Genomic DNA, 71024 nt, shown 5'->3' with positions numbered 1-71024 from the left:
GGGAACCTGTGACAGTGTAATTCATCATCATGGTATCTTGGGAAGAAGCTTCCCCTCAGCCTTCGGTACGTGCTGCTCCTTGCTCTGTGGAGATCCCAAGGGCAGCTGCTGGCCTGCTCCGGTGAGAATCGGATTTCGTTCTTCAGTAGCTCTTTTAGGAAGAGCCAAATTCCACCTGCTTGTGCTTGCTGTGTCAACCGGCGAGATGCTCCAACACCGTCCAACTCAGAGTTTATTTTAGGTGTGACTCACATCAAGGACATGATGGCAAACCACCTGTGTAGGAGATTTGCTGAACCACGAACACTTTGGGCTGGGGAGGTAACTCAGGCGGCAGAGTGCTTGCCTAAGCAGGCATGAGTGAGGCCTGTGTTGGATCCCCAGCACCACAGAAACCAGGTGTGCTGGTACATGGCTAGTGCTTGGAAGATGGGATTTGGAAGATGATCAGGGTCATACTTGGTTATTTGGTGAGCACCAAGTCGTTCTGGGGTATATAAGAAAGACTCCCATTTCTGAGGCAGAGGAGCTGGGGTTCAATGGATAAGTGCTTGCCACACAGGCAGGAGAGCCAGAACCCAAGATCCCCAACCCCCAGCATCTATAGTATCACTTGTCAGAGAGGTAGAAACAGGAGAATCTCTTGGTCTTGCTAGCCAGCCAGCCTTACTGAATCCCAGAGTTCCAGGTTCAGTGAGAGACCTTGTCTCAAAAACTGGTATGAGAGCAACTGAAGGAGACATGCAAAGTCAAAGTCATCAACACATATACATGATGAGGGGTGGGGCTGGGCTCTGTCTGCATGGCACCTCCCAGGATGTTTCCCCTTTGACATAACAGTTCCTGTTGCTATTAAATTTATTGTTAGGTACATCACACTCATTGAGGGACACCCATGTACCGCCAGCCATCAGGATTAGCTCCTCAGACTCCCAGTTGCCTCCACACATCCCCTCTCCCACAAGGACCACTGAATAACTGATGAAATTATTTTCTTGCTCCTTCCCTTCTCCGTGTGTGCCACTGAATTGTGACCTGCTTGTTTTCTTTTCCACTTTTGGTTTATTCCTTTCTGTTTGTGTATTTTAAGATTTATTTATTTATTTATTTATTTTGGTTTTTCCAGACAGGGTTTCTTCTTGGCTGTCCTGGAACTCACTCTGTAGACCAGGCTGGCCTCGAACTCAGAAATCCGCCTGCCTTTGCCTCCCAAGTGCTGGGATTAAAGGCGTGTGCCACCACTGCCTGGCCCAAGATTGATCTATCTATCTATCTATCTATCTATCTATCTATCTATCTATCTATCTCTCATTTATTTTTATGTCTGCACCAAGTGTGTACCTGGTGCCCTTGGAGGCCCGAGGGAGGCATCGGATTCCCTTAGGATGGAGTTACAGACAATTGCAAGCTAAGATTCAAGCCTGGGTCCTCTGGAAGAGCAGCTGACAAGCCAGCCCCTCTAGCGTGCATTTTACACTTTGAGACAGCAGCACCTCAGCTGCTCCAGCTGGCTTTGATCCCATTCTCTAACCTATAGCTCTCCTGCCTCAGCCTCCCAAGTAGCTGCGACCGCAGGCCTGTGCCATTACACCCAGATTTCCCTGCGACTTGTTTCTTCTCCCAATAGTTCTTAGATAAAGGCACTGCAGACTTCCGCTTTGGTGCCAACTGTTGTACTCAGAGCCTGTAGGAGCAGAAAGTATGCCATCTTCTTTAAATGATGGGCAGAGTCACATTGACCACTGTGGTGGTTTGAATAGGTTTGGCCCCCGTAGACTCATGTGTTTGAATGCCTGGCCCACAGGGAATGGCACTATTAGGAGGTGTAGGCTTGTTGGAGGAAGTGTGTCACTGTGGGGGTGGGCTCTGAGGTATCCTCTGCCTAAGCTCCCCTCAATATGAAATTAGAGCCTCTTCCTGGCTGTCTGTGGAGGACTGTCCCCTTCTGCTGCCTGTAGATCAAGATGTAGAACTCTCAGCCCCTCAAGCACCATGTCTGCCTGCATGCTGGCATGTTTCCTGCCGTGGTGATAATAGACTGAACCTCTGAAACTGTAAGCCAGTCCCAAGAGTTGCCTTGGTCATGGTGTCTCCTTACAGCAATAAAACCCAAACTAAGGGAGCCAGCTTTGGGTCTCTTAGCTAAGGCACTTTCTGTATGGCCATTCTTCTCTTAGAGAATAAGAATAAATTGTACCATTGGATACATGTACCCCAAAGACAAGAAGTTGCCTCATTTGTCTTTCTGTTACCATCTCACAGAACATGAGTGTATACATACACATACACATACACACACACACACACACACACACACACACACACACACACACACACACACACAGCTGAAGCCCTGCAGGCTTTTCATTAACATTTTTGTCTATTCCAGGCTCTATTGTTTCCAAGGCTTCATTATTGTCTTTTGAGACAGTCTCCTGTAGCCTAGCCATGTAGCTGAGGCTAGCTTTGAACTCCTGATTCTCTTGCCTCCACACCCAGTTTAACACCAACCACCATTCTTTTAACCTGAGAAAAGGCAGTACCTTGGTTGTCTCCTGCTGTGGAACAATTTGCCCCAAAAGGTCCTGCTTTAAAGCAACAGAGCATTTGTTACCTAATGGTTTTTCTAGGTCAGGAGTCCTGGTGAGGCCTAGCAAGCTGCCTCTGGCTTTTCATGATGTCATGGTCAAGTATCAGCTGAGCCTTGAGTCTCACCTCAGTGAGAGGAGACTCTGCCTCCGGTGGCGGTGGCGGTAGCCGGTAGCCTCTGGCTGGCTCTGTATCCTCATCTCCTGGAAGTGCAACTCTCCACGAAGTTGGCTGGAGGAGACACAGATTCCTCCCTCCAGAGTAAGCAGTATAAAATATGGGCAAAGAAGGACATTGTCTCTTCCAGTCTTGAAAATGATGCTCTATGCTGTGTTCTGAACATCTGGACTAGATACATTTTTCTGTCACTGAGATCAAATACCTGACAAGAAGCAATGGAAAGGAAGGATTTATTTTGGCTCATGGTTTGAGGGTTCAGTCCATCTTGACAGGACAGGAGGGGCGGCTGCAGCTTCAGGCCCAGCTTATATCTCACTGATGAGGAATACAGAGATTCCAGCTTGGAGTGGAACTGGCCTGTAGCCTTTACCATAAGCCCACTCCTGTGGTCTCATTATCTGTCATCAAGACTACTTTTCCAAAAGGTACCATTACCGCCCAGAATCTGCTCAAACCCCATGTCTTACCCCCACTTCTCAGTTCTTTTCAGAATCAGGAGTTAGCTCCCTGGGCGTGAATGAACAGAGCCATTCCAGAACCCAGAGTAGAAGGAAGGACCAATAATTAAGAACTGAGAGGCCTTGGGGCATTGGTGGCTCATGCTTTTGCTCCCAGCACCTAGGAGGCAGAGGCAGGAGAAAAATTAAGTGAAGGGCCTTTAAGATGGCTCAGTGGGAAAAGCAATTGCCACATAAACCCAAGGATCTGAATTAGATCCTAGGAATCCACACGGTGAAAGGAGAGAACCAACTCTTGCAAGTTGTCCTCTGATCTACATGTGCAGGCTATGACACATGCACACACATGTATCACCCCTACACTAATGGTTAATTAAAGTTTTTTTTTTTTTTTAAATGAAAACCTGAGGTTTGGAGCCAAGTAGCCTTACACCCATGGCACACCTAGGACCCTGTGTCAAGGGCTGCCCTCAGCTCAGCTTCAAGCCTCCACTTTGCTTCCAAACAACTAGAGCTGTCTTCTTGAGATGGCCATCCCCCTGGAGCACGGGGGTGTGTGTGTGTGGGGGTCGGGTCTGTTTCCTAGAAAAAACGTACTCATCCATACCACAGCAATGGGAAACAAGGAAAATTGTGATGAGGTGTCCAAAGCAGATTTAGGCCAGGAAACAGCTGTTGCATGCCTGGGAGGATGCTGCATGCCAGGTAGGATGCTGCATGCCTGGGTCCCCAGAACTTGGGAGGCAGAAGCAAGAGAATCAGGAGTTCAAGGTCATTGCTGGCCTCGAGGTTGTAGACAGAATCTCTTATGCACTGTGTAGAAGCATTACCTATCAATAAGAAGCTGATGGCCTATTAGCTGAAGCAGACATCAGAGAGAGAGAGAGAGAGAGAGAGAGAGAGAGAGAGAGAGAGAGAGAGAGAGAGAGGTGGAGAGCTGGAGATTTCCTCCAGGACTCGGAGGAGACAGACACATGAAACTGAGGAGAGGGTAACTAGCCATGTGGCAGACATAGACTAGAATAAATGGGTTATATAAGCTACAGAGTTAGTCGGGGAATGAGCCAAAGCGTATGGTCTAGGCATTTATTCATAAGTAATTAAGTCTCATAGTTGTTATTCTGAGAACAAAGAGGCATGGTAGAAAAGCTGGTGACTAAATAAATAAATAAATAAAAGAAAAGCTGGTGACTAAACGCAATAGGTTCAAAGTCAGCCTGTGCTACATGTCTTCAAAAAAAAAAAAGGGGGGGGGGGGAGAAGAGGACTGGGGAGAAAGAAAAGAAAAAAGAAAAGAAAAAGAAAGTTCTTCAGGCAAATGCTTTAATCCTTCAATTCCAGCACTTGGAAGGTAGAGGCAGGAGGATCTTTGTGAGTTCAAGGTCAGCCTGGTCTACAGAATGAGTTCCAGGATAGCCAGAGCTACACAGAGAAACTCTGTCTCAAAAAACAAAACAAAACAAAACAAAATAAAACAAAACAAGAGAGAGAGAGAAGAAAAGAGAGAGGGGGGAGCTGGAGAGATGGTTCAGCAGTTAAGGTCACTGACTGATCTCCCAAAGGTCATGAGTTCAATTCCCAGCAACAACATGGTAGCTCACAACCATCTGTAATGGGATCTGATGCCCTCTTCTGCTGTGTTTGGCACCCTTTCTCTTGGTCTCTCCCAAGCCCCTGTGTGTTCATATATGTGTATGGGTGTACGTTATGTGTATGGGTGTACGTGTAGGTACGCATGTGGATGAAGCTAAGATGACATCAAGGAGGCTGGAGAGATGGCTCATCAGTTAAGAGTACTGACTTCTCTTCCAGAGGTCAGGAGTTCAAATCCCAGCAACCACATGGTGGCTCACAACCATCCATAATGAGATCTGATGCCTTCTTATGGGGTGTCGGAGGACAGCTACAGTGTACTTACATATAATAAATAGAAACCTTCAGGCCAGAGTGAGCAGGGCCAAAACGAGAGGGAGAAGGAAAGGAGGAAAAAAAGAAAGACGATGACATCAAATGTTATTCCTCAGGAGCATCTGTAACCTTGTTTGTTTTTTTTTTTTTCTTTTTTTTCTTTTTCTGGCTTTAGCTATTTATGTGGAATCTCTTTCTCCCTCCCTCCCTCCCTCGCTCTGTCCTTCTCTCCCTCCATGTATGTGTGTGCATGCGGGTACCTGTAGATGCCAGAAGAGGGCAGCAGATCCCCTTGAGCCTCGGGCACTTACAAGCCAGTGGAAATTGAACGAACTCTGGTCCCTGTGAAAGAATACGAAGTGCTCTTAACTCTGGAGCAATCGCTCTGTCCTAAACCTCGTTTTCTGATAGAGTTTCACATTGGTCCAGAGTGAACTAAGCTGGGTAGGCTGGCTGGCCAGCAAGTCCCAGGAAGCTGCCTACGGCTACCTCCCCAGCACTGAGATTATAACCTGAGCTGCCAGGTCTGGCCTTTTTTGGTTGTTTGTTCGTTTATGATTCTGGGGTTGAACTCGGGTCCTCATGCTTGAATGGCAAGCATTTTATTGACTAAGCTATCCCGACAGCTCCCTCTTAGCCTCGTCCCGCCCCCCATTTCAGTGGAAGGGAGTGGCTCACACCTGACTTTTGTTTCTTTGTTCTTTTCTCCCCTCCCCCTCCACACACACACACACACACACACACACACACACACACACACACCCCACCTCCTCTGGGAGCTATAGCCTGTTAGCAACCATCTTTCTTCATCCTGTACTTTCCTGGTTTTCCCCATGTAGTCTCAGTGTGGGTTTTTGGTTTGGGTTGGCTTGGGTTTTTTGGTTTTTCAAGACAAGGTTTCTCCATGTATTCCTGGCTGTCCTGAAGCTCACTCTGTAGACCAAGCCGACCTGAATATAACTCACAGAGATCCCCCTGCCTCTGCTTCCCAAGTGCTGGAATTAAAGGTCTGTGCTACCACTACCCCATCAGGGTGGGATTTTTAGTCCATGCATTCCCTCCACAGAAGCCTGGGTCTCTGGCTACAATACCCTTCCTCAGGACTGCTGTGGCCATGGGATTAGCACAGCCCAGTGCTGCTCAGGAGAAAACAGTGCTTCAGCTGCCTTTGTCTGTAATGGCCTTTCCCCCCATTTCCTTCTTTCCAGAGGTCACTAGTTTCAAAGGTCTCATCTCTTAGCTCTGTCCATCTGTGGGTTTCTCCCCTTCAGGAGCAAGGATTTGTCCCTGAAGGCTGCAGAAGGCAGCAGCACCAGGTCCGGGAGAGCAATTATCTTGAAGAGCCTTCACAGCAAACATTCCTTCTCTCCCAAGTTGGAAAATCCTCACCTTGTGCCAATTAGCCCAGAGGGCACTTGAGTCTTAGCCAGCTAAACTGCTCCAACCCTTAAAGGGAAAGCGAGCCAGGGGCTGCGGCAACAGGCTGGTGGCATATAAAGAAAGAACACAAGGTGACAAAGAACAGTTAACCTGGTAGAATAAAATGGGATGTCATGCTTTGTGGGCTGTTTAGAAAGAGCCATGACTGAAATGACATTCATTGACTTCTCTGTCCCCAAATAGTATGGGTGTCATCACCATATTAGAGACTACTGCTCTAGAAGGGAACTCTGTAACCTGAAAAGGAATTAGATCTTCAGACATTTCCTGAGCCTACACACAGGTGAACGTGGTGACCAGCCAAGGCTTTTTATTTACTACAAAAGCAGAATGGCTGGCATTCTGGGCATGCGTCCTCCCAGCCGGGCTGGCTCTGGGAAGAATTGAGCAATCTCCCCTCCCCCCATGGTTGTGTGCTTTTGTATGTGTGGGTGTGGGTGCTCCTGCACTTGTGTGCATGTGGAGACCACAGCTTAACATTGGGTGTCTTCCTTGATTGTGTCTCCTCTCATTTAAAATGTTTTTTTTTTTTTTTTTTTTCTAATTTACTTATTTGAGAGGGGTGTGTGTCAGCATACAGGTGAAGGGCAGCAGACAACTGACAGGAGTCAGTTCTCTGTTTCCAACATGCAGGCTCTGGGGCTCGAACTTGGGTCATCAGTCTCGGTGGTAGATGCCTTTGCCCACTGAGCCGAGTCACTGGCTCTTTACCTACCTCAGTTCTGTGAGCCGGTTCTCTCACTGTACGCAGAGCTCACAGATTCAGCTAGAGTGACTGTTGTATCAAGCCCTAGGGATCTTCCTGTCTCTACCACCCTAGTAATGGAATCACAGACACGTGTTGACCTGCTCGATTTCTGTCATCATCATCATTATCATCATCATTTTGTGTGTGTGGGGCACATGTACCGTAGCAGACATGTGGAGGTTATAGGACAATTCTTTGGTACCTTGTCCCTCACAGCTTGTCTTAGTCACTCTTAGTCATCATCACCTAGGATGATGAGGGAATGAGAAAGGACAGACACACAGGCATGTACAGAAAGGCTGGAATCAGGTGGGGCCTGCTTGCTCTAGCGGAGCAGCACCAACTTGGTAACAACCAAGAACCTCAGTATATTTATTATGTACAGCCAGAGGAGGGGTTAGCTTGTCTCAGTAGGCAGTCTCTGTAGGGGGACAGTCTTAGGTTGCAGTCATCTGAGAGGAGGAAGCTGCAGTTGCTAGTTTGTGCACACATCTTCTAACATTCAAACTCAGACAAGAAGAAAGCCTAGGAGCCTCACCTTAAGCAAGCTTTGCCACCCCATGAGTCTGAGTCATCGAGGGTCCTTGATATGGATGTGCCCAAGTCAACGAAACACATTCACTCGGACTTCAACTGTTCCTTACACATTCAGCCCAAAGCTGCCTCAACCCCTCACCCTGGAGTCAGTTTTTTTCTTTCACCTTTATGTGGGTTCCAGTAATTGAACTCATGGCCAGAGCCATTACCCACTGAGCCCTCTTGCTGACCCATGTCCAGTTTGTTTGTTTTTATTTTATCATTATTTTTTTTATATGAGTACACTATCAGTCTCTTCAGACACACCAGAAGAGGGCATCGGATCTCATTACAGATGGGTTGCTGGGAATTGAACTCAGGACCTTTGGAAGAGCAGTCAGTGCTCTTAACTGCTGAGCCATCTCTCTAGCCCCACCCAGTTTTTTTTTTTTTTTTTAATGTGTTTTCTGAGGATTCAAAGCTCAGCTCCCGATGCTTTCAAGGCCAGCCTGGGATGCATGAGACATGGGTCTTAAAAATGAAACTAAATATAAACCAATGCTCACCATTAAAAACTAGAACCACTAAAGTAACCATCTGAAGTTACTAGTTTACGAGCTTGAGGAGGTCTGTGGTACAAGTTAGTAAATTTACTGTTTCCACATTTGTAGTCAACATCAGATGCCAATAAGAGGGAAAATGTGAACCAAAGAATGCAGTTCAAAGATGAATGTTTGTCACCTATACATGATGCCCCAGGCTCTCTCCCCAGCACCCCCAAACACCCCAAAAAGGGGAGAAAGAACTCCCTATGTCTATCAAGTTGTTGCTTAAAAATATTTCAAATATCCAGATTCTAACTGTAAGGGATTTGGGATACATTAAAATAATTAAGTTTAAATAAACATATAATCAGGATTGAAATGGAGAAGTGTTACATGTTTGTGTGTGTGTTGTGTGGCGCGTGCATGCGTGTTCATATGACCATATGTTCATATGCAGGTCTTGACCTAGACGGTATGGGAGATGGCCAGCCAGTCTTGATAAGGCTACTGTTTCAGACCCAGAGATTGAAGTATGCAGTGTAAGCAGTCAGGAAAGGACAATAGTAAAAAAAGAGGGAAAAGGAAGAAAAACATGAATCTAAGCATAAAGTAGAATCCATGAGCTCTGTGCATGGAAAGAAACTACAGACTACATGTGAACACACACACACACACACACACACACACACACACACACACACACACACACAAAGCCTTATTGACCTTACTCAGATAATATGGCCCAAAGGCTTTTCTGCGTGCTTCTTCCTCACCTGTGTTGTATAACAGCATCCTGATTTTACCCATAATGCTCTGCACAGTCAGATCAGCCACCTCAGCTGGTCCTTTGCCTGCTGGTGCAGTAGAGTCCAAAGAAACCAGATGGCAGCTTCACGTACCAGTTCAACAGGGAAAACATTTCTCCCACTGGAACCAGGACCTCCAGACCAGTACGGCTCCAGCTGCAGAAGTAGGAAGTGAAAACCACTACTAACTGGGGGCTCATGATCATGTTTGTTTTGATCCTTTGATGGCTAGCCTCCTGTATCCTGACGGTGAAAGAAGCATAGATGCTCACTCACAGAACACAGAGCACACACAACATACTGGAGGACAGATAACACTGCAGCTCTGCCAAGCATCCCCACCTCACTGGTGCTGGGACCAAATGTTTTGAAGACCCATTCAACCATCTGCCAAGGCAGTTGCTTCTGGGTGATAAAGAACACACTGAGAATAAGTTCCATGGGGAAATGCTGGTGGTTAACCTTGACTGCCAACTTGAGAAGATTGGGAGTGACCGTGGAAACATACTTCTGGGAACGTGTATAAGGGTTTTTCCAGAGAGGTTTAACTGAGGAGGTAAGACCCACTCTGAGTGTGAATGCCACCTTCAATAACTGAGGTCCTCGGACTGAATAAAAAGAAGCCAGAGGAGCACCAGCATCTCTCTTTCTCTCTCTCTGATTCCCAACTGTGGCCATGTGACTATGTGACCAGAGACCTCATACTCCTACCACCGTGTCTTCCCTGCTATGATAGACTGTACCCTCAAGCTGTGAGCCTTGTCACAACAATGACAAATAACCAATCCTGATAGAATGCATGGTGACATTTCTTCTGCTATGCATGGCTGGGCTGGGCATGAGCGTTCACTAAGTTCACAGATGGTAGTTCTGGCAGACGGGCTGTGACCAGGGAAGGCGAACATACATCCAGAGCAAGTGTTTACTCCAGACAGAATAAAGTATGGCCTCGTCCATAATGAAGGCGGTCCGAGGTAATCAACCTCACCCTAGGCAGCTGGCTGAACCCCAGGCAATGGTGGGACATTACAGATTGCTGCTGTCAGATGAGGTCCCCAGCAGTGGCTGTAGTCAGGCCAGCCTTGCTGAGTGGCAAGTCCACACAGGTGAGCCCACGAATAACCTCCACTGTCACATATTCATGAGCCATCCATCTGCAGGAGTGCCTGCAAGAGACTGCTGTAAGGCAAGGGTATGGGTCATGCTACACACTCCATCATTAAAATCTTTCTTTACCTGTGGATGGGAATTCACATGGAGTCCAGGACATCTACACTCACGCTTCCCTCCCACATCCTCCTCAGATTTTGTCATTGGTGTTGCAGTTATGAGTCTTCCAGGGTCTGGGATATCCAGTCAAACAAGGATTTGGTCCTGGTCCATTCCACTACCCATGTCCTTTCTAATGATGTGGAGCTGGCACACAATTCCAGGTTCTACCCCCTGGAAGAATGGCCATCTTTCAGGGCTGTTGGATCTTCAGGGGATGTGTAAACCAAGCCTGTGAGTTGCCTTCTTCAGTCAGTGGATCTCTGGGAATTCCCTATGAAGGCATTTGGTGTAGGAGCCAATTTAACAGAGCAGTGTCTTATGCTGTAACAGAATACCAGACTGGAGAGTTGAGTAACAGTTTCTTCTCGTATTCACAACAAAGACGCTAAGCTCCTATGATAACTAAACCATCAGTGGCATTGACACATTCTTGACAGAAACATTCTCATCACTTCTTAAGGCCCACCCCCAAGACTGTCACAGAAGAATGACTTTGCAACACTGGCTTTGAAGGTGGGCATTCAAACTACAGCAAGCAGGAATGGGGGGCTGTCACTAACAACTTCAGGAATTAAGCACAGGACCCAGGGCAAGAGATTCACCTCCTTAGGCAGGGATGGAAGAGCCAAAAAGGGCTTGAAGTTACCAAGTTCATTAGCATCTGCCTATATGACCTTTCCTAGTGTTCAGTGTAATGTGTCCTTCCAACCAATGTACTTTTATTTTTTTGGACACGAGATTGGGCCCAGGGTTTCCCCATGTCAAACAGACACTTGTATGCTAAAGTACACCCCTAGGAAAAGACCTCCAATGTGTCTTTCAATGCTTTCTGGATTCACCAGAGAGATGAATAAGACCCAAGAAGGGTTACATGCTTGCCTTTTTGGTTTTCTTCTCTCTCTTCCTCCTTCCTTCCTTCCTTCCAGCAAAGTAGAGTTTAAAGATTCGGTTTTGGTTTTAATTTTTTTTTTTTTTTTTTTTTTTTTTTTTTTTTTGAGACAGGGTTTCTCTGTGCAGCCCTGACTGTCCTGGAACTCACTCTGTAGACCAGGCTGGCCTCAAACTCAGAAATCCGCCTGCCTCTGTCTCCCAAGTGCTGGGATTAAAGGTGTGCGCCACCACTGCCCGGCTTGGTTTTAATTTTTAAAAAAGACTTATTTTAGGGGTTGGAGAGATGGCTCAGCAGTTAAGACCACTGATTGCTCTTCCAGAGTTCCTGAGTTCAATTCCCAGCAACCATATGGTGACTCATAACCATCTGTAATGGATGCAGTGCCCTCTTCTGGTGTATCTGAAGGGAGCAACAGTGTACTCACATACATAAAATAAATAAATATTAAAAAAAAAAAAAAGACTAATTTTAGCTGGATGGTGATGGCATATCCCTTTAATCCCAGCACTTGGGAGGCAGAAGTAGGCGGATTTCTGAGTTCAAGGCCAGCCTGGTCTACAGAGTGAGTTCCAGGACAGCCCACGGCTACACAGAGAAACCCTGTCTCGAAAAACAAAACAAAACAAAACAAAACAAAACAAAACAAAACGGAGTGTGCCAACACCTTATTTTATTCTAACACATTACCTTATTTTTAAACACATGTAGACATAAATGCCCATGTGTGTGGGTACGCACAGAGGCCAGAGAGTGTAGATCCTTTGGAGCTGGAGTTATAGGCAGCTGTGAGCAGTCCTGGTAAAGATGCTGGGAATTGAACTCTGGTCCTTTCAGAAGAGTAGTAATACATGTTTTTAACTGCTGAGCCATCTCTCCTGACTAAAAGAAATTCAAACAACAATAACAACAAAAAGATAATACACAGGTTTAAGTGTGGGATAGGCCCTTGGGGAGAAAAGAAGACACAGTAAGGGCCTAAGCCAGGGACTCTAGGGAGGCAAAGCAAACACAGTGGGAGAAAAGGAAGGTACAGGTTGATCCAGCACAGGCTTCTAAGGTAACAAGGAATGGTCTCTCTAAAGGGGGACAAGAGACAGGAGAACAGTGACCCCAAAGGAGATGTGTCTTGGTCCAGGGAACTTAGATAACGCTGCTGTAATCTGTGAGGAAACCTTCTTCTGCATGCAGAGCTGGGGTTTGCTGTCCGAGATTGTTTTGGAAGCTACCGGATCACTTATTCACACCGCAAGCTGTGGCTTAAACATTAGGCTCAGAGCTTACCATCTTAATTTTAAGGAAATGTGGAAATCTTTTGACTAGACATTTATCCTTCCATGAGTTTACCAGACAGAAATGGGAGTGTGCATACAACTATTAACTAGTTGGACGACTCATCAGAGGGCTCTCTACAATCGGGAAGAACTGGAAACACTCGGGGAACCAATTGGGAATTTGCTGAATAAACGCTGAGACGATCACAGAATGACAATTTTCAGCGGTCATTAAAAATATCACGGCATATTTATTGATGGGAAAAGAAGTGCAGGTCATGTTGATATGGGAACAAGGCAGACAGTAAAATGACATACAATATGCATTTCATCTTTGTAAAAATATATATGTAGCAAATAAAAGACCCGTAGTCACAGACGCCTCGTTGGTAGCTCAGTGGGTTTTAGTATTTTCTTTTCTTTGTCTCTCTCACTGTTTTTGTCTATATAAATTATGTCACTTGCTTTTTTTTTTTTTTTTTTTAATACTTTTTTTTGGGACTTCTCATTTGGTGCAGGCTGCTTTTGAACTTGCAATGTAGCTGAGGATGCCCCTGAACCTCTGACCCTCTTGTTTCTACCTCTCAAGTGCTGTGATTTACATGCGTTATCAATTGCTTTTGTACTAAGAGGCCAATCGATTGCAATCCTTCACTTTGATTAAATACTCTTTACGAAGTAGAACTGATTTCTAAGTAGACACGGAAGCCCACAGTCCTTTGGTGCAGGAGATGGCAGGTACTCCCAGAGTCACATCCCATGGTACAGCCAAGAAAAGCCCCGGGGATAGACATTTAGCACCTGCATCCTGGGCTCTGCTCTAGTGACTCCAGGGCCAGCCAGCTCAGCTACTCCTGCTCAGTCACCAGTCTCATCATCTTCAGAGCCATCTCCCCTTGGTCAGAAGGAACCTGGAAGCAAAAAGTTCTCCTGATGAAATGATTGGGTAAGGTCAAGGGTGACTGACATGCTCCTTCCAAGGGAAGATCCAGAAAGATTGGTGACAGCTGACTGTAAAGGAAGGGCCTCTTTGCTGGACCAAATTTCTGGGCTCCCAGGGCATTGGGGCCTGAAGAAGTTGGCATTTAGTCTTCTATCCCCACTTGGGATCATCTGTTGATTTTGCCACTCTGTCTCTTTCCGTGCTCCCCTCACCCCTTCCCTTCTTCCTTCCTCTCTCTTTAGCAGTGCTGGGAATCAAACCTGGGCCTCACATACATTAGGCAAGTGCTTTACCACCGAGTCACACACTCTAGCCCTTGCTCCCTTCCTAATGGAGGCTGTGTGTCAGCAGGAGGATGCCTGGAGCTGAGCTGAGCTGGCTAGGCCTGGAGACCCAGGAGCAGAGCCCAGGACGTAATTTCCAATCATTTTTTAAATGACTCTAATTCTTTTTTACTATTTTCATTTCTTATTCCTGAGAAGCAGCATTCTCAGCAGAGACAGCAGCTGCGGCCAAGCCTGACAACCTGAGTGTGATCCTCTGGACCCACCAGACAGAGGGAGAGAAGTGAACTGCTCTGAGTTTATCTTTCCATCTCCACGCGTTCATCACACCCCCACCTCTGTAAAAGTAAATGTAAGAACAGATACGTTAAAGTCAAAATAGCAGGGCTACAGAGGTGGCTCACTGGTTAAGAGCACTTGCTGCTCTTTCAGAGGACCCAAGTTGGGTTTCTAGGATCCATCCATGTTGGGTGGTTCACCTGTAGTGCCAACTTGACACCCTCTTTTGGTTTCCATGGGCTCCCACACACATGTGGTACCTATTCATATAGACATCTGAAAATAAAAGTAAGGGGCTAGAGAGATGGCTCAGTGGTTAAGAGCACTTGGCTACTCTTCCTGAGGTCCTGAGTTCAATTCCCAGTATCCATATGGCGGCTCACAACTCTAACTCCAGTTCCAGATCTGATACCCTCATACAGACCCACATGTAAGCAAAACACCAATGTGTTGCGGTAAATCTCTTGCCCATAGGGAGTCCATAGAATAAAGACACAAGTCAATAAGTATCAAATGAATGCTGCATGCCTAGATTGGGCAGATTTACCATTAAACTACACTATTTCCCCGGCTATGAGAGCTCTTAACACCAATGCACAGAAAATAAAAATAAATACATCACTAAAAAAAGAAAATGAAAATAAATGTTACAAAACTAAAAAGAGGTAAACTCTGGAAAATATTGAAGAGCCTCTTTGTCCTGGAGTAACAAATATTCAGCCAAAATATATTTTTCATATAAAAATACAGGTATATGAACCTCATTACTATAAAAATTTACTTTAGTCTCTAATAAAGAGTAAAATTGCCGGGCGGTGGTGGCGCACGCCTTTAATCCCAGCACTTGGGAGGCAGAGGCAGGCGGATTTCTGAGTTTGAGGCCAGCCTGGTCTACAGAGTGAGTATCAGGACAGCCCAGGCTATACAGAGAAACCCTGTCTCAAAAAACAAGCAAACAAACAAACAAAAAAAAGAGTAAAATTATTTGTATACCAAAAAAATTGTCTTTAAATAAGTTTATTATTCACCATTAGTCAATGTTTGACTTCTAATCTTATCTTACATTTCTATATACCTGGGCTCTGTTGAGACCTGCGGCTTCATGAAGCCTGGGATCAGCCCCACTCACCCACCCTGGGCTTCGGGCACCTACACAGCTGTCATCGTTATCGCTTAAGAGCCATCCAGGTGTTTGGTTAATGAGGGTTTGGGGCCTTCAGCCTTTCGCTGTCCCCATTTCCTTCATCATATGGGTGTCTGGTGTGGGAGTTGGGGCAACTTGGGGTTAAAGCCTCTGAAATCTCAGCTCAAAGAAAGCTATGTAACCAATACATAACCTTAGAAGACGATAGTACATTCCCACTCTGGGCAAGGAAGAGGTAGGTCCCTCTTTGTGCTCAAAGTTCCAAACATGTCCCTGGGCCATCACCGTTGCTTGGCTACGCTCTCCCACCTTGTGCCAGGTGTGCTGTGACTAGACTTCATAAAGCAGCTAGCATTCCTGTTCTGTTTTGAGCTGGGGTCTTCTTATGTGGTCTGGGCTGGGATTATGAGAGGCTAACACTGTGCTCTCCTCTCTGGCATTAATCTTTACACAGCCAAGGGAAGCAGATTCTCCCTTCTCCTCACAGGGCAAATCCATTTAAAACAATGAAGAAGGGAGAGTCCAGCACGTCTTGCCAGGGTTGGGTGGGGGAGTTTATGTTAAGTCTCAAAGGAGCACTAACACAGGATGAGTAACCCTTAAATGAAGCATGTGACACCAGAGTGTTGAAGACCGGATCCAAGATGACCATCACTCGCCCTCATGGGTCGAAGGTGATTTTACTCAATGTTTTTAAGCACATTGTGTCTGGACTATGTCAGACGACATGAGATCTAGCAAGAATGTTCTCCTTGCAAAGTCATGGGAATGTTAATAAAAATTTGGATTTTAGGCTTTTGGATCAGCAATGCTCAACCTGTAGTAGAATCGTATTAAAAAACTCAAAACACAGACTAAGGCAGTTGTTCTCAACCTTACTAAAGCCGTGACCATTTAATACAGTTCCTCCTGTTGGGGTGATCCCCAAGCATAAAAATCACTTTATTGCCACTTTTGTAATTTTGCTACTGTTATGAATCATAATATAAATATCTGATATGCAGAATATCTGTTATTTGGTCCCCAACGGGGTCTCGACTCACAGGTTGAGAACTGCTGGACTAGGGAGGTAAGTCAGTAGGTAAAGTGCTCGTCCAGAAAGCTTGAGAACCTGAGTCCAGATCCCTAGCACCTGTAAAAAGCCAGTCATGGCAGTATACGTCTGTAATCTCAGTGCTGGGGAAGCAGAGACAGGCAGATCCCAGCTCACTGGCTAGCCAGCCTAGCTCAACTGGTGAGCTCCAAATTCAGTGAGACCCCATTTCAAAAACAAAGTCGATGGTGCAGTGGTTAAGAGCATTAGCTGCGATTCCAGATGGACCCGGTTCAATTCCCAGCACCACATGGCAGCTCACAACCGTCTGTAACTCCAGTTTCAGGGGATCTGACATCCTTACACAGACGTACATACAGATATACAGGCAAAGGACTGATAACCAATCAATCAATCTTTAAAATAAGTAAAAGTCAAGCCAGGTGTGGTGACATGTGCCTTTAATCCCAGCAGAGGCAGGTGGATCTTTGTGATCTACATCAGGTTAGCCCTGACATATATGTTCCAGGCTAGCCAAAGCTAGGTGATGAAACCCTGCCTATAAACAAACAAGGTGGAGAAGTGATGAAGACCACACCCTCATCAGCCCAGGCCTCCTCCACGTGTATGCAAGAATGCAACACACACACACACACACACACACACACACACACGAACGAGAGAGAGAGAGAGAGAGAGAGAGAGAGAGAGAGAGAGAGAGAGAGAAGCCTGAAGCTCTTTTTTGAAGGCCAATCCAGGCAGTGGACATGTGCAATACACTGTGGCTCCCCACATAGCATCCTTAAATCTACAACAGAAGGCAGAGCACTCACCATGTGACCCGCCTTCAGGATCCAGTAGAAGGCTAGGTTCTCATAAGACTTGACGAACGCAGATGTTTCTGAAGACTTAGGATCGGTGTACAGGGCCTTCCATTTTAGCTGATTGAATTTGGACAGCTGTGGCCACTTCAGCTTCTGAACCCAGGACTCCTGACCTAATGAGGGGGCCCAAGGATCAGGATTAGTATTAAGGGCTTGGTGGAGGACAGAGGGGGGTTAAAAAAAATCTAGGCCTTAAAACAGTGCTTCCCCACTGTAACGTGCACTAAACTCACTGGGACTGTGTCACAGCAGTTCTTGGTGGGGCCTGGGCACTCACCCTCTTCCTAAAAGATTCCCATCAATACTTGGGCTAGACAAGAAAACCCACAGCTTTTAAATGTCTCAGCCTTTTTTTTGGGCGGTGGGGGGGGGGGAGACTGTCTTGCTGCTAACTTTCAAGTGTTGCAGGCTGGCCTTGAACTCACTCTGTTGCTTTGTGATTGTAATCATACTATCTCAGCTTCAGTAGCTAGCTATAATCATAGGCATGGGATACTGAGAGACTACGGAGCTCCTTAGGCCCAATTCTCCTGGGGCCTTGGAAACAGAGCTGTAGAAGTTAGTGTTTAACATTTTCTGTAACACCACAAAAATAAACTTTCCCTCAGTTAAGTAGTAAGTATCTGCCCAAGAGCCAGGAAGACTTTGGCAGGAGGTGGGGTAGATATTTATTCTTTTCTTTAACATACCCAGGTAACCCAGAATTGGAAAGCCCCAGAATTCTCTCATGCGTCACAGCTCAAGAGTCAAAATCAGGAATGGACGGATGTGGCAGGAAATGGTATTCCTCCTGGCATTAATCCCACCAATCCCAAGGCTAATGCTTCCAAGGCCATTTCCTTTTAGCTTGACCCATGGTTGCTCCCGTGTCCCTCAGAGTTGGTTCCTACCCATGGTGTCCACAATGAGATCCAGCTGTCCATTGTACACAGTCACATTGACCCCCGCTAACAGCAAACTATCCACGATGTCGATGGCAGGCTTCATGAAATCCCCTTCCATGCTTATGAAGACGTAAGATGCCTGGGCTACAAAAGGTGAAGGAGAAAGAGGTGGCAGGTTGGGATTAAGAAGCATCTTTCAGCCTAAACATCCTAAACTATGGTTCCTAAAAGTCCCTAGGTGTTGGGGATTGGTTCTAATGCTTTGAATTGATTCAGCCCCCAAATTCTGGAATCTGCGTGTCCAAACCCTGAAGGTTCTTATCCCCAACTGGTTTTTGACCCATCAATAAAGAGCCAACAGCTACTGGCCACTTTCCTGATTGGGCCTGGGGTAGCAGGGGAAGGCTTAGGAGCCAGGAATACCGGAGGGAAATGTGTGCTAGCTGGGGGGGGGGGGGGAAGGATTAGAATTGCCCAGCCTTTGATCGAGTCAAGGCACATTAAAATTAACTGGCTGGTGCTCGCGAGTGAGTCTTTCATTTGAGAATCCAGATAGCTCCTGGGCAGGTGTGCCCATTCGACCAGCCAGGAGCCAGAGTGGTGTAGCTATATTCACCCCTACACCTAGGATGCAATGCTGAATGACAGATGCTCCACAGAGGGACCAACTGGCCATCAAGAAGGAAATAAAAATAGTGCACATTGTCCCCTGGCTGGGGAGCTTGTGTTGAGGGTACATGCCATGTGCAATGAGGAGCTAAAATCCTCGGAAGGAAACAGAGAGGCAGAGGCCCAGAAAATGTTTAGCTGCTCCACTTGGGAATAAACTGTGCTTTGGGCCAGAGTGCTAAGTGGTACCAAGGCCATGTCCCTTGTCCTGAACCTGGACAGGGAGCTATCTTACCACAAACCAAACCAGACCGAGTTACTTTAGAGCAGGCCTTCAAGAAAGGCAAATACTTAACAAGTGCCAGGCCAGGTAGCACTCAGCACAGATTCCTGATGCTCCACCACCTGTTCCATCGTCTAAATGGATGACACCTATCCTTCTCTGTTTATCTGACAAGCACTAGGCTAGATACATATTACAGAAGCAATGTCCACTTCTTCATCACTATCCTGGAAGATAAAGGAGCCTGGACAAAGTTCAAGTAACCAGGACTCAGAGGCTGAGGAACACAGGCTGGGTGAGCCGAGGATGCTCTAAGACTTGAATTCAGGAATGACCGACCAACTGCAACTCAAGAGTCAAACACAGCTTATCTGTTTTAATTCTTTGTGTTTTTAAAAAAGATTTATTTCCCTATTTACGTGTATGTGTGTGTGTGCCTGTGTATATTTAGGTGTGCCACATGCATGTGGTGGCCACAGAGGCCAGAAGAGGGCATCGGATTCCCCGGAACTGGAGGTGGTTGTGAGCTACCCAGTGCGGGTGCTGGGAATGGAACTCAGGTCCTCTGCAAGAACAGCAAGAACATCCACCATGAGTCATCTCTCCAGTCCTTACTTGATTTTCTTTGGACAAGGCCTCTCTCGCCCAGGCTGACCTAGATCCTCCTGTGATATTCCTACCTCTGCACCCCAAATGCCCTGTTCACACATGCAGCCAGTACACCCTGCTATCTATCTATCTATCTATCTATCTATCTATCTATCTATCTATCTTTATTTTATTTTTATTTTTTTTGTTTTCCGAGACAGGGTTTCTCTATGTAGCCCTGGCTGTCCTGGAACTCACTCTGTAGATCAGGCTGGCCTCAAACTCAGAAATCTGAATCCGCCTGCCTCTGCCTCCTAAGTGCTGGGATTGAAGGCATGTGCCACCACTGCCCAGCGACCCTGCTATTTATTTAAAGACAAGATTTTGCTATGTAGTCCATATAGGCCTTGACCTCTCGATCCTCCTGCCTCAGCCTGCTGAGAACTGCAGGTGTCTGCCGCTATACCCAGCCCAGTGAAGCATCAGAAGCCTTTTATTTGATTCAGAGACATGAAGACACTAAATCAGGAAGGAGACCCCAGTGATGGATATAGTGTAGTGGGTCAGCTGCGTGGATTCTAATGCTAATACTGGATCCTCAGGACCTGGTTGCCCAGTCCACACGTAGACCTACGTGACTTTGAGACCTTGCCCCTAAGTTATTTCTGATTGGTAAATAAAGATGCCTATAGCCAATAGCTGGGGAGAAGAGACATAGTGGGGTTTAGGATTCCCAGGCTTGGGGGGGTGGGTGTTGGAGGAGAACCACAAAGAGGAGGAGAAGGTAAATGGAAGAGAAGCCACTATGGGTTAGGTGAGTCATGAAAACGTGGCCCTGAGGGTTGGAGTTAGGAGCAGCCCAGAGGGAACATAGTAAGAAATAACTCACGGTTATCGACAGTCACGTAGATTCTAATAGCATAGAGGGTAGATATCTGCCCAGCTATTGGCTGTCAGCATCACAAATTACTTGGGGGCAAGGTCACATAGTATCACTTAGGTCAGTGTGTGATGTATTGTAACGCTAATTTCTATACTTCTAGGTCTAGGCCAAGGGGTGGCTCCTCACGTTCACAAGCTTTGGTTGTGTACACCTTGTTCCTTGATTTAAGAACTATTGGTTAGGGCTGGAGAGATGGCTCAGCAGTTAAGAGCACTGACTGCTTTTGAGTTCAATTCCTAGCAACCACGTGGTTGCTCACAACCAGTGGTAACGGGACGTGACACCTTCTTCTGGGTGTCTGAGGAGAGCAACGGTGTACTCACACACATAAAAATAAATTAATTAATTAAAAAAAATTACATGCAGACTCTCTTCTCTCTGGGGCAACCAGGTCTTGAGAAACCAGTACTAGCATTAGAACGCAAGCAGTGTCAGGCCAACCCAGTACAATGCAGATTGTGATAGAGTAACCACACATAGCCCTCAGCAGCTACACGGGAGAAAGGGACTCCTTGACCTGGGGTATTTTGGATGTAAACCAAACAAATGCTACTCTGCTTGTTCAAAGGTTCCCCCACGGGACTTACCCAGGGTTTCTATCTGGACTTGGTCTCCAAAGACTCAAGTATTTCCATATGGTGACCTTCAAGGCAGAACACACATGGCAGACCATATCTAGCACCAGCATGTTTAAAAGGCCAGCACGGGAACTGGCCCAAACCGGCTTATGCACATGGACTGTCTGATGTCCTACAAAGGACCTTTGGCTAGAAATCTCACACATGGCCAGCTGTGGCCTTATATGTAACCTTTTTTAAAAAATCACAATTTTAAAACTTCTATTTACTTACTGAAAATACTCATGGGTGGGCAGTGGGGGTGGGAGGGGGATATGGGGATGGAGACAAATACACTTGGTGTATTTGTAGAGGCCAGAGGATAACTTCTGGGAGTCAGTTCCCTCCTCCCAGCCTGTGAGTCCCAGAGACTGAATTCAGGACACCAGGCTTGATGGCAAGCACCCTTAATCACGGTGCATCTCCCCACTCCTTTATTTTTAAGAGACACTGTTTTGCTAAGTTGCCCAGGCGGGCCTCAAACTTGTGATGCTCCTGTATCAGCTTTCTCAGTACTGAGATTTCCAGGCAAGTACTACCATGTTCCATTCTTATTTTCTCAAAGTGTTACAAAGGTAAAGGGTGCAATAGTCCCCATGCACCCATACCTTCAGCCAATCACAACCAATCACACGCCAAGTCTCCTCATACCTATTTCTCTGCCAGGTCCTTATTCTGAATCACTTTTGCCACATAGCTGATTCTACATCTGCTGCAGATGGTAAGATCATTTTACTTACAATGGACCATCATCACCGAGGAAACCCATTCTGCATACTAAGGGCTCTGAATCTGTACACTACCCCCCCCCCCCTACTACAAACGGCGTTTGATTAGGGCACTTTCATACCTCCCCAGGAGATATCTTCAGGGATAATTTTGAGCTTCTTTTTGATGGGGCCATTCATGAGTTGACTTAAGGCATCTCCTTGTAGGTGTCTCACATGGCGCTGACAGAGACGAACTGAAAGCAAACTGGTATACCGTGAGTCCAAGGGCTAGGTCAGAACCCCACAGACAATTTCCCCCAAGCTGCTAGGGGAAGACAGCACAGTGGAGAGAGATTTTTTCCCTGGAAAAGGAGAAAGTGTCACTTAGATCGATGTAGAGGAGGAAGGAGGCCGGAAGCAGGTTGAAAAGAGATCTGTTAGTACTGATAGCTGCATTCTGTGAACTTTAGGGCCACTGGGATTACCCAGAACAAACAAAGTCAGCTGAGAAGAGGAATCCAGAGGCGTTTAGCAGGTCTTGTGTGGTTTTTACTTACTGGGGGAGGGTTTCAGGCATTTTACAATCAAAGCCAAGCCGGGTCAGCTGAGAGATCACTACAGTCAGCCCTGCAGGGACCTGACACTGCACTTCAGTAGGCAGAAACTGCTTCCCCTGCGGTGCAGCTCAATGGGAGAGCAGGTGCTCAACAGTGTACTAGGTCCTGGGCATCATCCCAAGCCTTCACTCACCTAAAGGTTCCCATTGCTTCCTAGCTGTGTTGGCTAAGAGCAAGAGTTTAAGTATGGTAAGCAACAAAGACAGACCAAGGGCCAGGTAGTGGTGGTGGTGCACACCTTTAATCCTAGAGCTCAGGAGGCAGAGGCAGGTGGATCTCTGTGAGTTGGAGGCCAGTGTGATCTCCAGAGCCAGTTTCAGGACAGCCAGGGCTACACGGAGAAACCGTGTCATAAAAAAAAAAAAAAAAAAAAAAAAAAGCAAAAGCTACTGTAGGATTCCATTTATAGAGAATGTTAAGCCAAACAGAGAAACAGAAAGAGGCTTAGTGCTTGCCTCAGGCTGGGAGTGGGAAGGAGAGTAGATGGAAGCAGATGTGTGGGATCTTTTTGGAGTGACAGGAATATTCTAAAACTGGATCGTGGTGGTGACTGTGCAACTCTGTGAATATAAGTTACAGCCACTGCAAGCTACACTTAAAAGGTTCGAATATCCTGTTACATAAATGGCATGCTAGTGACAGAACAGGTCTTCCTGCACAGAGGCTGGGCTAGGGACCAACAGCAGCGAGGTCCACTCACCTAAGGGGCTCCGGAGGAACTCAAGGCTCGATTCCATAGCGTTCTCGGGGGTGCTTTTAGTTAAGATGTTATAGAAGTTCACCCCGTCGGTGTTCTGAAATCAAGAGCGCATTTGGATGGGTTCTTTCCCTGTCTACCAAAGTTGCAAAACAGAAAGTGTTTGGCTTTCCCAGGATGACCTTGAGTTTATAAATTTACTGGACTGGTAAAAAGTCACTCTGAAGGTGTAGACAACAGCTGTGGCCTTCCATGCGCCTGCAGCACATAGCTCACCGGAACCCTGGCACCGGCGGAACCCAAGGGCCTGTGTGTCAATATACAAGGACCCCTGGAGTGATGGAGGGTGATCCTGGCTGTCTCACTCTTTCCTTCCATTTCAAGGAAGAATGTCACTTAACAAGGATCCTGGTAAGAGTTTTTTGTGTCCGGTCCGCCCCCCACCCCCAAGGCAGTCCCTTATCTCTGGTGTTTTGCAATGTTATCTCTTGTGCAGGTGGGCCTCAAACATGGTATTTAGCAAAGATAACTGGAACTCCTGATCCTGCTGCTTCTTTTAAGTGCTAGGTTTCAGATATATGGTACCATGCTAAGCCGCTGGGCCATGTTTTTTGTCTGTTGGATTTCTGTTGTCGTTTTGTTTTTGAATCAGGGTCTCATGCAGCCTAAGCTGACCTTAAACTTACCACGCAGCTAAAGTGCCCCGAACTTCTGATCCTCCTGACTCTACCTCCCAAGTGCTGGGAGACTGATTACACTCATGGACTACTGTGCTGGGCCACCAGTCTTTCTTACAGAATCCAAACATTCAATTGGGGATAAGTCTTCCAAGCCTCGGAGGTTTTGTGACCCTATAAAGGGCCACTATGTGATTGCTGAGACCCTATAAGTTTATCATTCAGCATACAAGCAGTTCTAAATCCTCGGGAGAGGCAGGATAAGTCCGATCCTGACATCAACCATGGGTCCCATTTGCCCACCTTATTGGGAAAAAGCCATGTCTTGATAGCCCCAGTTCAGCCCCTTACCTTTTCAATGATCATTTCTGCCTTCCCCCACAGCTGAGTGGCCTCCTTATAGAAGCCCTTGTTTACAGCATCAAGGACTTGCTCTGCAATGTCAGACACCTCAGCCAAGCCTTTATTATCAAGGAGAGACTGGAAGATAAACAGAAGACAAAGAGCCCACTTGATTAGGAATTGAGAATCTGGTACCACTGCAGCTGGTGGGGGGGGGGGAGGGGAGAAATGGGAGTTTACCTAAGAAGAGTGTTGTCAGAAATCTCAGAAAGGTGCTGGGGATTGAACCAAGGACCTTGTGCATTCTAGGCAGTGTTCTATCAACACGTTATAGCTCCCAGCCCCAACTCACATACATATTGATGGGAGAAGCAGAGCAGACCATTACATGAATCAAGAGTGTAGGTGCGTGAAAATTTACCACAAACTTTCAGCTTTGGGGGAGGGGTATATAAAAGGCTGTATCAGAACAAGAGAATTCAAGATTGTGTATTGGGCTGGAATAGAGACTGAGGCAGGTAGGTCGCTAGGAGTTTTAGGTCATCCTGGTCTACACAGGTTTGAGGTGTGTGTGGGGGGGCTAAGGATATAGCTCAAGAAGACAGGAATGCTTGCTTTGCATGTGTGAGGGAGGATTTGATTCCCAGCAACAAAACACAGACACACACAGATACACAGACACACAGACACACAATTTTTCAAAAGACATCCCTAGGGCATCAGTGAGGTCTGACTCTAGGTGTGCCTATGGATAACCACTGACTGGGGTCTTAGACTGACTATAAAGGGAAAAGGAATGCCCCATGAGGGCCATCATTCCTCTCTCTGCTCCCTGCTCTACCCAGATACAAGCAAGCAGCCTCCCATCCCTGCTGCTACAGACCACACCCTCTCAGACTGTAAGTAAAAACAAATCCTTCTGCCCTTCAGTTGCTTCCTGTCAGCTCACAACAATAATAACTAATACACTCTCCCCAGAGACCAAAGGAGATCAGAGCTCTGAGAAGTCAGTGGGGCTGTTTCCCAGGGAGACCACAGAGGGCAGGACCCACCCTACTTACCATGCTGTACAGGTAAGGCCCCCAGGACAGCACTGAATCTAAAGAAAACCAGATGGATACAAATTAGCTACATCTTTCCAAAAGACTACCCTACAATGGCTTTCCTTCAAAGCACAAAGGGACAGGAGCAAGAAAGCTAGTGACTTTGAGGGTAAATACTCCAGAGGCCCCTAGTATCCAAGCAGAAATGGATGACATCTCCATGGCTGGAAGATGTCCTTCCCGCCAATTCTAAGGTCCAGTGGCATGTTGACCTGATTTGATTCTGCTTAGCAGGGTATCCTGGGCAGATACACCGCACAGCCAGGTGTCGGGTGTGTCCTGGAGGCTTGCTTGTCTCTGCAGCCTTCTAGGTTCCTGACAGCATCAAAGATTTCTCCATCCTCACTGCCTCTGCAATGTACTCACTCCTCCAGTGGAGGCATTTGCTTCTTCCACCATACTGTAGGAAAGCTAACACGACTAACTCCTGCCTGTGGCTACCTCTGCAAACTCTACACACTGGGAGACCACTAAAGGTGCTAAGGGAAGCAAACTGGTTCAAGGGGACTTCAAAATGAGTAAGGCAGCCAGGCGTAATGGTGCAGGCCTTTAATCCCAGCACTTGGGAGGCAGAGGAAGGCGGATCTGAGTCTGAGGCCACCCTGGTCTAGAGAGTGAATTCCAGGATGGCCAGGGCTACACAGAAAAACACTGTCTCAAAAACAAAACAAAACAAAACAAAACAAAACAAACAAACAAAAAAAAAACCAGAGAGAGACAGAGACAGAGACAGATGATTACCCGATTACCTTCTGGGAACATAGTAAGCTGTGAACTGTTGGGGCAAGTCTATGGCTACCGCTACCACATCCCCACCAGGTAAGATACAAGCTACTGGAACGTGCCAGCAAAATATCAAGGACCTACATGGACTGCACACAATTGAGAGCGTCACTCTGCTGCTTAGAACCCTCCAACTAGGAGCCATTTACTCCCCAAAAGAATATCTGAAGACATTTCTTGTCACATTGAGTGATCCTACTGGCATGTCATGACCAGAGGATGGGGATGCTACAGACAAATATCCAAACCAAACATGAGGGCTGGTGAGATGGCTCAGCAGGTAAGTGTGCTTGCTGCACAAGCATGAGGATCTGAGTTCAAATCCTCAACCCCACATACAAGGTCAGGTGCCTATAATCCCAGCACTGTGGGGGGCAAAGACAGGAAGACTATTGGGCTTACTGGCTATCAACATAGATCCAGGTTTGGGAAACACCCCATCTTAAGAAATAATGCTGTGGTAACTGGAGACGTGGCTCAGCAGCTCTTCCAGAGGTCCTGAGTTCAAATCCCAACAACCACATGGTGGCTCACAACTATCTGTAATGGGATCTGATGCCCTCTTCTGGCCTGCAGGCATACATGCAGGCAGAATGCTGTATATATAATAAATCTTAAAATAATAGTAATAATAATGTGGGGGAGCTGGGGGGTATTTCAGCAGTTAAAAGCACTTGCTGCTTTTCCAAAGGACCAAGTTTGATTCCCAGCACCCAGCTCAAGTGTTCACATTCACCTGTAACAGAGGACTGAGGCCTTCTTCTGGCCCCTGAGGCATTGTACGTGTGTGTATATATATATGTATATATATACACACACACACATATAGGCAAACACCCATATACATGAAATGGAAATAAATAAAATCTCAAAAGAATTTTTTTTAAGACAAAAGGTAAATAAATTGATAGCGAATGCATGCATGGGCACATGCACTTGCACACATGTAGTAATATACCACAGACATACATCTGGCACATATTGCTCCCCTGCCCCCAACATACACATGACAAAACCTTTTAAAAGTCCTTAATACTCAGAATAGTTCCCAACAATAACAACAACCTGGACTACTCCAAATGCCTGTGGTGTTGAGGTTGAGGGAACCCGACAGAGTTAATCTGGCCAAGATGATCAGTGATGCCTGAAGCCACACCCTGATTATGTGCAAGATAGGCCACTCCTGTCTGTGTTCCCAAAGAATTATGAAAGTGCAGACCTCAGAGTCGCAAGACCTGATGCCAACCTTGCCTCACAACCACCATCAGCACCATCAGCATCCGCACCAGCACCATCAGCATCCGCACCAGCACCATCAGCACCACCACCAGCAGCAGCAGCCATGGAAGGAAAGTTCACTGCAGATGCTCTTTTAGTATCAGGATGCTGGGGAGAGGGGAGCTGGTGACACGGTCCACCCTGTGCTGACTCATACAGAACTGGGGCTCCTCTTTATGAGGCCACTCACCCTGTGTGGGGGTGTATTTCATCATCTGCAGGAATGCTGGGAGCATTTCCTGCGGTAGATTTCCTTTGCTGGGAAAATCCCTTCAGAGGACTCAGCCTGCCGGCAGAGGCTGTGCCAAAGACGATCATGCCCACGTATCTCTTGGGTGCTCTTGGAGTGAATGGATGGATGCTTCTCCAAGAACCCAGAAACTTCTGCTGTCCTCCTCTTTATCTGAACAGCACAGCCCCAAGGGATGGCTGTTTCTCTCTGGCTTGTCATGGTCACCACCACAGAGCAGAGTGGTTGTGATGATTTAGAGGGACCTTGAACTATAGTCAAGGCAATCAAATAAACAGAACTATACAGCAGATAGCTAGGCCCATGATGATATAGCAATCAAGGGAGAAAGGGAGAACGTAAGACCTTGATACTTCCTTTAGACTCCAAGCCCACTACCCCCCACCTCCCCGCCTCACTAAACACAATCTTAGAAATATTAAAACATATGGTGTTAAAGATTGCCTGGGGGACCCAGTAGGATGGCTCAAACTCTCAGATCCCACATAAATGTAGAAAAAAAGAATCAACTCCACCAAGTTGTCCTCTGACCTCTACATATGCACACACGCGCGCGCACACACACAGTTACTACCATCATCATTATCATCAACAACACTAATTTTTAAATATTGGCTGGGCTGGGTGTGGTGGAGCACTCCTTTAATCCCAGCCCTTCAGAGGCAGCAGGATTTCATGTGAGTTTAAGGCCAGCCTGCTCTATCTAGTGAGTTGCAGGACAGCCAGGGCTATATACAAAGACCCTGTCTCAAAAAAAAAAAAAAATTTTTTTTTTTTTAAATTTTTATTTGGTAAGTATGGGACTTTTCAGTGCCCAGGTTTACAAGAGTCATCTAGGCTCTTGTAGTAGCATTCATACACACCCTGGCCCAGCAAGCAGGACATGGATGGAATCCTTCAGTCTGTTGGTTCTGAGGACTTCCATGTTTCTCCAGAAAAGTCACACAGTAAGTCCAAAGTCACAGGAAAGGTCAGGGTTAGAAGAGAGAGATGACTAAAAACTCTATACTTACCCACAGGGGAGATCCAGGAGTCACCCAACGCAACTCCAGAAAAGTTGCACTTGATGGTCCCTTGCTTAATAGCCTGAAAAAAAGCCAAGAGATGCTCTGACCACGGGCACCCAGGCCTCCATTCTTCCTCAGCAGAGGCACATACTCAAGGCTTCTCCTAAGCCACCATCTAAGCTTCCCCAGGCATCAGAAGACCATGCCCTGCCTACCACCGCTGGTAAATCGAGCACTTAATGGAGACGGGCTGCTGCTTTGCTTAACTGTGTCCTCGGGACAAGTATGGGATGTGTCCCTAAGTTGTCTTTGAGAGCCTAGGCATATCCCTGTCCTGAAGTCCGGGAGCCTCCTGAGGTGCTGAGGAGCTCCATGGGTACAGGTGCCTCTGACAATCAGTGGTTGCTAACTGGGGCTCCTCAGGGCATCCTTGAGGGTGGAGCCCACACGCAGGCCAGGAAGCTCATCCTTCTCTGCACCTGTCCCCAAACAGGAAGCTCATTCATTCATAATCTCCTCATAACCTCGGCACTTGCTGGGAAGATGAGCCACGCGAACTATCATACATAATAAAGTGCAGAGAAAGTAGGAGAAAGCGCCTTATGAACTGAAGTGAGAATATTCCCATGAAATATTATTGTTGAACTCTTTAATCCCAGCACTTGGGAGGCAGAAGCAGGCAGATTTCTGAGTTTGAGGCCAGCCTGGTCTACAGAGTGAGTTCCAGGACACCCAAGGCTACACAGAGAAACCCTGTCTTGAAAAACCAAAAAAAAAAATTAATAATAATAATAATAATAATAATTCATAGGGCTGGAAAGGTGGCTCAGGGGTTAAGAACACTGACTGTTCTTCCAGAGGTCCTGAGTTCAATTCCCAGCAACCATATGGTGGCTCACAGTCATCTGTAATGGGATCCGATACCCTGTTCTGGTGTGTCTGAAGACAGCTATAATTGTACTCATATACATAAAATAAAGAAATCTTTTTTAAAAAAGTAGAATATAAGCTGGGGTATCATATATGCCATCACATGTACAAAGGTGGGGGAAAAACACATATGAATTCGTTTACACAGTGGTGCGTAACTGGAAAAATAAAGAGACTAGGAGGCTGCCAAGTGGAGCAGGGCAAAGGGAGACAGGGAAGAAGGGAAAGAAGGAAGGAGGGAGAGAGGGAGGGAGAGAAGGTGAAGAATTCAGAAAGCCGATGACGGTAGACTGCAACAAGGCCAGGCCAGACTACACAGCATGTAGTAAGTCACTACCAGTCCAGCTAGGGCTACACAGCAGGACACTGTTTCTAATTAAATGAATACACACATAGAAAAGGGGACTGTGCTAATGAAGGGCCCTTAGGGACTTCACAGCCAGGCGGCACCTGGACTATGCATTGGCTTGGATAAGCTATCTTAAAAGACATGCTGGGACCATCTAAAGCAGTCTGAATACAGGGGGTTTAAAGTACTGCAGGGAGAAGGAGGAGAACCACTGATGGAGACAGGTCACACACAGTGTGACTGCACTCTGGTTAGAATTTCAGGTATGTGAGCGGAAAGTATTACTAAGTACTCAACAGTGACAAGCGCTGTCTAGTAGATGAGTTTTTTCAGTTTTTGAGACACAGTGCAGCCCTGTCTTAAAACCAACTGGTTTCAAACTCATAACCTCCTTCCTCAGCCTCCTAATGTCTGAACTATACAGTTTATAGTAGTTTCATATATAGTTTATAGTATATATACTACACTATGCTATTATACTATATAGTATAGTATATAGCTATATATAGTAGCTATATACTATATATAGGATATAACTATAGTTATAGTATATAACTATTATAGTCTTGCCATTAAAAACAAAGATTTAGGTGCTGGAGAAATGGCTCAGAGGTTAAGAACACCAGCTGCTTCTTTAGAGGACTCTGGTTCCATTCCCAACATCCACATGGCAGATCATAACCAGCTCTATTTCCAGTTCCAGGGAGATCCAGTGCCCTTGTCTAGTCTCTGCAGATACCAGGCATGCACATACATACATATATACATACATACATACATACATACATACATACATACATACATACACACACAAATAATCAGGTCTATGACACACAGATGTACAAGCAGGCAAAGCACTAATACACACGAAGAATTTCAAAAGAGCCGGGCAATGGTGGTGCATGCCTTTAATCCCAGCACTTGAGAGGCAGAGGCAGGTGGATTTCTGAGTTCAAGGCCATCCTGGTCTACAGAGTGAGTTCTAGGACAGCCAGGGCTATACAGAGAAACTCTGTTTCAAACAAACAAACAAACAAACAAACCAAAAAAAAAAAAAAAAAAAAAAAAAAATAATTTCAAAGGAACAACTCTTTTAAAAATGTATGTACTTTGATTCAGTATGTATGAGTTTGCCTGAAGGTATGTGTGACGCCATGCTTGACAACCTGATTTGATCCCCCAATCCCACAGTGGGAGGAAACAACTCCAGAAAGCTGCCTTCTCACCTCCACCCACACCCACACCATAGCACAGCAATCACGAACACAATAAACTTTAAATAACTAAGGTCTGTTCAGTATCAGCCAGGTATATATGAAAGCGACAACCCAGTTTTTGTTTCAAAACAGTAACAGAGTCACCCTCCTGTTTACCTTGTAAAGTTCTAAACTGATGCCAGCAGCCATCTTTCCTCCGTAGGATTCTGAGAAAATGTAGAATGGAACCGTCTAGCAAGAAATGGAATGTACAAAGAATTAAAACAGCCTGACTGTTTTCCTTCCTTCCTTCCTTCCTTCCTTCTTCCCTCCCTCCCTCCCTCCCTCCCTCCCTTCCTACAGGATTTCTCTGTGTAGCCCTGGCTATCCTAGAACTCAACTCTGTAGACCAGGTTTGCCTTGAACTCACAGAGATCCATCCACCTGGCCTCTGACTCCTAAGTGCTAGGATTAAAGGTGTGCTCTACCCCTGCCCAGCTCCCCAATTACTTTTCTTTCTCTTTTTGAAAAAGATTTATTTATTTTATGTATATGAGTACACTGTCACTCTCTTCAGACACATAAGAAGACAGCATCAGATCCTATTACAGATGGTTGTGAGCCATCATGTGGTTGCTGGGAATTGAATTCAGGACCTCTGGAAGAGCAGCTAGTGCTCTTAACCCCTGAGGCATCTCTCCAGCCCCTGATTACCTTTCAATTCACACAAATTATCTTCAAATTTCTAAAGTGTACAATGCTAGATAAAACCAATCTGCTTTCATCTCTGTCCTCAAATCTGATTAATGATGTCTAGTCAGATAGAAGAAAGTCAAAGCCTACAACCTAGGAAGGAAAGAGGAAGGCTCTGAAAACCAGCTGCCACTGAACTGCCTGTCTCTCTGTGCAGTCCCAGCTGTTCTATGGCACTCAGCTCTTGGGGGAGCTCAGTATTCTGAAGAATCCCTTGTCCCTCTTGCTGGTCTTTCCTGCCTAAGCTGCAGAATTACCTGGAATTCTTTATGGCAATCAAAGAAGGATTTCAGGAGAACCATCATGTCAGAAGCTACCATGTCCAGGTCCTTTGCGTAGGCATCTGTTGTGTTCACGTAGCTGAAGCCGGTACCCACAGGATTATCCACAAACAGGAGACTGGCCCACTGCAGCTGCAGCCACCCAGAAGAAGCAAGCACGACAACTGGTGGTCAGTTACCAGTTATTTTCCTAGCAACTTAGCAAAACAACGTTTATGATAACATCAGTTTGGTGATTTTATCTTATTGCTCAAAGTGATTTGGGGGGCAGGGGAGGGGTTGGAGAAATGGCCCAGCATGAGGCCCTGAGTTCCATGACTAGAACTCATGTAAAAAAAAAGTTGGGCAAGCCTGGTGGCAGGGCACGCTTTTAATCCCAGCACTCGGGAGGCAGAGGCAGGCAGATCTCTGAGTTCGAGGCCAGCCTGGTCTACAGAGTGAAGGGAAAAAAAGCCAGGCGAAGTAGCAAATATACACTTGTGACCCCAGTGCTGAGGATGTGGAGACAGATGCCCTGGGTCTCACTGGGCAGTGTAATCTAAATGGTGAGTTTTAGGCCAATTACAGAATAAGAGACCATGTCTCAAAACAAACCAAAGTGGATACACACACACACACACACACACACACACACACACACACACAAAATACAAAATAATGCAAAAGTTTCTTTTTTAAGGGAACATGGGTATAGACCACAGTGAAGAAAGGAGAGATGAGATGAACACACACATGCAGTTACAGTTTTAAGCCATTACGGGTCACACATAGAAGGACACTAGCGGTGACAGTATAGAGAGCACCAAGCTGCATGTGTCTGGGCAGCAATCTGAAGCAACGAGCATACGTGTGGAATACAGACATCATGTGCTGGGGATGCAGCTCAGTTCTTGGAATGTTCTCCTATCGAGCCTGATGCCCTGGCTTCTATTCCCCGGCACTGCATAAACTGAGGCCTACGATCCTAGCACACTGAAAGTGGAGGCCATAGGATCAGAAGCTGAAGGACATCCATCCGTGGCTACACAGTAAGCTGGAGGCCAGCTTGGGCTTCATGAGATGCTGTGTCTGTCTGTCTGTCTGCCTGCCTGCCTGCCTGCCTGCCTGTCTCTTTTCTCTCTCTCTCTAAAGAAATATGGATACCACATACTGGTTTTCTTCCAGATGAATAATTTCTACATTGGCCCATCTTCCCTTTTATGCCACAAGAACAGACTCTGTTCTACTCTGTTTATCAGAAAGGCTGAGAATTCTCAACTGGGCTTCCGGAAAGCTCCGCAGGGATGAGCATCTGCCACATGCTTCATGATGAGGACAGAGAAACCCTGAAAGGGCCAGAAACTGTACAAGGACACAAAACTGGACAGAAGATGGACAGCAGAACCAAGACAGGGACCCAGGCCCCTCACTCCCCACGCCACTCAGGCTCCGCTCCTGTCTCATGCTTTTGGTTCCAGGAAGTGTGAGAACAAGGGGTTGGAGAGGGGAGTGACACTCCTGCCATAGCTGCAGGATTAGAACAATTTCAGGGCAAGAGACAAAGTCACAGGAGGACAAAATGGGTTAGTACCCGATGAGAGGACTAGAGGAGCCCGAGGACACTGGAGAACATTCTCAGTGCTGAGTGATGCCGGGAAGGGAGAGGGGCAGAGTGTGTGTGGGGGGGAGCCCAGGCTGAGCTAGTCAGCAGGATGGACTCGCCAGGCTGTGAATTGAGAAAGGGGTTGCTTAGAGAAGGAAGAGAGGGGAGGGGGGACAAAAAGCACTAGGAAGATATCACAGGGGTAGAGAACAAGGGACTTGCAAGCTTGATGAAGCCCAGATGTGAGGGGAGAGAGGAAAACGTCACAACTTGTAGCAGATGATGGGACTCAAGGTCTGAGGTTGCAGATGGCCACCATGCAGGTAAGCACAGGGTTGCCAGCCAGCGTCAGCTGCAGGGATTTTCAGTTTCACTTGTTTTGAGATAGTGTTTCACATAGCCCAGGTTGGCCCTAAACTTGGTACACAGCCGAGGATTATCTTGCACTCCTCACCCTCCCGGCCCCTACGTCCTGGAAACTGAAATTACTGGTGTTCATCCTTAAGCCTGGTTTATATAGCGCTGAGGTTTGCACCAGGGGTCTGTGCACTCTAGGGAAGCATAGTATTCACGGAAAGAACTGCCACCTAGTCTTGGCTAGAAGTCTGTGAAGGCTAAGTGGAGAAAGATCACCAGGTTGGAAAAGACAGAGACAACCACAGGACATTCATTCTGAGACAGGGGAGAAGCTCAGCTGCAGGAAGGAAGGCTGCAGGCAGGCGTCCAAGGTCTCAAGAAAGCCCAGCAAGATGGGCAGCTAACTCTGTGACCCCACTCTGCCCTGGGTGGAGCCTCTCAGAGGATGAAGGGCAGGCAGGGTTGAGGGCTGCTCTCACTGTACCCAGGTAGTGTTTCGTGGCTTGAGCTGGGTGTCAAGAGGACCAATTTCCTCAAAGTTCCCAAATCCAGTGCTAGAACCACCTGGACCACCCTGTGGAAGAAAAAGAAACAGGTATTAACCAGAGAAAATGCAGCCAAACCCTGGCTGTTATAATAGATGTGCCCACCCAGGAAAACAACTGAGAATCCATGAGGGCCACAACCACCCCATACAAAGGACACACTTGCAGCTGGATGAGAAGATGTACATCTATAATCCCAGCCCTTGAGGATGAGGAGGCAGCAAGATCAGGAGCTCAAAGTCATCCCGAGCTACAAACAAAAACTTAAAAGCAAAGGATGTGGGTTTTTGTTTTTGTTTTTTTTTTTTCAGCTCCATGTTTTCTGGGAGCGTCTGCACCCACTAAACTCCTGCAGGAACCATAAAAATCTCTCTTTGAAAGGATGGTGATGATGCCAGGCAGTGGTGGCGCATGCCTTTAATCCCAGCACTTGGGAGGCAGAGGCAGGTGGATTTCTGAGTTCGAAGCCAGCCTGGTCTACAGAGTGAGTTCCAGGACAGCCAGGGCTACACAGAGAAACCCTGTCTCGAAAAACCAAAAACAAACAAACAAAAAAGGATGGTGATGATTTTAGGGGTCCTAGGTGAGCCAGGCAGTGGTGGCACAAACCTTTAACCCCAGCACTCAGGGCAGGTAGATCACGGAGTTTGAAGCCAGAGCGGAAGGGAGTTGGGGAAAGATCCTAGGTGACCCTTCCTGCCTCTTGGTTCTCTGGAGTTAAACTTGGGCCTGACCTGGGGCTCACTAAATCTCTCTCATTTCCAAGATCATAAAGGCACAAGGAGGGATGGATAGAACAGGCTAGCTCTGGCCCTCTTAGCAACTGCAGGCTCCATTTGAATGAGAACCTGAGCTTTTTGACTCTTTCCTACCCCTCAACAGAAAGCTGACTCTCCTTTGGGGCCCAGTGGATAAGCCTGTCCTCTGCGTATATCAGAGCCAACACAGACGTCTCGGGTGGGAGCACATGACATCATGGGGTGTTTACACGGCCAGCAGAGAGGCAGGATTCTAAACTGAAGATCGGTATTGGGGTCTCCAAACCGCAAAGTGCAAGCTCTGTGTGTTCTGAAAGGCTCAGAGGGGGATCGGTGGGCAGAAGCAAACAGGTGAACCCTCGCAGGTAAGGTGGACTTGATGGGAAAAGGTCCTCTGGGAGACAGATGATGGGGGGGGGGACAAAAAAAAAAAAAAAAAGGAGGTTTTCCAGATGGATCTAAGATCTGGGGGCAGGGATGAGGAAAACATTAGCAGCTGAGTCAGAGACAGGCCCAGGGTATATAATCTCTCAGCAAATGGAAAGACAGGTGGCAAAGGGAGGAATTACATGGCACAGGGCAATCTGAAGAAAAGAGACTGACTGGGGCATGGTGACAGACATCGGTAATCCCTGTACAACATGCAAAGGAAGGAGAATTATTTATTGAGTTGAAGGCTAGTCTGGGCAAGACCCTGCCCCTCCCACAAGGAGAGACAGTGGAGTGGAAATAAGGCAAAGACCGAAGACCGGCTAGACAAGGCGACAGGCACTACCTGCTAAATATTCCCTATACTAATGTTTTGAACTGACACTAACCTCCTTGATAAAAATCAGAGGCTCAACTCCCCCGTGATTATATGTTAAGATTTCCCAACTCAGCGGCAGAAAAGTTCACAAACCAGTTGGAGATACTCATCCCAGAGCCACTAATAGCAATAAGCGGCAGGGCGCAACTGGGACGTTCTCCCATAGGGAAGAGGGTGTGACATCACATCTGCAGGGCGTATCATGTGGCTACTCAGAAGAATCACAAACCCCAGAAAAATACAAAGAACATAAAGGAAGAGTGCACCCTCAAACGAAGGTGGGTCCTTTCTTTCAAGGAGACTTATGGGTATGGGCTGGATGCAAACCAAAGTTGGGGGAGCACATCTGAGAATCTAGAAGCCTGGGCCACTTTCCGTTTCTGCTTCATCTTCCTGTGCTCCTTTCCCGGTAGCTAGGAGAAACTGCAGGGAAGATCTCACTCTGTGTGTGCGTGTGCGTGTGCGTGTGCGCGCATAAGCGCATGTGGAAGCCAAAGGCCACATTAGGTGTCTGTCTCAATCGCTCTCCACCTTATTTTTTAAAGCAGGGTCTATTGATAAGCCTGGAGTTCATGAATTCTGCTACCAGGCTGGCCAGTGAGCTCCAGAGATCATCCTGTGTCTACCTCCTAGGCACTTCGGCTACAAACTAGTACCACTGACAAAGCTTTTATATGAGTAAGGGTATCTAAATTCAAATCCCCATGGTTACATAGCAAGCACTTTACAGACTGAGTTATTTATGCCCTTGCTATTTAAATAGAATAATAATAGTAATAATAATAAATGGATCACAAAATCTTCATTGGAAACCCTGGAAATAAGTAGTATAGACAGTTGAAGCTCAGGGCTTCATGGTTCCTCTGAGGTAAGATAAATGTGTCAGTGAGTGAGTTGGAATGACTTGAAAAATAGCTTACTATTCCAGAAATAGCTCACTATTCCACTCGTGACGTGACCTCAATTCTCAGAGAACGCCACTCTGCAAAGAAGGTACTGCACCAGTCTTTGGAAGGCTGCTAACTAGATCTTCCTATCTTAATTAACTGTTTCTTCCTTACTTATTTTATTCTTCTTCCTTGGGCCTCTGGGGAAACAGGGAAGAGCAGCTGAGTGTCTTCGGTTACTAACCTTCATACAATAACTCAGGGGTAGGGGGTGGGTTAACCTAACCAACAGCCACACACCAGACAACTTCCAGGGCCAGGCAGATGCTAGGGGCCCCAACAAACTCCCTGGCAGAGCTGAATCCTGAGCCTATAAAATGCAGTAATGCAGTGGGTTTTTTTGTTTTGTTTTGTTTTGTTTTTTGTTTAAAAAAAAAACAAAAACAAAAACAAAAGAAAACAAACTGGTTTCTGGAAAGCCCAGAGTGCCCGGGGGTAGCAGGGGACAAAGAGGCAGCCAGAAACCTGGGCTCAGCAGCTGCCACACCCTAGCATTAGCACTTCTGCTTTTTTGTCCCCTACACTGGCTTCCTCTGAAGGCTTTAAAACCACCGTTTATCTTCAGCTCCCACTAGGGCAACTGTGAAGATCCTGCAGCAGGCTCACCCTCAGAACTGCTTGTTCTTATTTTATCAAGTCTGCAGTGACAGGCCCTGGGGCAGAGCCTCAGCTCTGGCAGGCATTTGAGAAGGAAGCCTTGCCCTATAAGAGGTGAGTACCAGGGTGCAGTAATTACTGGTGAGGCATAAGGAACCTAAAAGTTACTCAGCCCCTCCCTGAAGACTAGTCTTCCAGGTGGGTGAAGTCACCATAGGCTCCATTTGAAGAATGCAGCAGGATCTCTGCCTGTCCCTAAGCAGTTCACAAGGCTTGGTTTTTTTTTTTTTTTTTTTTTTTTTTTTACCTTTAACACCAGAGACAGAACTCAGGGTTAAAATACAAACACACTAGGGATAAGAATAGGGTCTCACATTCATGCTAAGATACAAATGGCTGACTGGCAGGTTATAACTAGGATTATATATGTATATACATATGCATGCAATAACAGTTAATGAAGAGAGAAGCCATGAATTTGAAAGAGAGCAAGGAGGGATATATAGAAGGGTAGGGAGGGAGAAACACAATTATAACCTCAAAATTTATTTAAAAAAAAAAAGAAAGGCTTATCTGGGGATAAGAAGTTGGGGCTCAGGACTGTGTGGAGAGGAAGAAGGGAAGAGGATTGGGATACCTCAGCCTTTGGCTCAGAACTTTTCAAATTCTTTCTATGTTTCAGAAGCCAACTGTATCACAGACAGCTTTCAGTAGGGGGGCCTTGAAACTGTCAGGACTCAATATAAAAAGAGTCTAGAAAGTAAGGGATGCACTCCACACTTAAACTTCAGCACTCGGGAGACCAAGGCAAGCTTGCCAGGAGTTCAAGGCCATACAGCAAGATCCTATCTCCAAAAAAATGAATGAAAGAAATTAAGACCAGAAAATAGGGCTTCCTTTGCTATGCCCTTGCTTTAGGCTGTCTCGGAAGCATGGGAACCCCCAGGACTGGCTGGACCAAAAACGAGTCAGTCACTGCTAAACAGGAAACTCTTAAGAACCAAGCAAAGAGGTTAAAGGAGACCTGACCTGGAGGCCAGGCAAAGAAGTTACTTTACCTGAAGCCACATGACCAGGGGCAGTTCTGAAAAGTTCTTGCAAGGGTTGGTGGCATAATAGAGCCACCAGAACATGTGGGCATCCTTTCGGACAGTCACATAATCCCATACTTCCTTGCCTTCCTGTGCCCGCCAGTCGATGACAGATCCTGAAACGGAAGCTCAGTGTCATTTCCTGAGGAGTTCCAAGGTGGTAAAGCCAAGGTAAGAGAACGCCAGGTGAGTCCCGAGTTTGGTAGAGATGGTCATTCGGGCTAGAGATGCTGCTTTATGCTTCAGGTAATTCATCCACCTCAGTATATTGTGCCCATAGGGAAAAGGAAGATACACACACAAAGAGAAGTCAGTCGGGCATGTTTGTGCACCCCTCTAATCCCAGCACTTAAGAAGCAGAGGCAGGTGGATATCTTTGAGTTCAGTGGGGCCAGTACAGTCTATAAAGTGAGTTACAGGTCTGCCAGGGCTACACAGTGAGACCCTATGTCAAAAACACACAAATAACACAGAAACACAAACACAAATCACAACACAGTAAGACCAGCAGTAAAAGAAAAAGGCTGAGAGTGAAGCTCAGGTGTAGAGCCCTGGCCTGACTTGTGCCAATCCTTGGGCTCAAGTCCCAGCCAAAGTGGGCAGATGGCATGAGGACTGGTGTAGTCGAGGGAAGATTGGGAGATTAAGGAGCAAGGATCAGTAGTCCATGTCCAGCCTCAGCACACAGTGAGTTTCAGGCCAGCTGGGGCAACAAGAAACCCTATCTTTAAAAAGTACATATAAAAAAATAGGAGGAGAAAGAAGATTAAGAAAACCAGCCAGGCAGTGGTGGCGTAGGCCTTTAATCCCAGCACTTGGGAGGCAGAAGCAGGCAGATTTCTGAGTTCGAGGCCAGCCTGGTCTACAGAGTGAGTTCCAGGACAGCCAGGACTACACAGAGAAACCCTGTCTATAAAAAACAACAAAACCAAAACAAAACAAAACAACAAAAGAAGAAAGAAAAAGAAAAAAAAAAAAGCAAAGCAAAAAGTGAAGCTGAGGAAACAGGTTAGTCAGCTAAGTGTTCACCACAGACCAGAATTCCATCTCTAGCTGTTTGTGTTCAATATTCCAGGGTTGGAGACGGGGGATTTCTGGGGCTTGCTGGCCAGCCAGTCTGGTGTTGCAGTTGGTGTTGCAGACCAGAGAAAATCGTTGTCTTCCAAAAAAGGAAAAAGGTAGATAGTCCCTCAGGGACAACACATGGGATTCTCTTCCAACCTCCGTATCTACACACACACATGTGTACACACACACATGTGTACACACACACATGTGTACACACACACACACACACACACACACACACACACACACACACAGGCATGAACACAGGGTCAGGGTGGGGATGCATCTAAGGAAAAACAGGCTGAAAAATTACAGGTGTGGCTGTATCTATAAAATAACATGAAATTAGAGAGAGTTCCCTTGAAAATAACTGATAAGGCCGAAGTCCTTCATAATCCAAGCCCTGGCAGTTTTCTCCCTTCCCTGGTATTAACTACTGTTAAGACATAAGGGGGAAGGGGTGGGAAGAGACACATTTTCATTTCCCAAACATAAGCTGTAGAGCTAAAGGAGTCTCCGTTTTCCAAAAGAGAAATTCAGAGCTGCTATGCAGCTTCTTAAGAGCAAAGGGCCATTGGGGACCAACTGGAATTCTCAGCTCTTGACTCAAACCAGGAAATATTTTTCCTGAATTAAGACTGAAAAATCAGGGGGTGGTAAGATGGCTCAGGAGATAAAAGACAGTGGCCACCAAGCCTGACAACCTTAGTTCAGTCACAGGGAGGCTCATCATAGGAGAGCTGACTTTTCCATGTTGTCCTCTGACAACACAGGCGTGCACATGCATACACACACACATACATACACACACACACCCTCTGACACTCACAAAACAAATTTAAAAACCAAGAAAAAGTTAAATTTAAAAAGGCTAGAAAGATGGCTCAGCTGGTAAGAGCACTCTCACACTGTCTGCTCTTCCAGAGGACCTGGGTTTGATTCCCAGAATTCACTTGGCAGCTCACAACCTCTGTACCTTCAGTTCCTGGGATCCAAAGTCCTCTTCCGACCTCCCAAGGCACCAGGCATACAAGCAGTACACAGACAGACATGCAGTCAAAACAAAATAAAAAAAAATTTTTTTTGTTTGTTTTAAATAAAGTGAGAGTTAATCCCAGGATTTGGGAGGCGGAGGCAGGCAGATCTCTAAAGAGTTTGAGGCCAGCCTGGTCTACGGAGAGTTTCAGGACAGCCAAGGCTACACAGAAAAACCCTGTCTGGAAAAAAAAGAAAGAAAGAAAGGAAGGAAGGAAGGAAGGAAGGAAGGAAGGAAGGAAAAAGAAAGGTGTCAATTTGCAAGTCATCCCACAAAACAAATTTTCTTTTGCCCAAAAACAGGCCAGTGGAGTTAGCTGATATTATGCCTGTTCTGAACCAGCAGAGGGGGCAGGCATTGTTTCAAAGCGAGGATTTGTAGGGGGTCTCTTTGGCCTCCAATCTCAGCTCAATCAAATGACCTAGAACGTCACTAGACAGCCAACCACAGGAGAAAGGGGAAGTGGCCTTTAGACCGTGAAGTCTCGCTCATCAGCAGTTTCCTGAAACCATACGTTTATGTACATTCAACACTTCTACAATCCACGTACATTCCACGAAGAGGAATCACCCAGTATCAGAAAAGGGCAGAAAAAGGCACTATGAATTAAGAATAAATAAAAATTAAGAGGTTCAAAAGCAATATAAATTTCGCAAGGGAAGAAGCGGGGGAAGGAAATAGGTTTAAAAAAAAAGAAAAGCGCGAACACATTAACAAATTCGAGAAGGAGGCACCCACCGTTGGTGCGTCTTTCTAACGAACCTACCCGCGCTGAAGCCCAGAAAGAACGACAGGAGCAGCAGCCACAGTCGGACAAGACACATACGCCGCGGAAGCTCCATGATGAAAACCCCGCCGCAGCATCAGCAACAGGCGGGAGCCAGAGGCCAGCGCGTGACGGCCTGGGCGGGGCCTGGGCGGAGTCGGGGCGGAGCCTAAGTGGGCTTTAAGGCTCCCAGTGTACCGCGCTCCCTCTGCTGGTCGGACCCACCCAGGACCTCCTACAAGGGCTCTCAAGGGAGGCGCTACAGAAAGCTTGTAGTTAATGTATCATTTGACTTTGGTTACAAAGTAGGGGAGGATTGAGAAACTACAACTGGATAACCACCATCCCCTTAGCCCGGCCCGTGTTTGTCTTCTCCAACAAAAGGCTTAGTGTTTTATTTTGAATGATTTGTTTTTATTATTTTATGTGTATATATGTTTGTGAGTGTGTATGCCACATGTGTGGGCTTATGCAGGAGTGGGTTCCTCTGGAGCTAGGGATACAGGGATTTGTGAGTCCCCAGTGCAGATGCTGGGAACTGAACTTGGGTCCTCTGGAAAAGCAACAAGTACTCTTAAATTACTGAGCCATATCAATAGTCCCAAGCCTAGATTTTTTTTAAACTGCATTTGCAAAGATTAAGTCAGATTAAAGCACGAACCAGTAGGTCGTTTAAGACTAGATTCCATTTTCAGGAACTCATTACTCTGAAGTGGTGGCTCAGAGGTTAAGGGCATCCATTGTAGCTTTTCCAGAGGACCCGAGTTTGGTTATATGGTGGCTCACAACGACTCAGAACTCCACATCTCATCCAGGGGATCTGGCACCTTCTTCTGACTTCCTCAGGCACACATGGGATGCATTAAAAGCCTGCAGGAAAAACACTCACATACATAAAATAAAGTGAATCTAAAATATTATTATTAAATCACATGTGTCATTAATATATTAGAAATTCATAAGAAAATTATTATACATAGCCTATAACTTTTGGTTATGTATTTTTTTTTGTTTGTTTTGGTTTTTTGAGACAGGGTTTCTCTGTGTAGCCCTGGCTGTCCTGGAACTCACTGTGTAGACCAGGCTGGCCTCGAACTCAGAAATCTGCCTGCCTCTGCCTCCTAAATGCTGGGATTAAAGGCGTGCGCCACCACTGCCCCGCAAATTTTTTTTTTCCCTTGAGATTCAGACAGAGTAGAGTCACACTCTAAAAAAAAAGAGAGAGAGAGAGAGAGAGAGAGAGAGAGAGAGAGAGAGAGCGCAAAGGGTGAGGGCTTGCCCTCTGCAGGCTGGCACCTAAGCTGCTGCGCCACCGCTAGCTTGCTGGTTATATATTTTTATTTTTTTTATTTTTTATTTTATTTATTTATTTATTTATTTTGGTTTTTTCGAGACAGGGTTTCTCTGTGTAGCCCTGGCTGTCCTGGAACTAACTCTGTAGACCAGGCTGGCCTCGAACTCAGAAATCCGCCTGCCTCTGCCTCCCAAGTGCTGGGATTAAAGGCGTGCGCCACCACCGCCCGGCATATTTTTAAACACGGCAAAAAATGTGCCTTTCTTGATAATGTGGTCAGCATCACTGTGTGTTGCTATAGTATCTTCAAAGCAGTCATTTAAAAGAAGGTATCAGGCTGAAAAGATGGCTCAGTGGTTAAGAGCCTTGACTGCTCTTCCAGGGATCCTGGCTTCAATTCCCAGCAACCACATGGTGACTCAGAACCATCTGTAATGGGGCTTTGATATCCTCTTCTGGTGTGCCTGAAGACAGCAACAGTGTACTCACATACATTAAATAAATAAATCTCACATACATCAAATAAATAAATAAAGAAGGTATCAAGGGCTTGTGGAAAGGAGTGAAGAAAATGTGGACTGCAGAGGTGTGTGTGGTCTGTCTGTCTAAAGATAACTTTTTATTTTACGAAATATTTTAGGAATACAAGTCATCTCACAGAGCTAAGAAACAGCAAGAGCTACATGGAAGTGTCTTTTATCTCAGTGTACTTTGTTGTAAGAGTGTAGATAACTCACAAAACAAAGCAAGAACAAAGCATGTGTCCCTGAGGTTTTTATCCTCCCCCATACCTCCTATAAATCAACAGAAATGTTTTTCTCTGTAGCCTGTAGATTGTCTAGCTTCTATAAAGTGTCGTGCTGTCCTATGCTGGTACTGAGGGCTGTGGTGCTGAGAACTGGGAGCCTGCTGTCCCTGTTTCTCCTGCTCCAACATGTGACCAAGCCAGCTCAGTCAGTCAACAGGTTCTTCAGGGCAGGAGTGAGGATTAAAAGAGAAAGAGAGAGAGAGAGAGAGAGAGAGAGAGAGAGAGAGAGAGAGAATTAGACAACATTGTAGCATGACCCCAGGCAGTTCTAAGGCTGAGGTGGGTTTATTTTTTTTTTCCCCAATCTGCTTTTTGTATCATTTTAATTACCTGCAAGTATTGAGGTCAGTTCTAGGTTGAGGAACAAGCAATACAATAAACAAACACAAATAGTCAAAGAACAAACAAGACAATTAACAAAGTCCCATGATTACTTCAGTGCTCACTGTTTCTAAGGGCTTATCAGGATGACTAAGATATCTGAGCCTGCTTCTTTGGTCTAGCCTAACATTAAATTCTTGCCTGAGCTTACTTCCTTGTCATGGCCCATTGTCAGATTCCTGCCAAGCGGCCCCAAAGGCTCTCCACAAACATGGGTGGATCCAAATGTCTGAAAATTCTAGTCTTTCGGAGCATGGCCCCTTGGGAAACATTGGTAAGATACAGAGGTGCACACTGCACAGAAAGGAGGATGTTGATCTGTTGCAGGATATTTAATCAGATTGTGAACCCCAAGATTATGATCTGGAAAAACCTTGTAATGAGGCTCAAACCTAGCCCACACCTTTAACCCAAGAGCTAAATAAAGTCAACTCTAGGTCAAGAGGCAGAGCAAGCAACCAAACCCACAGAGAGTGAACAGAATTAAACAGAAAAGGAGAGTCTTTAAGGTATTCAAGACAGTATGGAAAAGGAGAAAGAGCCTTTCCTCCTGGGACATCAATGGAGTAGGAAGGTCAGCTGGGTACCTCTGCCTCTCTGAGATAGTGGGCTTTCACCACAGCCTCTGGCTCCTGATTTGGCAAATGGCTGGGACTTTTGTTTTAAAAACAACATAGCTCAGGGCTACAAAGAGAAACCTTGTCTTGCGAGGAGGGGAAGGGGGAACCCATACCATAGCTCAGTGAGTAGAATGCTTGCCCCCTGGGGTCAATCCCTAGTACTACATAATATAGGACATGGAATCAGAGATAGAGAAAGGACAGGAATACAAAGCCAGCTTGGGATACATGGTATCCTGTCTCAAAAACAATTAAGTTAAATAAAAACAACTAACTAGCCTGGCAGTGGTAGCACAGCCTTTAATCCCAGCACTTGGGAAGCAGAGGCAGGCAGATTTCTGAGTTCGAGGCCAGCCTGGTCTACAGAGTGAGTTCCAGGACAGCCAGGGCTATACAGAGAAACCCTGTCTCGAAAAACAAAACAAAACAAAACAAAACAAAACAAAACAAAACAAACAAAACCCAACTAACTATATAGCAAACACTGTCCTAAGCTTTTCTGTGCTCTTTATGGCCAGAGCCAAACACACGTAACCACCAGATGCAGTAGTATGTGCCTTATTCTCAGAAGGCTGCAGCATGAGGATTTCCATGAGGTTTTCTCTAACCTGGGCTGCATAGCAAGACCTCCATCTCAAGAGAGAGAATGAATACATGAATACATAGGTAAAAATAAAGTATTATAGTAAGATATTATTTAGTAGTAGACTATGAGTCACAGAGTGTTTGCAGCAGAAAAGTTCAAATGTTCTATATGCTTGAAATTTTTCATAATAAAATATAGGGAAGATTAGCTTTTTAAAATAGAAGAGATTCTGAAGCTGAAGAGATGACGCTGTTTAAGACCAGGGTTCAATTCCAAGCACTCACATGGTGGCTCACAACTGTCTAAAACTCCAATAGCAGAGAATCAAATGCCCTCTCCTGGGCTCCCCAGGAACCAGGTACACATTTGGTGCTCATATGTAGCTGCAGGAATAACATTCATACACATAAAAAAAAATTAAGCCCCCAGCCAAGGCAGAGGCAAATGGTAAATGTGATTGACAAAGGTCATAATGAAAAACTATCAGAGATGAAATATGATAGAGATGATGGTTTGCACGGAAACCCGCAAGGACTAGACGCATACCTGGGGCTCTGGTCTTCCTCTGTGGCTTTCCAGAAGGCTAGGCGAATGGGTCTTTCAAAATGACATGCTCTTTATTGCTTGCTTTATACTAAGTGGCACCTCAAGCTGTTGTGCATATGTCACAGGTGACCTGAAAGTTGTATGATGATGGACTGCCAGATGCAGAGGTGCTTTGGAGGCCTATTGTCAACTTCAGCATCTAAATTTAAATTGTTATAGGTGTGGTAAAAGGAATAATAGTTTACCTGTATATTTAGCTACATCCAAATAAAGTTTAGTTGTTGCATTTCCAAACCCCGATGAGAGAGCAAACCAGGACCCAGAGCCTATTAAGTTAACTGTAGCCTGTTTGCACAGAGTAGCTAGAATGAAACCTAGAGTAAGATGTTTTAAAAACAAAACAGGCCGGTTGTGGTGGCGCATGCCAGTAGGATTTGCTGAAGGAGGCAGAGGCAGGAGGATCACGAGTTCGAGGCCAGCCTGGGCTACACATTTTTGCACAGGTGGTGCTGGCACACGCCTTTAATCCCAGCACTTGGGAGGCAGAGGCAGGTAGATTTCTGAGTTCGAGGCCAGCATGGTCTACAGAGTGAGTTCCAGGACAGCCAGGGCTATATAGAGAAACCCTGTCTCAAAAAAACAAAATAAATAAATAAATAAATAGATAAATAAATAAATAAATAAATATAAAAACAAAACAGCCAGGCAGTGGTGGCTCACGCCTTTAATCCCGGCACTTGGGAGGCAGAGGCAGGTGAATTTCTGAGTTTGAGGCCAGCCTGGTCTACAGAGTGAGTTCCAGGACAGCCAGGGCTACACAGGGCTACCCTGTCTCGAAAAACCAAACCAAACCAAACCAAACCAAACCAAACCAAACCAAACCAAACCAAACCAAACCAAACCAATACCCCAGCCATTATTTTACCAAATGAAGACTCAGGAGCCAGACTCTGTGGTGAAAGCACCTAGCTGGCCTTCCTACTCCACGGACTTTCCAGAAGGAAAAATCTCTTTCTCCTTTGCCGTGCTGTCTTACAAGCCCTTCAACTCAAAGACCCCCCCCCCCCCCCCCCGTCTCTTACTTATGTTCACTCTATGTCAGCTGGTTCTTTGCTCTGTCTCTTGACCTAGGGTTGACTCTATTTAGCTCTTGGGTTAAATGTGTGTGCTTGGGCCAGGCCACACACAAGTCTTTGTAATAAACAGAAAGCTCTTGGATTAAAGCTGTGCGCTAGGGCTGAGCCACAATGAGAAACAGAGTTTCTCAGTTCACAGTCTTGGGGTTCACAATGTGATCAAATATACTGCAACAATTCTTTCTTTTTGTCTGAAATAAAATATTTTTCTTTAACATTAATAAACTATATACTGTCTGGTAAGAATTATATTCACAATGTCCAGTCCATTTGTATTTAGCAACCGTGGAGAAAGTACTGTCTATCCTGTCTTGGTGAGTGCAAAATTCTGTACCTAAATTACTTTCTATCGTAACTGGCATTTTTCAACCTAAAAACATTTTTTTAGACCTTAAAACATTTTCTTGGGCTAGAGAGATGGTTCAATGGTTAAGAGCACTGACTGCTCTTCCAGAGATCCTGAGTTCAATTCCCAGGAACCACATGGTGTGGCTCACAACCATCTGTAATGGGATCCAATGCCCTCTTCTGGTGTGTCTGAGACAGCTACAGTGCATTCACATACATAAAATAAATAAATCTTAAAAAAAATAAGGAATCACCACTCAGATCAAACAGACATTCATTTCAGTTAAGCAAGAATAATTTATTGAACACACACCATAATACTGGATATCCAGGACCTCAAAAAGGATGGTAGTCCTAGTCTGCCCTCAGGGTAGACTTTTTATAGGAAAAAAAAGTTTCAAAAGTTTAAAGGGCAAGGAGGGGAGGAGCTTAGCTTACTAGGCAAAGTATTGTCATCTAACCTTTAGCCTGATTGGTCCTGAGCAAGGTAAGGGAGGGCGTGGATGGGTGGTGAACTGGGGAATTTCAGAACACTGAGATAACAGAGCATGAGTATTATAACTTTTTGGCTTATTAATAGCATTCTTCAGTGTCAACCATAAAACACCACTGTGAGCTCATACATACATACATGCAGGAAGTGCTGCTCAGTGGTTAGCTCAGACTCCAGCCATCTTAGACATAGCAGTTCATATTGACCTTTGTTTTGATGGACCCTACACAAGGTTTTGTGGAATTTAAGATTAGCAAACCTCATACAGCATACTCAGAACATACAAAACAAAACAAGGTTTGTGGTCAACATGTCCTTGAGCCAAGTCACTTCTCTATGTCAGTGACTGGCAGGCATGTTTCAGCAACAATATGAAATAGCTAGCAGGCATGGAACAAAATGGCTACAGCTATTCTGGTGTGTTTGGGGGGTGGAAGTCAGATCATAACAGATATATAGTATGTTGTAACCAAAGTATAACCTTATTTGTGTATCAATATACAGAAATCTGTGCCAAAGTAACCAAATGTAATTTAAATTTTGCATCAATATACAAAGATCTATGAGAATACATTTAATAACCTACCCTTTTTTCTATTATTCCTATGCTCCCGCTTTCATAGTAGAACCAATTACAATAATAAAGCTATTTCCGCCAAATGTTCCACAATGTCCATCTTGGTTGTATTTGACAGTCTTAGGATTAAGTATTTTTGAGTTCAAAGTTCTGTAGGATGTTCTTGTCAGTCTCATACGAACTCAGCAATTTGAATGTCCTGAGTAGCTTGTAGTCCAAATCTACTGAGTAGCTGTGGGTGCTCTTTCTCAGCTTGGTGACAATCCTGGCAGAACATAAGAGTTACCCCAAAGGTGTCTACTGTTTGTGCAGAACTTGTCAGCAAAAGGGGCACCAGGCGGTTTTGCCCAGTGATAGCATTACTACAATACAGGTGGATTCTTCATTATTTTGGGGCCCCATCAGCTTCTTGGAAACAATTTGACCAACTCATTCTTTCTCTTGGGACCTGCTCTTTTGGTGGTCCATCCTTTCTCTTCATATGCTTCACTTGTTCAATAGTCTCCAGATTGCTAGGTTGGATGCTTTCCTTCCGCTGGGAAGATAAAAAAAAAAAAAAAAAAAAAAAAAAAAACCCTGCCCCAACCCTAACTCTGGAGGGTGTTCTTTTTTGACAGGTTATATCTTTCCCTGGGGGGGGGGGGGAAGGACTGGTAACAAAAAAGGTATTATCCTTCAATTAAATATTTAAAAATTGCCAGGCACACTCCTTTAATACCAGCATTTGGGAGGCAGAGGCAGGCGGATTTCTGAGTTCAAGGCCAGCCTGGTCTACAGAGTGAGTTCCAGGACAGCCAGGGCTACACAGAGAAACCCTGTCTCAAAAAACAAAACAAAACAAAACAAAACAAAACAAATCTAAAAATTATTTCAAAACTTGGAAAATAAATATACCTCTGATGACATATTTTGCTCCCAAGGTTTACATATATTTATTTTTAGAACACAAAAGACATTCACTTTGAATTTCAACATAGCTTTTACTTTTACAGGTGGCTTTTATTTTTTAATATTAATTAATTAATTAATTAATTTATCTATTTTGGTTTTCCAGACAGGGTTTCTCTTTATAGCCTTCCTTGACTGTCCTGGAACACACTCTGTAGACCAGACTGGCCTTGAACTCAAAAAATCAGAATAATAGTATTCTTCAATAACCAATTTAATTGCTGTTTTGTTTGTTTGTTTGTTTGTTTGTTTTGTTTTTTGGTTTGGTTTTTGCAGACAGGGTTTCCCTATATAGCCCTGGCTTTCCTGGAACTCACTCTGTAGACCAGGTTGGCCTCAAACTCAGAAATCTGTCTACCTCTGCCTCCCAAGTGCTGGGATTAAAGGCATGGGCCACGACTGCCTGGCTGCAGGTGGCTTTAAATTTAAATTTAACCCATTGTAATTCCTATGTTCCTGTCTCTGCCTCTCCAGTGCTGAGATTAAAGGTGTGAACCACCACCACTTTGCTCACTGAAACTCTAGACTCCAGAAACCAACTAATTTACAGAGACCTGCCTGTCTCTGGTGGGATTAAAGGCACTAAGACACTGAACTACCTCCACCTGCTCAAATATTTTATTTGAGCTCGAAATAACTAAAACTGTTATTGAGACCTAGAAAACAAGCTTGAACTATAGTAACCATTCAATTTACTTAAAACATTGTAAATCTCTTATCTGTGTTTTTAATGGTCAACAACAAAAATATCCATTCTAAGAAGAAAATTCAAAGGCTGATGTCCAACAGGATTGTTAACCATGTTAAAGGGAAGGCAGTTGGTGCCTTTGAAGACTGACACCTCTCCTTTCCTGCTTATGGACAGCCTGGACATTTTGTTACTGTTCTTGATAATACCTTTAAATATTTTCACCAGAAGCATTATTTAAATTATGGTTTGCAGGCATACATTTTTTGCAATGGGCTTTTAATGAGGCTTCAATCTCTCCTCTAGCCCAGCACCCAGCAGAGGCAGTGGAGGAGAGAAGATATTAGGATGTGGGGGAAGTGGACCTGCTCAGCAATAGTTCTTTGGGGGTGAGCTTGATCTTCTTTCTCAGCACTTTAGTCCCACATTAAACACGAAATATGACCAGCCCTCTGGGCAGGCAGATTTCACACACAAAGTGGCAGCCACAGTTCAGTCCTTTCAGAAGGCAGACACAGGGAACAAATGCCAGTTTCCACAGAAAAGTCAAGCTGCTACAGGAACCATAGGGGCAGTTCTCCAGCCAGATTCTCTCTCAATGGCAGTGTTACTCCAAGTTGAGCTCAACAAGGCTATGAAAGGCCAACCAACACATGCCTGTCAGGAGGGAAGAATGCTAGCAAACCAAACCAATGCTCAGTGCTCATCTCCCACTGTCTGTGGGGTCATATTTATACTCCTTCATCACAGGTCCTTTCATGTATCTGCTATGTCAAAACATCCTTGTTAGATCTGCTCCTGTACCTACTAAACCTTCCATTTCAATTCCATTGGTCTGTATTTTCTGCTCAGGTCTCTGATCATGTATAGCAGTTTGCCAAAATATGTTTTTTAGTCTCTCCTGAGTTTGAAATCTTCCTTTTATGTACTAAAATTGTTCTGACCTTAATCCAGAGTGCAGGGAATGTGGGACCATGCTACCTACCAGACAGGCATAAGACCTGGTAAAAGTGAGGGAGCTCAAGCCCTAGGAATCTGAGATTGAGAACTGCAGGAACAGAGCCACTTCCTTCTTGTCTCTGTGCTTGTTCTGAACACAAAGCAGGACACCCAACAGAGAGCACCCCAAAGGACACTCAGTTCTGTAGCACAGCACCAGTTCTTCTCCATGCTAATGAGATATCCAGATGGCCTTAGCCTTCAGCCAATGACCTTCCCTTCTTAGGTATTCTCACTCCCTTCCCCCAATAAAGTTTGTGCCCTAGTCCACTGCCTCCTCCCCTCCAAAAGCAGTATGAACAAGCAATGGCTGAGAGGTGCTTCCTTAAAGATCGCCTTGGGGAAGGCCTGTCACCTGAGGGACACACAAAAGGCTTTTCTCCCATATCTCCTGTGTACTGGGTGTGTACTGGCACTGACTTCCAATCAGACCCAACCCTGCTCTTCTCATCTTCTGCTTCCCCCTTCCTGCCTGGCAAACAGAGACACCCCATCACCAACATCCCATGTGGTACAGCAACAGTGCCTAGGTACTCAGAGAGCACACTCAGAACCACACCATTCATCCCAGACCCCCATGTTCCCCTTCCAGTCCTGCCTGTAGCCCTGACATCACATCCTGAAGGGAAACATCCCCTGTAGACTCCCTGTTCAGGCCTTTGTTCTGCCTGCTCAGGGCTGGCATGCTGGTGGCTTCTGGACACCTCCAGCTGAGAGCCAGAATGAAATGACACCAGAGCACTGAGGTTTTTGGGTTTTTAAATAAAATTTATTTAAAAAGACATCCAAATCTTTTTTTTTAGGGGGGTGTGGAGAATGAGTCTGCAGAAGGTGGGCCCGGGGCCCCTCACTGCACAACTTGTTCCTTAGCACTGATTGCAGAATCCTTCTATCTCTCTGGACTTTCGGGAGAATAAGAATAGGGGAAGATAGAGGGGCCTTCAAAGGCATCTTCTGTTCTGAAGGCCAGACCCACTGTGGCTGGGGCCTCTGGCTTTGCTACCTCGCTGGTAAAGCCACATTCAGCCAGAGTTTTCATCTCATCAAGGAGCTGGTCATCCTTGAACAGCAGCTGTTCCTCAGGAGGCCTCTTCAGGATGCCCTCAACTATGTGCTTGAGCTCCAACACTGGGCTGGACTCCTTGGCCTCAGCAAAGATGGTGGTCTTCTTGTGTCGGATCACCAGAAACACATCCATCCCTGTGGCTGCTTCTGGCTTGATGCACAGGACCTAAGCAATGGCAACAATAAGCATTGAGTCTTTTAACTGTTCTGGGGCTGAGTTTCTCTGACCCTGACAGACAGTAGATTGAATTCAATTTGATATCAGCATCTGCAGGAGGCTCTTTAGGGTGTTGATAATCTGAATTCATTAGTCTAATGCTGGTCTTTGCCAGGAGAAGGCTGAGCCCTTCTGAATTATTTCTAGGAAAAAACAAAACAGTTTCCTTTTTTTTCTTTTTTCTTTTTTCTTTTTTTCTTTTCTTTTTTTTTGGCTTTTTTCAAGACAGGGTTTCTCTGTGTAGCTCTGGCTGTCCTGGAACTCACTCTGTAGACCAGGCTGGCCTCGAACTCAGAAATCTGCCTGCCTCTGCCTCCCAAGTGCTGGGATTAAAGACGTGCACAACCACTACAGCACTGCACGGCAAAACAGTTTCTATGAATGCCTTGCCTATGACTCTGTTTCAAATGACCTTGCATACCACAGTTAAAACATCTGACAGTAGCCAGGGAGTGGTGGAGCACACCTTTAATCCCAGCACTTGGGATGCAGAGACAGGTGGATTTCTAAGTTTGAGGCCAGCCTGGTCTACAGAGTGAGTTCCAGGACAGCCAGGGCTACACAGAGAAACCCTGTCTCAAAAACACAAAACAAAACAAAAAAAGAAACAAACAAAAAAAAATCTTGACAGTTTGATTTTTCTAAGGACTTTTAGAAATTATATCTATCAGATTAGCATTATAAGTGTGAGATCCAATCTCTAATCCATTACTCTTTTGGTGCTGGTGGTGCCTTTAAAGGTCTAATCACCCTTTTGCATTCTGAAATAGCATTTTCAAAAGCCAAGGAGTCAATTTATATTTCTCCTGACTTCAGAATATGATGCTTCCATTCAGAGCTGACTTAAATGATTCACTTAGTATTCTTAAGTTTTCTGAATATATTATAATTATGTTTACAGCTGAAGTCAAACTTTACAAAAAAATCTGGGAAGGCTGCTTTTGGGCCTTGTGTAGTTTTTGTAAATGACTCAGACCTTTCTTGGTTCTTCAACCTCACCTCAAGCATTTAAAGATGATAAATGATATAGCATCAAAGTATGAATCATCAAATTCAAGCTGCCTTTGTAACTCAGCATTTGACCTTCCCTAGCAAGTAATCTTGGGAATATTACTGCCTCTAGCCTGATTTCTGTTGTTCCATGGCCCCTAGCTTCCTTCCTCTTTCTACCACATTCCCCATTGTAACTGAGGACCAGCTTCCAACATTGCTGGTGCCAATCTTACCAGAACAATTCTGTTGTGACTTGCCCATGAATATCTGCTTCACAAAGGGTGAATGCAGACCATAGGAAACAATCTATTCCTTAAATCTCCTCCTAATCCATAGGATTCCATTTTGTTTGTTTTATAACCTTGGGGGTGCCTACTCTCTCCTGGTATGTCTTGTATATAGCAACTGGATAAACTAAGGTTGGTTTTCTGATAACCTTGGACCAGCCCATTTCAGTTTCATCCTGTGACTGGCTGGCTGGCAGCATGGCAGGCTCTTGCCTAAATTCCTGTCTCTGTCTGACTGTTCTACCTAGGTCTTTCTAATGCTTGTCTCAACTTCTGGGTCTGTGTCCAAGTATTTTTCTTATTCTCCTTTAAGTCTAATCTTCCTGCTTTGGCTTGTATCTTACCAATTCACTGTTTTTGAGCAGGTACAGAAAGCCATCCTAGCTATTAAGAATAAAGTATAAAATACCATAATGATAATAACCATGACCTGTTTTGACCCAACTGGAGATAAGTCATTTAGCTCTTCATTTTCTGCTTCTGTTTTCAAGCCATCTCGAGTAGCACTGTGCAGGGTCCTAAAGCCTTCTTTTATGCCACTTCCCACCTATAAGTCTCTCCTTGAGGACTTCCCAGGTGACTTACCAAATCTGATGGCTTCTCAGGTTGTCCTCAGCAGGAGTGATCTCTCAGAATCCCTGGGGCCTTGCCACAAGTTGGAGAGCCAAAATGTTGTTTCAAAACCAAAAACCCCAGCTGTTTGATTTTTACCAATGAAGACTCAGGGGCCAGATGCTGGGGTACCCCAGAAAGCCTGCTAGCTCACAGAGGCAGAGAAAGAACTCAACTGATCTTCCTACTCCACTCTTCTGTTCCCAGAAGGCAACAGCTCCTTTGGGTTTCCCATGCTGTCTTAAATACCCTTCCACTCAAAGACCCTCCTTTCTGTTCACTCCTGTTCACTCCCTGTCAGCTGGTTTCTTCCTCTGCCTCTTGACCTAGGGCTGACTTTCTTTAGCTCTCAGATTAAAGGTGTGTGTTAGATCCCACCCAATGAGAAACAGGGTTTTTTTTTTTTTTTTAATAGATTTATTTTTTCTATTTATAGGATTACAGGGAGCCTCAGATACATACTAGAATAGTAAATTGGACCCCATTACAGATGGGTGTGAGCCACCATGTGGTTGCTAAGAATTGAACTCAGGACCTCTGAAAGAGCAGTCAGTGTTCTTAACTGCTGAGCCGTCTTTTCCAGCCCAGGAAACAGGGTTTTTCAGTTCACAATCTCAGGGTTCACAATGTCATCAAATATACCATGAGATCAAGGCACTTCTACCTCCAGCCAGCAGAAACCAGGCATCTGCCCTCCTTATCTCTTATATGGGTGCATACTCTTGTCCTCCCTTCATCCTTGGTTCCTGAGCATTCACTTTGCCTGTAGCTATTTCCTGTTTCTTGATAAAGTAGCCAGGCTGGGACAGGTCTGTCAGTGATGTGCCTGGTATGTTCAAGGCCCCATGTTAATGTTCTAGCCTTGCCAAAGGAGCAAATAGTGTTTCCAAAATCATTGCACAGGAGTCTAGGCATGTATCTTAACACTTATGCCAGACATACATGTGCCACATATATATGTTGCATGCAAATACATTCACATACTGGCAGTTGAACACACATAACATAAATCTAAAACCACTTCTTTGTGTGGGGGGGGCAGGGCAGGAATAATGTTGCTTAATGGAAACTTCTGATTTGTTTGGAAAGTCAGTTATGTCCAATGATACTCTACTGGGGCACACAGGTGAAAGGATGTTTTCCTGAAGCAGACACAGGTGACAGGGTGTTTTGCTGGAGCAGACAGTTCTGAGCCACAACCACTTGGGTGCAGAGAATCAAACTCCTGTCCTCTGGAACAGTATTAACACTTGTTCAAAATCCAGATCCTGTCCCAATTCTAACTATTGCCAAGCTAACATCACACTGGCATGTGAAGTTTCAAATATGGGTCTGAAAATGTCCAGAACCAGCCCATTGCATTTTATATTTTTTCAAATATTCCATTGATTTCCAGACCAGTCCATGATTGAGTCAGGATAACTGGTCACATAAAAAGAAAGAGAAGGGTCATTATAACTTCTCTCTCTCTCTCTCTCTCTCTCTCTCTCTCTCTCTCTCTCTCTCTCTCTCTCTTTTTTTTTTTTTTGTTTTTTGTTTTTTGTTTTTTCCAGACAGGGTTTCTCTGTGTATCCCTGGCTGTCCTGGAACTAACTCTGTAGACCAGGCTGGACTCAAACTCAGAAATCCACCTGCCTCTGCCTCCCAAGTGCTGGGATTAAAGGCATGCGCCACCACCGCCTGGCATAACTTCTATATTTGAGTAATTATTGAAGGTAGTTTCCACAGTCTCTATGTTCTCACATAAGCTGCCACAAAGGCAGCTTGTCAAGTCTGGAATATAGGCCAGCAAAGGTTCGGTCAGGAACGTATGTCCAATACAGCTTCCTTGTCACCATTGGTTGGTCAGGGCATGCAGCAATCACATGGTCAGCATCATTCTTTGTCCCAACACTAGATTGTCTCACCAATTGCTCTGGCAGCCAACATCCTCCATCACCATCCTGCAGAAGAAAACAAAACAAACAAACAAAAAACTGAACCCAAACATGCCCTCTTCCTCATATTAATACCTGATTGGGACCATGCCCTATGCCAGTAAGTGGATGTTTCCCTTTCACCTGGGCATAAGTATGCCTAGCTAGTTGTAGGGTGCCATAGACACTCAGCAGATTTCCTAGGCATTCAAATTTTTAAATTTTAAATAAAAAAGCATGATTTAAATAATTTTGTGGTGTATAGGGATATAATATCTCTTTTTTTTTCCTGCTCCAGTTGATGGAAGGGAACTTTATTTGGTCCCTGGGGTCACACCACCCGAGTATGACTTCAACTTTATTTGACCTTCTTCTTGGGGCATGGCCACAATGTAATATTTGAAAAAATTGAAGTGTGGTATGGCCTCACTTGTGGTAGTTGACTGCATGGGGCAGGGACGGAACAGAGGCGTGCAGACATGCATAGCACTTGTGGCAGATCATCTTGTCTCAGTTGTACTTCTGGACAAGCAGAAGAAGGGACAGTTCAATGATGTCACCTCACAGACACAATGTCAGGTGCAAAGTGAACTCTTTCTGGATGTTGTAGTTGGACAGGGTGCAGCCCTCCTCCAGCTCTTTGCCTACAAATATTAGCCTCTGCTGCTCAGGTGGGATGCCTTTCTTGTCTTAGATCTTGGCCTTGACATTCTCAATGCTGTTGTTGGACTCTAAGAGCCAAACTAGGGACACGCTCATGCAGAAACACACACAGTCTGTGGATTGGCTGCAAAACATGAGGTTTAATGATAATAATAATAACCAGTGCACAGGGGTCCTCTCCCATGCAGGCAAGAAGAACTCTGAGTTGAACTGTTTTTTTTTTTTTTTTTTTTTTTTTTTTGGTTTTTCGAGACAGGGCCGAGTTGAACTTAAGAGCAGTTTTTATACAGTTTATGAGGTAGACTAGAGAAACAGTCACTAGGCACAATATGATTAGCAGAACAGTGTGACTTTTAAACTGATTGGTCTTTGGAGAATGAGGTGGCCTTTCTCTGGGCCTTTCTTACCTGCAGGTGGGTTCCCTTCCCTGTGGGCAGAGAAGTGTTAATCAGCTTCTCCCTTCCTCCTCTGAATGTTAATCTGGTAAGGGTCTTCTGGCTAAGGAATGTGCTCCTCCTGGGATGTGTCCTGGGGCAGTTAATTTTTAAGTTTAACTGAATTCCTACACTGTCACTGGGCTCAATTTCCAGAGTGATGGTCTTGCCTGTCAAGGGCTTCATGAAGATCTTCATGTTGGCCTCTGCTGCCTGACCATCTTGTTGAAGAGAAAATTCCACCTTTTTTTTTTTTTTTTTTTTTTTTTTTTTTTTTTGGTTTTTCCAGACAGGGTTTCTTTGTGTAGCCCTGGCTGTCCTGGCACTCACTCTGTAGACCAGGCTGGCCTCAAACTCAGAAATCCTCCTGCCTCTGCCTCCCAAGAGCTGGGATTAAAGGTGTCTGCCAGCACCGCCCAGCCCACCTGTTTTATTTTATGAAAATATTATATTAAAATTTCATGAGCCCAATCCACAATATTTTGTCCTTGAGGATTATAAGGAATCCCAGTAGCATGGGTAATATTAAATTGTTGAGAGAAAGGCCCAAATGCTTGACTGCAATAGCCTGTTTCATTATTTGTTTTAATCTGATTTGGAACATGCCACTTAGAAAAGCAGCATAGGCAATGAATGACTAATTACATCGTTAGTTGCTTGTCCTGTTAAAGAATTAGCAGTATCTTAAAAAGAAACTCTTGCAAGCAGTTGCAAACCATGTCTATAAGTACACAAATTAAAATCTTGATTGTAAAATAGTTCAAAAACAGAGGCTACAGTCTGTAATTCAATTATTTGTGCTGAGTGTTGGGGTGGGGGCTTAAGAGAATAATCATGTGATCCAATTATATATGCAGCCTCCCATGAGAGGAGCCATCTGTAAATACAGTCAGTACATTCTCTATGGGCTGCATGGGGAAATTTACAGGAAATACATGCATAAAGGCAAATTGTGACTGGTGTCTTTTGGAAAATGATTATCAATTGTGCCTGAAATATTTGCACATGCATTAGGACAAATATCAGTATTCTTCAAGAACCAAATTAATTGTTGTTTTGTTTGTTTGTTTTATTTGTTTGTTTGTTTGTTTTTTGGTTTTTGGGTTTTTGGGTTTGGTTTTTCGAGACAGAGTTTCCCTATATAGCCCTGGTTTTCCTGGAACTCACTCTGTAGACCAGGTTGGCCTCAAACTCAGAAATCCCTTTGCCTCTGCCTTCCAAGTGCTGGGATTAAAGTCTTGGGCCACCACTGCCTGGCTGTAGATGGATTTTAACTTTAAAATTTAACCCATTGTAATTCCTATGTTCCTGTCTCTGCCTCTCCAGTGCTCGGATTAAAGATGTGAACTACCACCACTTTGCTCACTGAAACACTAGACTCCAGAAACCAACTAATTTGCAGAGACCTGCCTGTCTCTGGTGGGATTAAAGGCACTAAGACACTGAACTACCTCCACCTGCTCAAATATTTTATTTGAGCTCCAAATAACTAAAACTGTTATTGAGACCTAGAAAACAAGCTTGAACTATAGTAACCATTCAATTTACTTAAAACATTGTAAATCTCTTATTTGTGTTTTTAATGGTCAACAACAAAAATATCCATTCTAAGAAGAAAATTCAAAGGCTGATGTCCAACAGGGTTGTTAACCATGTTAAAGGGAAGGTGGTCAGTGCCTTTGAAGACTGACACCTCTCCTTTCCTGCTTATGGACAGCCTGGACATTTTGTTACTGTTCTTGATAATACCTTTAAATATTTTCACCAGAAGCATTATTTAAATTATGGTTTGCAGGCATACATTTTTTGCAATGGGCTTTTAATGAGGCTTCAATCTCTCCTCTAGCCCAGCACCCAGCAGAGGCAGTGGAGGAGAGAAGATATTAGGATGTGGGGGAAGTGGACCTGCTCAGCAATAGTTCTTTGGGGGTGAGCTTGATCTTCTTTCTCAGCACTTTAGTCCCACATTAAACACGAAATATGACCAGCCCTCTGGGCAGGCAGATTCCACACACAAAGTGGCAGCCACAGTTCAGTCCTTTCAGAAGGCAGACACAGGGAACAAATGCCAGTTTCCACAGAAAAGTCAAGTTGCTACAACAACCATAGGGGCAGTTCTCCAGCCAGATTCTCTCTCAATGGCAGTGTTACTCCAAGTTGAGCTCAACAAGGCTATGAAAGGCCAACCAACACATGCCTGTCAGGAGGGAAGAATGCTAGCAAACCAAACCAATGCTCAGTGCTCATCTCCCACTGTCTGTGGGGTCATATTTATACTCCTTCATCACAGGTCCTTTCATGTATCTGCTATGTCAAAACATCCTTGTTAGATCTGCTCCTGTACCTACTAAACCTTCCATTTCAATTCCATTGGTCTGTATTTTCTGCTCAGGTCTCTGATCATGTATAGCAGTTTGCCAAAATATGTTTTTTAGTCTCTCCTGAGTTTGAAATCTTCCTTTTATGTACTAAAATTGTTCTGACCTTAATCCAGAGTGCAGGGAATGTGGGACCATGCTACCTACCAGACAGGCATAAGACCTGGTAAAAGTGAGGGAGCTCAAGCCCTAGGAATCTGAGATTGAGAACTGCAGGAACAGAGCCACTTCCTTCTTGTCTCTGTGCTTGTTCTGAACACAAAGCAGGACACCCAACAGAGAGCACCCCAAAGGACACTCAGTTCTGTAGCACAGCACCAGTTCTTCTCCATGCTAATGAGATATCCAGATGGCCTTAGCCTTCAGCCAATGACCTTCCCTTCTTAGGTATTCTCACTCCCTTCCCCCAATAAAGTTTGTGCCCTAGTCCACTGCCTCCTCCCCTCCAAAAGCAGTATGAACAAGCAATGGCTGAGAGGTGCTTCACTAAAGATCGCCTTGGGGAAGGCCTGACACCTGAGGGACACACAAAAGGCTTTTCTCCCATACCTCCTGTGTACTGGGTGTGTACTGGCACTGACTCCCAATCAGACCCAACCCTGCTCTTCTCACCTTCTGCTTCCCCCTTCCTGCCTGGCAAACAGAGACACCCCATCCCTGACTTCCCAGGTGGTACAGCATCATTGCCTAGGTACTCAGAGTGGACACTCAGAACCACACCACTCATCCCAGACCCCCATGATCCCCTTCCAGTACTGCCTGTAGCAGGCCCTGACATCACATCCTGAAGGGAAACATCCCCTGTAGACTCCCTGTTCAGGTCTTTGTTCTGCCTGCTCAGGGCTGGCATGCTGGTGACTGGTGGCTTCTGGACATATCCAGCTTAGAGGGAGAATACAGTATGACACCAGAGAAGTTTTGGAGCTTTTTTAATTTAAAAAGACATCCAAATATTTATTTATTTACTTATTTATTTATTTTATATATTACTGGAAAATGGGTCTTTAGGAGGTTGGCCTGGAGCCCTCCCTGTACAACTTGTTCCTTACCACTGTTTGCAGAATCTTTCCTCAGTGCTTGATGTAGTGGTGGACAACAATAGGGGAAGATAGAAGGGCCTTCAAAGGCATCTTCTGTTCTGAAGGCCAGACCCACTGTGGCTGGGGCCTGTGGCTTTGCTACCTCGCTGGTAAAGCCACATTCAGCTAGAGTTTTCATTTCATCAAGGAGCTGGTCATCCTTGAACAGCAGCTGCTCCTCAGGAGGCCTCTTCAGGATGCCCTCAACTATGTGCTTGAGCTCCAACACTGGGCTGGACTCCTTGGCCTCAGCAAAGATGGTGGTCTCCTTGTGTCGGATCACCAGAAACACATCCATCCCTGTGGCTGCTTCTGGCTTGATGCACAGGACCTAAGCAATGGCAACAATAAGCATTAAGTCTTTTAACTGCTCTGGGGCTGAGTTTCTCTGACTCTGACAGACAGTGATTGAATTCAATTTGATATCAGCACCTGCAGGAGGCCCTTTAGGGTGTTGATAATCTGAACTCATTAGTCTAATGCTGGTCTTTGCCACACCTTTATGCATACTGCAGAAGGCTGAGGCCTTCTAAATTATTTCTAGGAAAAAACAAAACAGTTTCTATGAATGCCTTGCCTATGACTCTGTTTCAAATTCCAAGGCATACCACAGTTAAAACATCTGACAGTAGCCAGGGAGTGGTGGAGCACACCTTTAATCCCAGAACTGGGGAGGCAGAGGCAGGTGGATTTCTAAGTTCAAGGCCAGCCTGGTCTACAGAGTGAGTTTGCAGACATCCAGGCCTACACAGAAAATCCCCGTCTTGAAACAAAACAAAACAAAACAAAACAAAATAAACAAACAAAAACATCTGACAGTTTGATTTTTCTTAAGACATTTAGATATTATTTCTATCAGTTTAGCAGTATAAGTGAGATACAATCTCTAATTTATTCCTCTTTTGGTGCTGGTGTTGTCTTTAAAGGTCTAGTCACCCTTTTGTATTCTGAATTAGCATCTTCAAAAACCATGTGTAGGAAGCCGTGGTCAGCAGTGATAACTAACTGCGCAGGTGCAAAAGGCAGAAAGTGTGCCAAAGTCACTGCCCATCCCCGGGCATAATATGGGGTGATGAGTGAACAGCCAATCAAAAGTGAACACGCCACTCTAGGGTATATATATCAGTGCCTTTCCCGGCCTTGGGGCCTTTTCTGCTTCTGCTGTTACAAGAAGTAAAGCCTCGTCTGTGGTCATACCCGAATTCTGCCTCTCGTGTTTCTCTTCCACGGGTGAAAAGGGGACACACAAGGCGTGCGGAACAACTGGAGCCGAAACTCGAGAGTTTCAAGGCGATGCGGAGGCCCTCAAGTTTGGGGCGGGTTAAAAGACTACAGGATCGAGGTACACCTCTGGAAGATATGCCTGGGGTGGAAGCGTTTGTGGCAAGTGGATTTAAACTCACCGCTGCCGCTCCACTAGCTAGCCTCTTGCTTGCATTGCATTTGTTTTTAACTTATTTGTGTTGTGAGAAAGAGGGCCACTCTAGCATACCAGAACCAGGGCGTGTTAGCCGGCATCAGGCTAAGGAGCCTGGAAAGGAGAAACAGGCAAAAAGGCCTGGACAACAGAGGCAGGCTAAAGAGCCTGGTCATAGGAAAGAGTACTCAAAAGGAACAAGGGCTACTGCAGAGCTCTTTAAGCTTATGGAACCTTCACCTGCGGGTGGAGAGAGAGCGGAGGACAAAAGGACCCTCCTTTATGACAGAATCTTTGGGGAACCAGAGCAAGCAATGCCAGTGATAGAACAGATGATCTTTGAAAATGCCACAGCTGAATGCGGTTTGGGAGACACCCTTACTAACGCAGGACTAGTGGCAGCTAATTTATAGAGGGCTGCTGTCCTTCTCCAAGGTCAGGGACGAGATAGACCCAAACCATGGCCAGGAAGGGGGGCTGTTTGTGCTTATTCCACAAGTGAAAACAATTCAATTTGGGTCCCTATGCGGCTGGTGCAGACTGTGAAGAATGAAGCTAGGTTGCAAGATTACAGCAATGATTCTCCTGACACTGATGTTCGATTTGGCGATAAGTATACCACTATGGGCCATAGTTAGATCTTGGCCTGTTCCCTTGCTAGTACATTCAAATGCTGAAGCGCTGCTTTTGTTTACAGCTATTGAGTGTTACTTGGTTGCCCATCCTCAGGGCACACCGGCCAGCAGCCTGAGTTATACAATGCAACAAGTTTTCCATTAAATTTTACACTTTGTTTTGTGGCAGCAAAACTTTATAGCATAAAGGTAATCTACTTGGTGTTGATTTGAGAAAAAATAGATTGCTTACATTGTTAAAGATTGGTTTTTTGATTTGCCTATGTTTATAGAGAAAAGATACAACACGTGTCTTTTAAGGTTTACAGTTTAAATTTAAGGTTTAATGTTAAAGTCAAAACTGCACAATTCAGGCTTAGCCAAGCCTCAGAGAACAGGCCTGAGGGAAGTTAAGCACATTTACATTTGAATTAAGACAATGCAGACTTAGATGCAGAAGCCCAGGTGCTAAGCATTCCCTTTTGTTCTGGGTCTTTACAACCTGGTCCTAGAAATGTGCTTACCGGAATTCGTCTTTTGTCCTCATTGTTTCTTGTGAGAAGAGGGATAAATCTAAAAACCAAAGACTTTACAACAGTCTGTGGGCTAAAAGTTATGATTATGCTGGAGAAATTAAAATTATGCCTACTTCCTTCCATGAGTATAACTGTACCTGCTGATAAAATATGGTCCAAATTGTTTTAATTCCTTTATATTTAAAGTTGTTAAAAATGAGATGCCTTGGATTCCTCTAATGTATGTAACAATTATTAGAGAATAAGGTTGGCTTTTATCCGATATATTCATTGGACTAAAAAGATTGGTTATTAAATTAATCCAAAATATAGTTCAAATTTAAGATTTATACAGCCTAACTTGCCTACTCCAGCTGCCATTTCAATAAATGCTTATAGAATTTTATAGATATAAAAGATGTTTTTATACCATCCCTTTACATTTCTGGTAAAGGTGAAAGGTTTACAGGCAATAAATTTATTCGTAATTTTTAAGAGCCCATGAAGCGATATTTGTTAGAAATAATTGCTTCAGAAAATGGTTAATGTTTTACATTTTATATATATATACAAATATTGTTGCTGCTTTAATACAAAAAATTAAGAGGTTAAATCTTTTAGTGTATTATTCATTGTGTGATATTTTATTAGTGGATTTCTCTAAAGAAGTTTTTTCTGCAAGCTATTGCTCCAATATAACGAGCTTTAAAAAACTTTAGAGTACTTGTTACTCCAAAAAAGGATTCAAAGACAGTGTCTTTCAATATTTGAGACCTCAGTTATATCCTAATCAGATGGGGCTAGAGAGATGGCTCAGCCGTTAAAGGCTAGACTTTTAAAATATAAAGGCTGAACTCCCAGCAACCACATGGTGGCTCACAACCATTTGTGGTGGGGATCTACTGCCATCTTCTGACTCGTGAGTGTACATGTGCATGTGCAAAAAGAAAATGGTTTACTTTTAATCTTGATTTGCTCTTAGTGATTTTTAAAAGTTGTTAAGAGATATTATTTGGCTAAAACCTCATCTTAAGCTTACCATAGGAGGATTTAAACCTCTGTTTGATATTTTCAAAGGGATGCAAGTCCTAAATTAAATCATATGTGTATTCTCTTGGGTTTACCCTGCTTCAACACAATTAAATTATGTGTTGTAGCCACTGTTTAGAATGTTAAAAAAGGGTGTATCTGCCTTTGTCTTGTTGAATGGTGTGCTTCATGAAGTGCAGAATGTTTCGGCTACATGATCTAATATCTCTAGCCATTTGAATAACATTAAAATTAATAAGGTGTTTAGGAATGCATCTACACAACCGGTGTCGGTGTGTGTGGTGGACCCTCCATTTTTCTTTATGTTATCCAACTTTCAGAATAATTCTGATATCTTGGATTGTAAGAATGTTATATGCTTTTTGGCACAATGCTGGAATGGATCACTAGACCTAGCCATGGTTAATAAAGTTACAGCAGCTACTGTTGTTAATCAAATTTCAGAAAAGACCTCTAAGGCTTTGACCATTTTACAGAAAGTGGATGCATATCAGGCATCCTGTTGGTCAATCAGAGAGTTGATTTGCTCCAAGCCCATGTAGAGCAGCTCACGGATGTGGTTCAAATGAGCTGCGTGTCAGCAACCCCACATCCAGGTATTACACCTCTGAGATTTGTGAATGATATATTTATTCAAAGCCATAATCTTTCTGCTTATTTAAAAGGGAATTGGACTGGGGAGTTGGACCAGGTGCAACAGCAATTGCAAATCCGGATCTTGAGATTGATGGAGCACAGATGGACCCTGTTTCCCTGGGCGATTTTACTTCTTGAATTTCTTCTGCCTTTTCCTTCTTTCTTAAAGTGTGGGGATAGGCCTGCTTGGTGCAGCCCTATGTTGTGGATTAGTGTTCATGATGGTTGGGCTGTAAACTCAGAGCCCAGCAAAAAACGTGACAAGGCCGCTAGCGCCCAAGCACTCGCAGTCTTAGAGCAAGGATCTCCCCCTGAAATTTGACTATCTAGGCTAAGAAAGTAGCCGATGACTGAGACCCGCAGTCGATGCACCCCAAGGGTTCAGCCCATTGCACTGGGTCGATGAGAGGTCTAAGTCCAGCCAGCCCTTGCCTAAATAGCTGTGGTACCTGAATAGTAGGTTGACAGCCCTTGCACTCCGGGGAGCTATACTCCATTGCACAGGGACGGGTGTCAATTCCTCTTTACATCCCCTTAGCCCTTGCACCCAGAGGACTTGTTTCCATTGCACCTGGTAGGGTAAGGGAGAATCTTCGGGCTGTAAGCTCTTGATCTCTTATTCCCCCAAGATGGAGTTTGCTTGATCGGGCTTGAGTTCGAATCTTGATGAGTGCTGCGCTTAATAGGCAATAGGCTGTTCCATATTAATAATTTAAACAGGGGGAGATGTAGGAAGCCGTGGTCAGCAGTGATAACTAACTGCCCAGGTGCAAAAGGCAGAAAGCGCGCCAAAGTCACTGCCCATCCTGGGGCATAATATGGGGTGATGAGTGAACAGCCAATCAGAAGTGAACACGCCACTCTAGGGTTTATATAGCAGTGCCTTTCCCGGGCTTGGGGCCTTTTCCACTTCTGCTGTTACAAGAAGAAAAGCCTCATCTGTAATGATACCCGATTACTGCCTCCGTGTCCTTTATCGAGGGCGAAGGGGACACAAAAGAGGTGCTTCTGAATATAATGGTTCTATTCAGAGCTGACATCAATGATTCAATTAATATTTTTCTGACTTCTGAATATGATATGGTACTGGTTACAGCTGAAGTCAACCTTTACAAAAAATCCAGGAAGGCTGCTTTTGGGCCTTGTGTAGTTTTTGTAAATGACTCAGACCTTTCTTGGTTCTTCAACCTCATCTCAAGCATGTACAGCTGATAAATGATATAGCATCAAAGTATGAATCATCAAATTCAAGCTGCCTTTGTAACCCAGCACTTGACCTTCCCTAGCAAGTAATCTTGGAAATATTAATGCCTCTAGCCTGATTTCTGTTGTTCCATGGCCCCTAGCTTCCTTCCTCTTTCTACCACATTCCCTATTGTAACTGACAACCAGCTTCTAACACTGCTGGTGCCAATCTTACCAGAACAATTCTGTTCTGACTTGCCCATGAATAGCTGCTTCACATAGGGTGAATGCAGACCATAGGAAACAATTTATTCCTTAAATCTCCTCCAATCCAAAAGGATTGCATTTTATTTTTCATAACTTTGGGGGTGCCTACTCTCTCCTGGTATGTATTTTATACAGTAACTGGATAAAATAATGTTGGTTTTCTAATAAACTTGGACAAGCCCATTTCAGTTTTATCATGTGACTGGCTGGCTGGCAGCATGGCAGGCTCTTATCTAAATCCCTGTCTGTACCCTACTGTTTTTCCTAGGTTTTTCTAAAGCTTGTCTAAATTTCTGGGTCTGCGTTCAAGTATTTTCTTATTCTCCTTTAAGTCTAATCTTCCTTTTCTTATTCTTCAAGTCAAGTCTTTGGCTTGTATTTTTGCTTCCGTTTTCAAGCCATCTCGAGTAGCACTGTACAGGGTCCTAAAGCCTTCTTTTATGCTACTTCCCATCCTTAAGTCTCTCCTTGAGGACTTCCCAGGTGACTTACCAAATCTGATGGCTTCTCAGGTTGTCCTCAGCAGGAGTGATCTCTCAGTATCCCTGGGGCCTTGCCACAAGTTGGAGAGCCAAAATGTTATTTTAAAACCAAAAACCCAAGCTGTTTGATTTTTCCCAATGATGACTCAGGGGCCAGATGCTGGGGTACCCCAGAAAGCCTGCTAGCTCACAGAGGCAGAGAAAGAACTCAGCTGATCTTCCTACTCCACTCACTTCCCAGAAGGCAACAGCTCCTTTGGGTTTCCCATGCTGTCTTAAATACACTTCCACTCAAAGACCCTCCTTTCTGTTCACTTCGGTTCAATGCCTGTCAGCTGTTTTCTTGCTCTGCCTCTTGACCTAGGGCTGACTTTCTTTAGCTGTCAGAGTAAAGGTGTGTCTTAGTTCCGAGCCACAATGAGAAACAGGGTTTTTCAATTCATAATCTCAGGGTTCACAGTGTGATCCTGAGATTAAGGCACTTCTACCACCAGCCAGCAGAAACAAGGCATCTGCCCTCCTTACCCCTCATGTCTACTCATCTACTCTGCTCAGCCCCAGTTCCTGAGTATTCATTTATTTTAGCTATTTCCTGTTTCTTAATAAATTAGTCAGGCTGGGGGATGTCTCTCACTGGTGTGGTGCTTGCCTGCTAATGTTCAAAGCCCCATGTTCACTCTCTAGCATTGCCAAACAAGCAAATGGTGTGGCATGAAAGTCTAGGCATGTATCTTAACATCTTTGCCAGACATACATGTTGCATGCACACACATTCACACATTCCCAGATGAACACACATAACATAAATCTAAAAACACTTGTGTGTGGGGGGTGGTGGTGGGGGGAGCAGGGCAGGAATAATGTTGTTTAATGGAAACTTCTGCTTTGTTTGGAAAGTCAGCTTTGTCCAGTGATGCTCTACTGGGGCACACAGGTGATAAGTGTTTTCCTGAAGCAGACACAGGTAAAAGGATGTTTTGCTGGGGCAGACAGTTATGAGACACTACCACGTGGGTGGAGAGAATCAAACTCGTGTCCTCTGGAAGACCAAAGCATACTTTCACATTTTTAAACAATTTTTATTTTATTTTTTCAGAATAAGCTTTCTATTAAACGTATCAAAACTACATGGGGTTCAAGGGTTGAAGAAGTCCATGGAAACAAGAGGTTTGTGTCACCTTAAGCAGTCTTTCCAAGAACAGTTAAAGAAAGGCAGAGGGGCTGTGACAGCGAAGTGCTGGCAGCCGAAGCCCAGAGGTGGCCCACGGATCCCCAAGGCTTCTGAAGGAGGCCTCCTGGTCCTCTCGGCCTTCCCACCCGGGAGCTGTGCAGGGCCAGCCTGGCAGGGGCGGCAGCCCACGGGCAGCGTCACCGGCGGTAGCGGTAGCGCTTGAAGTGGAACCAGAGCTGGAAGATTCCATTGGCGAACTGGCAGCGGAAGCCGTGGCGGTGCGAGTACTCCCACTCGCGGCTGACAATCTTGAAGGCGATGTCCTCGTAGGGCGGGCCTGCGTGGAAGCGCAGGATGGCAAAGTCCCGGTTGTCTGCGCAGGCCTCCAGGAAGTACTCTGGTGTGGCACGCTTATGGATGAGGTCGGGGTAGAAGATGTTAAATTTGTAGCCCTGCACGATCTTCGGCGGAGGGTTGTCGAAGTCGTAATGTGTCTGATTGTATTTGTTCCACTCGAAACCCGTGTGCACTCGGTTGAAGAAGCGCGGCTTGCGCGGCCTGTACTTGTCGGCCCACAGGTAGGCGCGGCCGCCCAGTGGCATCTCCACGCTGAACTGCGCCTCGTCCTGCCCCATGCTCTCCCTCGCACGCTGGAAGATGTCCTCAGCACTCTGGCTTGCATCACCTGCAGCCTGATTCTGTTGGCGAGACAGCTGCAGGCGCTGCAGGTCCTCGTGCGGCTCCAGCACATGCGCGTCCAGAGGCAGCTCGTGCGCTGTGAGCAGCGGCGGGCTATAGCGGCCGGCATCATAGTCTGTCAGGCTCTGCTGGGTCAGGTCCTCCTCCATCAGGACTGCCTCGCCATCTGCCTCCACCTCTCCCTCCCCTGGTGCTGTGGCCTCCTCGGGTTCCACGGGGGTGTCCACTGAAGTCCCGGGGCTAGGGGGCCGCTCCGCAGGTTCTGGGCTCTCGGTGGGCTCCGACTTGAGGATGGGGAACAGCGGCTCGCTCTCCACGCCCTGCTCCCGCTTCAGCTTGAACAGCTTCTGTCTAAGAACGTCTTGGTGCCGCTCACGGAGCCTGGCCCTGGCCATGTGTGCACGCAGCTGCTGCAGGAGGCTCTCCCAGTAGCCCATGTCGAGGTTGGGGCCGCCGGCACGGATCTTGCCCTCGATGCCCTGGAAGATGACCTGCAGCTGGTTGTAGGTCTTCCCTTTGAACACCGACTGCACATCCGAGCTGACTGAGGCGTTGATCCCCTCGCGGTGCTCACCTGGGCCCTTGCCGGGTGCCTCCAGCTTGCGCAGCTTGGCGATCTCATCCTCTGTGATGGTTGTCATGTCCCGCCAGAAGTCCATGTTCTTGCCTTGCTCCAGCTTCAGGTACACCTGGATGTCCTCTAGCAGGCCTTCCATGTCTGCCACTGTGAGGCCGTGGAGGAAGGTGTAGGGCTCGTGCATCTCCACCGCCAGGTCGTCCTCCTCTGCACTGATGTACTTGGCCAGCAGGTCGATGGGCTTGGCCCGCCCATCTCGGATTCGGATCTTGGAGCGCAGTTTGGCCTGTTGCAAGTGGAAGCTGTCCTCCTGCTCCTCCCAGGTCTTAAAGTGCTCCGCCTCCTTCTCCCTCTGCAGCAGCTCCAGCTCCTGCTCTCGCATGGCTGTCTCCCGTTCCCGCTCTAGCCGCCGCTGTTTCACCTTCTGCAGCTCCAGCCGGTTGTCCTCCTGGATCCTCTTGTTGCGTTTCTTCAGCTCCTTCTCCTCCAGGTGGCTGATGCCCTTCTTCTCCAAGGCCTTCTTCCAGATGAAGGTGCCCAGCAGGTTGTTGTCCCCGAATAGGTTGTCGGTGTTGGTGTAGCCCATGTACTCCTCCCCCCAGCCCATCTTCTCCCGCTTCTTGCGCTCCTTCGCCTCCTTCTTGGCCAGTCGCCGCACCCGCTTCTCCTCAGGTGTCTCGAAGGCCTTGAGCAGCCCCTCTTGCTGCTTCCACTCCTCACGAAGCCGCAACCGTTCCTGGAGGCTCTGCTGCTGTCTCACAGCCAGGGCAGCTGCTCCAGGACTCCGGGAGCGTCTTGGTGAGTCCGAGGTGGATGCTGTTGACCCAGGGTGTTGCGGCCCGAGCTGCTCTAAGTTGGGCGCCCAAAATGGTGCGAGCTGCTCTATCATTGTTGGACCCGCACTGCCAAAAGCTTTGGGGGCTAAGCTGTTAGAGCCTGCACTGTCCCAGGCTGCTCCGGTCTGTGGGTCCGGGTTCAGCAAGAGAGAGAGAGTGAGGACAAACTTCAAGAATGGAGACCAGACAGAGTGTGATTCAATCCCGTTTATTCTTCAGTCTCTCTTCCTAGTCCAAGTCCCAAGTCTTGAGTTCCTAGTGTCTCCAAGTTCCCAGTTCCAAGTTCTCTTCCAAGCGCCTGCTACCTAATGCCTGATAACCAACTCCAAGCTGTACTCTCTCCAAGTTGTACTGAATTCTTCTGTCTGCCTCTCGGCCTTTTATAGGTCTCACTTCTAAGCCACACCCTTAAGTCACGCCTTTTATAGGTCTCACTTCTAAGCCACACCCTTAAGTCACACCCTTAGTTCTTATCTCTAAATCTGGTCTCTAAGTCATGCCCTTAAGTCACACACCTTTAAGTCTCAGTCACCGGAGGGAAAATCCTGGGTATCTAAAGCAAGATGTTATCAGAGTGTGCTCAGCAGTTGTAGCCTGATGTAATCAAGTCTATTTTCAGGGTATATGGCTCAAGATGGCTGCAAGGATAATAGCCTCCTCCTCTCGGCTCCCCACACCTGAGGACCACGAATGCCTGTGACCCTTCTGGGCTCGGGAGTCCTGTGCCTGCTCCTCACCCGAGTCAGAGTGTGAGGACTTGTCCTGTGAGTGCCATCCGGGTGGCCGAAGGCTCGGCCTCCTAGACTTTTGCGGCTGGTCTCCTTCTGAATCTGACCTGCACCCTTGGCTATGCTGCTTGGGTT

General features: G+C 45.6%; 3 protein-coding genes, 1 long non-coding RNA gene and 2 pseudogenes across 4 annotated transcripts in view; 2 read left to right on the top strand and 4 right to left on the bottom strand.

Annotated features, from left to right (window-relative positions):
* Nucleotides 1–12856: 12856 nt before the first annotated feature.
* On the bottom strand, nucleotides 12857–41787 carry Scpep1 (serine carboxypeptidase 1). The gene is made up of 13 exons (XM_034507394.2): nucleotides 41645–41787; nucleotides 38742–38890; nucleotides 34513–34602; nucleotides 32066–32221; nucleotides 31233–31307; nucleotides 28587–28659; nucleotides 25221–25258; nucleotides 24169–24297; nucleotides 23144–23237; nucleotides 21967–22080; nucleotides 18083–18220; nucleotides 17142–17305; nucleotides 12857–13536 (listed from the first exon to the last, which is right to left on the bottom strand). Exons 1-13 carry the CDS (start codon nucleotides 41718–41720, stop codon nucleotides 13474–13476), a joined length of 1359 nt encoding a protein of 452 aa, XP_034363285.1. The 5' UTR covers nucleotides 41721–41787; the 3' UTR covers nucleotides 12857–13473.
* LOC143442707 (uncharacterized) lies at nucleotides 38876–42572 on the top strand. Its single transcript, XR_013111108.1, has 2 exons — nucleotides 38876–38945; nucleotides 39850–42572. It is a non-coding gene; the product is annotated as an uncharacterized LOC143442707 (long non-coding RNA).
* A 9385-nt stretch (nucleotides 42573–51957) lies between these two features.
* On the bottom strand, nucleotides 51958–52281 carry LOC117712054 (elongin-B pseudogene; annotated as a pseudogene).
* A 4438-nt stretch (nucleotides 52282–56719) lies between these two features.
* The window catches only part of LOC143442556 (polyubiquitin-B-like), a 29697-nt pseudogene continuing 15392 nt past the window's right edge, over nucleotides 56720–71024 (bottom strand).
* Nucleotides 68247–70214, bottom strand: LOC117710247 (splicing factor Cactin). Its single transcript, XM_034505001.2, has one exon. The coding sequence runs from the start codon at nucleotides 70212–70214 to the stop codon at nucleotides 68247–68249; it is 1968 nt and encodes a 655-aa protein (XP_034360892.2).
* Nucleotides 70009–71024, top strand: part of LOC143442706 (splicing factor Cactin-like) — a 2845-nt gene continuing 1829 nt past the window's right edge. The window contains exons 1-2 of the mRNA XM_076936040.1: nucleotides 70009–70123; nucleotides 70781–71024. The exon at nucleotides 70781–71024 is cut by the window's right edge and continues 257 nt beyond it. The gene's annotated coding sequence lies outside the window, so the exon portion shown is untranslated. The remainder of the gene's footprint in view (nucleotides 70124–70780) is intronic.

The sequence above is a fragment of the Arvicanthis niloticus genome, chromosome 6 (assembly GCF_011762505.2).
Source record: "Arvicanthis niloticus isolate mArvNil1 chromosome 6, mArvNil1.pat.X, whole genome shotgun sequence".
NCBI lineage: Eukaryota > Metazoa > Chordata > Mammalia > Rodentia > Muridae > Arvicanthis > Arvicanthis niloticus.
The sequence above is the reverse complement of the archived record's forward strand: the minus strand, read 5'-3'. Positions and strand labels throughout refer to the sequence as shown.

What these genes read in the sequence shown, in the direction of transcription:
- LOC117710247 (XM_034505001.2), bottom strand. Translation starts at nt 70,214, where the DNA reads ATGATAGAGCAGCTCGCACCATTTTGGGCGCCCAACTTAGAGCAGCTC.
- Scpep1 (XM_034507394.2), bottom strand. Translation starts at nt 41,720, where the DNA reads ATGGAGCTTCCGCGGCGTATGTGTCTTGTCCGACTGTGGCTGCTGCTC. An exon ending in TCTCATTGTGGACACCATGG is followed by an intron (nt 17,306 to 18,082) that starts GTAGGAACCAAC and finishes CCCCCTCATTAG; the next exon opens with GTCAGGAGTCCTGGGTTCAG. An exon ending in TCCTGAAGGCGGGTCACATG is followed by an intron (nt 13,537 to 17,141) that starts GTGAGTGCTCTG and finishes TTTTGCTTCCAG; the next exon opens with GTTCCTTCTGACCAAGGGGA.